The sequence below is a fragment of the Lactuca serriola genome, chromosome 7 (assembly GCF_051521515.1).
Source record: "Lactuca serriola cultivar US96UC23 chromosome 7, Lser_US96UC23_V15, whole genome shotgun sequence".
In the NCBI taxonomy this organism is placed as follows: domain Eukaryota; kingdom Viridiplantae; phylum Streptophyta; class Magnoliopsida; order Asterales; family Asteraceae; genus Lactuca; species Lactuca serriola.
The window spans coordinates 102,882,169-102,954,257 of NC_136414.1; the positions used below are offsets into that span (position 1 = coordinate 102,882,169).

The window sequence follows — 72,089 nt, forward strand, 5'->3', positions numbered from 1 at the left end:
GCTCAACCCGAGGAGGAAACTCCGGTTGAACCAATTGACCAGTCCTTACCTCTTAGACGTTCTGAAAGAGTTAGAGTTCAACCCCAGTTGTATGGTTTTCATATTACTACTAAAGGGGACACGTATATTAGTGATATTACACTAGTAAATCTAGATGAACCTAACAACTATAAGGAAGCCATGGTAGCCCAGAGTCTGTAAGATGGAAGGAGGTGATGGACAGCGAGATTCAGTCCATGTACGACAACCAAGTTTGGAATTTGGTTGACAATGTGCCCGGACGTAAGACGGTTGGGTGCAAATAGATCTTCAAGAAGAAGACTGGCGTGGATGGGAATGTGCACACGTATAAGGCACGACTGGTGGCGAAGGGCTTTACTGAAACTCCCGGAGTTGACTATGATGAGACCTTCTCACCAGTTGCTAAGATAAAATCTATTAGGGTGATGCTAGCCATTGCTGCATTTCATGATTATGAGATATGGCAAATGGATATCAAAACCGCTTTCCTTAATGGAAAGTTGGCTAAGGATGTTTACATGGCTCAGCCAGAGGGTTTTGTCGATCTAAAGCATCCCAATAGTGTGTGCAAGCTTGAGAAGTCCATTTATGGACTTAAGCAAGCATCTCGCAGATGGAATCTTTGCTTTGATGAGAAAGTCAATGAGTTTGGATTGTACAAAGCGAAGATTAATCATGTGTATATGTCAAGGCCATATGTCGATGACATACTGCTCATAGGAAACGACATCCCGACTCTGCAGGAGGTTAAGTCCGGCTCGGGAAGTGCTTCGCTATGAAGGACCTCGGAGAGGCTTCCTATATTTTGGGAATAAGGATAGTGAGAGAAAGAAGTAAGAGACTAATAGGACTTAGTCAGAATAATTACTTGGATAAGGTACTAAAACGTTTTAGTATGGAAAACCCGAAGAAAGGAGAACTACTGATACAGAGTAATGCCAAGTTGAGTAAGACTCAAAGTCCGAGTACCGAAGCCGAGATAGCAGATATGAGTCGAGTACCTTACGCTTCCGCAGTTGGCTCGATCATGTATGCTATGACTTGTACTCGCCCTGATGTGGCCTTTGCCTTGAGCATGGTCAGTAGATATCAAGGGAACCCGGGCAAAGCACATTGGATTGCGGTCAAGAATATACTTAAGTACCTTCGGAGGACCAAGGAATGGTTCTTAATCCTCGGAGGGAGTGATGACTTGAACGTGCGAGGGTATAGTGATGCCAGCTTCCAGACCGACAGGGACAACTACCATTCGCAGTCGGGCTGGGTCTTTACCCTAAATGGAGGAGTAGTGACTTGGAAAAGTTCCAAGCAGGAAATTGTAGCTGATTCAACGTGCGAATCAGAGTACATTGCAGCGAGCGAAGCGTCAAAGGAGGCGATATGGTTGAAGAACTTCATTGGTGACCTTGGAGTTGTGCCTGCCATAAAGGAGCCTATAGAAATTTTCTGTGATAATGAAGGAGTGGTTGCCTTGACCAAGGAACCGAGGGATCATGGTAGATCTCGGCATATCGACAGAAAGTATCACTTTATTAGAAATCGAGTAGAAGAAGGACACCTCGTGGTTAAGAGGATATCATCAGAAGATAACCCAGCAGATCCGCTTACGAAGGGACTGAGTAGGGTTAAGCACTTGCAGCACGCTAGGAGCATTAGGCTGAAGGATGATATTAGTTTAGATTAGATAGTTTTAGTAACATATAATAGATAAATGTAATTGACATTTTGATGATTAAATAAAGGAGTATTATTTATAAGTAAAGTTATTGTCTTATGTTAATTGTTTACCTATTGTTTCAATTTGCATGTTTTGACTTCCTGAATAATTGAGTTATTAAGAATAATCGAATTATTCGAATGGTCCACAATCGTTCATATGTTGGAAGTAGATATGAATGAAGATTGTCATGAATTGGTATGTAGAGTGTCCAAAAGGTATTAGACATAGCAAAGGTTTGCTGCAACATTCATGAGTGCTTATGAACAAGTTTTGAGCATTGGAATAAACCTGCGCTTGCTCGAATCATTTTATGGAATGTGACAAAGAGTGATCGCAAGACGATAATATCATATGGTATTAAAACCTAGATATATGGTTTATTATTTACTAATTGGTTGTGCATCGATAATGCGAAACCGCATCAGTAAATTGATGTTATAAAACGCATTGTTATGTATAGTTGATTAGTGGATAAGTAAATGCATATAAGTCAAAGTTTATCTGTTACTTTTATCCTAAGAGGGTAAAAGCGATATCACGACCGCTTGATGATTTGATTTGACTTATGTGCCGGGCCCGGTCAGGACTGAATTGATGTGTTCAATTAAGTTCTATGTCAAATGAATCTGAGATCGAGAAACCAACTGTTGGAAAATTAGTTCCATGAGATTGTCTGCACAATATCTAAACAGAGGACTATACGATCCCTTATCTAAAGAACAGGTTACTGATGAGATCAGAGTTCGACAGCGTCTGTGAGAGCTACGATTGCTAATCGAGTTCTACATTACATTTGTGGTTACTAGACTTATCCAAGTGGGAGACTGTTGGATTAGTTTCTAAGCCCGTAACCATATTTGGTAAGTACTTGACCCGGTTGTGCATGGTCCTTTTAGGTTGCCTTCACCAAAGCAACTTGACTGGAGAAATAAATAGAGAAAAAGGTTATTATGATTTATTAATATGTTATAAGAATAATATATTAAAGGAGAAATCATATTTGTTTAATTAATATTGGTCAATAATTAATTAGGAATTAATTTTGTGATCAAGTGTAATTAATTAAACTAGAGGGGCTGAATTGTAATTATGTGATAGTTGCAAAATAAGGTAATGGTTATCCTTGTTAAAGGATGGACGAATTCAAGGATAAGGATATCCTTAAAATCGTCCAAGGTCCAAGAGATAAGGGTTTTCAAGGCTTATCTTGTGGTTGCTTGGTGGGCAAGTAACTAGATAAGGATAAGGACTGAAACCCTAATCCCAACCCTATATAAAGACCCCTAAGGCCTTAGGATTTCGTCCACTTGATCCCTAGAGCATCTAAGGACGATTTCTACCTCCTCCCTTCTCTCTCTATAGCCTCTCCAATTGCTTGTGGTGTTTGTGAGCCATTAGAGGCACTACACTTGTGGTGCTTGCTTTCAAGACTAAGGGTTTGAAGATTTAAGTTGTTATTGCAATATAACAACAAGAGGTATGTGATCTAACCTTATATATGAATTTCTAAAATAGCATGCTACATTTGGGTTTTATCCATGTGTTCATAATGTTGTGTATCTAGTAGTGAAAACATAAATCCAAATTAGGGTTGCATGCACACATAGGATTGTTTGTATAAAACCCATCAAAAAGCCCTTGGAATTTCAAGTTGGAGATAGGGTTTTGTTAAAAGTCTCTCCATGGAAAGGGGTTATTCATTTTGGAGAACAGGGAAAGCTAAATCCATGATACATTGGACTTTTCGAGATTCTTGCCCGAATCGGTCCAATGGCGTATAGGCTGCAACTACCCGTTGAGCTCAGCAGTGTACACCCTGTGTTCCATGTTCCCATTTTGAAAAAGCGTTTATCCGATGAAACCCTTGTCATTCCCCTTGAAGAAATAGAAATCAACGAGAATCTCCTGTTCGTCGAAGAACCAGTCAAAATCATGGACAGGGAGGTGAAGCATACTAAGCAAAGTCGCATTCCGATTGTGAAGGTACGGTGGAACGCGAAGCGTGGGCCGGAATTTACATGGGAACGCGAAGACCAAATGAAGCAAAAGTACCCTGACCTATTCTCGCATTCCTGAACCTATCTTTAGAAAGAATTTCGGGACAAAATTCCCTCTAACAGGGGGATGATGTCACAACTAGGAATTTGGATGCTTGTAACAACAACAATGATAACAATTGTGAATCAAAAATGTGAAATCATGTATGATGCTTATTCAATAACAACAAAACTTCCATCAAACACTTTATACAAGCACTACAAATAGTCAACAAAGGTTGGAAACCCTAAAAATCCCGGTTTAAGTCCATTTTGGACTAGGATTTCCTTATTGGGCCTAATGGATCAATAAGCTTCCAATTTGACTACTTTGGAGTTAGAACTCTTATATGGGCTCTAATTTGGATCCACTTTCAAATATTTTAACATTTTGGGCCATATATGGCCTAGAATGAAATAAAATACCCTAATGGACCTTATTGGGCCATAACAAAACTAAATAGCCCTAATGGGCCATAAAACTCATACTTTGATGAATATTGGGCCGTGAATTACTCTAAAAGGGCCAATGGGCCGAAAATCATTAATTAGGGCTCTACAATATAGATTTAAACACAAAAGGCCCAAACATTCTATTCTTCCTACTCTCTCTCGGCCCAACTACAAAAGAAAGGGGAGGAGTTGACTTTTGGTGCCACCTCACAATTGTACATGGGGTATCCATGCACTCTTCTAATGTTCCCATGCATGGTCACTTCAACACCCTCTCTTCTCTCTCTTTTCTATCCTCGTCCGAGAGCAAGAGAAAACACACACACATAAAAAAAACACTTTAAACTCTCTCTAAGTCTTCAAGAACATCTCCTTACTTCTCCTTCAAAACTTTCGAGATTTAAGAGCTTTCAAGGAGGATGTTCCACAAAAATCATCATCTAAGGTAAGTTGATGTTTAAATCTATGATCTAACTACTTCATTTCATCAAAAATCTTCTCTTAATCCATTCAAATTCGTGATCTTGCATCTTAGAATCCTCTAGGTTCGAGATCCATCCAAGAAGCTTGCTAGGGTCGAAAATAGCATCAAACCTCTTCCATCCTTCTTCAAAACCGAGACCCACAAGAAAGAGTGATTTCATACCCCACATTTTTTAGTTTTTACAAGTTTTATGGGGGAGAATACAAGTAAAATGTGTAGATCTATGTGTATGTGTGTGCTATGTATGATTTTATGCATGTATGTGTGATTGTATGTGTTTATGTGGTAAATATGCAACAAAAAGTGTAGAACACTCAAGATCTATGACATAAGAAGTAAAACAAACATGATCTAAGGTTTGCCTCACTATTCAAGCCAAGATTAAAACCCTCTAAGAATTGAAATAGACATATTGTAACCTAAAACAAATTTTAGGGCTATAAATGTCAAATAAACAAAAGTTGGGTGAAAGATTGTCATTCACGGTTTTCACAAGGACCAAAATGGTCAAAAAATTTAATATAAATGTTTTCATGAACATCATGCTTTTTAAAGGATTAGAAATGAAATTTGTGGCTTAATGGGCCAAATTTTTGGGCTTTTCGGCCCAATGGCTCAAAATTGCGAAAAATACAACTTTCAAGGGACTGAATTGGTAATTTTCTCAAAACAGAGGGTAAAAAGAGTAAACAAAACAAATTCAGGGGTTAAAATGTTGTATTTCCAAACAAGGATCAAAAATGAAAACTTTTTGGATTTTGGACCATGTAAAAATTGCAAAAGTTTGGGCTTTAACCGAGAAAGATTTTTCTGGAAGGGCTAAAACTGTCAGATAATAAAATTGTGAGATCCAAACATCATTTAAACAAGTCTATGGGTTAAAATGTCAAGAAAATGGTTTAAGGGCCAAAAATGTCTTTTTATTTTATAAGGGACTAAAATTGTCATTTTTACTAAAGAAGGGCTGAAAAAAAAACAATATTTTGAGTCAAATATTTTTATTTCAAGATAGTGAGTCAAAACACCAAATTACAACTTGTGAAAAAAAAAACAGAAAAACGAATACACATACAACAAAAACTCCGTTATAAACTAATGCTAAAATGTTTCGTTATTACGAATATGCATTCAACATACCACAAACACCAACAATACAAATTTAAACTTGATTAAACATAATCAATTCAAAAGTTGGGCTCCAATACCTTTTACATGTGTTATTGGTCCTTTGTGGCCCAACATCATGTTTATTGGGCCCGATATATTCACTCTTGCTTATTGGGCCTCCTATGGCCCAATGACATATTTAAGGGACCCTCCATGGCTTTCATATGCTATTGGGCCTTAGTAGCCCATTAGCAATGCTAGTAAGGTCCAAGTAATCAAATGCGAGACGGGCCAACGTGCCTTTCGCATACCCAACAGCCTAAAATAACTCACAGAAGTAGCAGGACTTTGTACTCCTCTTCTCCTCGTTTGCTAGGCTTATGAGTAATCAAGGTAACAGATTCAGGTTGTTAATCAATAGTGATCAAGGTTATTTGGAATGTGTGAGTGATAACGGGTGACGCCTCTAAGGATCGTCCGTAGTCTGTAGTTATAACTAGTCATTACCAATGCATGATTATAACGACTCACAACCCTTAATTAATCCAACACCATCCGAGTAATCAAGGAAGTGTAATAAAAAATCATTCACTGTGGCAGTATCACAATTTGAGAAATAACTGTATTTTATGGTTTTGGAAAGCATCGGGTTTTCCGGGGAAGTTCAACATTTTGTACTTGTACGGTTAATACAAAGTTTTCTTTTCAATTATACATGTTTTGAAATCATCATGCATATATTTACGGATCTTCACACCTTTTATAAACAATGGTCTTTTCAGAAAATATCGGATTTTATGGGTTTTACAAACTACACAAATCATTGTTATCACATCATTGCTTATGAACTCACCAACATTCCATATGTTGACCGTTTTTCAAAATAACTTGTATTCTCAGGTAACAAGTAAGCCGAGGAATAAGTACCAAGTATGTTAGTGTGTTTTGTTATTGAAAACTATCAAACAGTTTATGTATGGATTTGTAACGTTAAAACAATGTACTTGATGTGAACAATTCCAGCTGTAATATATTGATGCATGGTGATGTTTATGTTATGATTCATGTATATTCATAGTGATGACATTCAATTTAAGTCACGCGATCCCCCGGACGTTTCCGCCGTCTGGTTCGAGGGTGTGACAGTTTAGCCCAACATAAAGAACTATGGATCATAAGCCCATATTATAAGAATGAATGATTTACGTAATCAATCCCCATATATTTAATTACTCTCTTTTGATCACAAAATTAATTCCAAATTAATTCTTTATCAATACTAATTAAATAATATGGTTTCATATTAATATATTAGAACTTATAATATATTAATAAACCATAAACAACCTCTTCTCAATTATCCATCCTTCAGATTGTTCTGGTGTCATGCAACCGAAATGGACCATGCTACGCTCAGGTCAATTACATACCAATTATAGTTATGGGCTTAGACCCCTAATCCAACAAATACTGTAATGGATTCATGGTGCCAAACCATGTTCCTACCCTCAACCACCTCCTTAGAATTTCTGGGACTTTCCTTGATTCTAGTACGGATCCTGTGCGTTCAATAGTATGGGCCCAATACTACCTTCCAAATCTATCTGTACTTTCTCAGAATCATCTCAAATCCTGTAAGTCACTTCCACATAATGATACCCACCAAATCTGCTAAACAGCGCACCACTCGCACGAAATCACTTCCTAGGCTCTCCTAGGATTCCCACCCTATCCTACCATCAGCTGCTGAAGAACTGTCACAACTAGAATGTTAAGGCTAGGAAATTCTGTCCATGTGTAATTAACTCCTGGTGTATCTTGTAACCCTAATTTTGATGTTATACAAGTTGTTGATTCAAAAATGACAGTTCGAGTCAAACTTCCTTGTGAAAGCTCTAAACCTAATTCATTATGCTACCTTTACTCGACTTTGGCTTATAAGACCTTTCATGGGCCTTATTGGGCCAAAAACCACTCACTTTGTCTCTATGGGCCGAAAACCCACTTATTTAATCACATTGGGCCTAAAACCCATTTCTTTTACTCTTTTGGGCCGTAAACTTGTATGTGGGCCCAATGAGCTGAAAGATTTCTTATTGGGCTATATGATCTTGGTTTTATTCAATTCAAGCCCAATATTTTTTTCTCTCTTCCCCTCTCCTAATTCTCGGACCTATATATGTTAAAAAAATGTTGTATTAATTCTAATGGTCACACATAATATTTGCATGAAGAACATCCATGCAATATGTCCATCAAATATCTAGATTAATAAGTAATTAACCATTAAGCAAGGACCTTAACCTCTCTTCTCTGTTCTCTCCTTAAACTCGGCCGAGAGCCCCTACCATCACCCTCATTTTTTTCACTTCAAACACACTAAAAATCCTCTCATATCTCTCTCAAGAACACAAAGAAATCCTTCCCTTTTTCCAACTAAAAATTGTGAGTGTGAGTGAGAATTCAAGAATTCTTCATCAAAGATCACCACTAGGTAAGTTATATCACTCTCAAATGATGTGTTTCCATTTTATGCTAAGAACACTCATGTACATGACTTTATTTCATGTTCTAGCTCCCTAGAACCATCAAGCTTCAAAAACCTCTTCAAGAGGTTGGCTAAGGCCGAAAACACCTCTTTTCTTCTCTTCAAAATCGATCTAACACCAAGGTGAGATTCATAGCCCCTTGTTTTCGAGTTTTACTATCTTTTGGGGGAGAATACAATCTAGTTTTGTGGTTAATCTTAGTATTATGCATGTATGTGTGTATTTTCATGTTATATTGTGTGAAATTGTCATGAAAATGTGTTAAACATTCACAAACTTGAAATGTCTTCTAAAAATTGGTGATGTTAGTAAATAAACTACTTAAAGTAACTATTATGTTTGTTTAGAAAGATTAAACATGAAAAAGTTACTAGAAAATCAAAGAATACACATAAAAGGACCATTCTTGACAATAAAGATAAAGAATATGGGCTTTTGGAGTCATTTTTGGTATTATGGACAAAAGTGTAAACTTTCATAAAAATGGGCCTTACTTTACAACCCATGGTTTTATGGTACAAAAGTGTCATTTTCATAACAATGGACTTTATTTGGAAATTCACGGTTTCATGGGCTCAAAATGTCATTTTTGATAAAAATGGGCCTTATATGACATTTCTTGGTTTTATTGGGCCTAAAATGGGCCTTATTTACAAACTTTCAGCTTTAATTGATCTAAAATGTCATTTTTACAAAGAATGGGCCTTGGTTTAGTTTTCGGCTTAAATGGGCCTAAAATGTCAATTTTAACAAAAATAGACCTTTGTGGTAATTCTCAGCTTTAATGGGACAAAAATTTCATTTTTAACAAAAATGAGCCTTGATTGTAAATACTCGACTTTAATGGGCCTAAAATGTCATTTGCAATAAAAATAGGCCTTTATTGTAAATTTTCGGCTTTATGGGCCAAGATATTAAATTTTTACAAAAGTGGGCCTTTATTGCAAAATTTTGGTTTATTGGGCCAAAACGGTCATTACTAACAAAAATGGGCTTTTTATGTCATTTTTAGCACTAATTGGACTAAAACGGTCATTTTCATAACAAATGGGCTCTTTACGACATTTTACTCAAATTGGGTATGTTATACCTATTTACATGCTTATTGGGCCTTGTACATTTACATGTTTATTGGGATTTATATACTCATTACACGCTTATTGGGCCTGTTATACCCAATTACATGTTTATTGGGCCTGATATACCCATTTACATGCTTATTGGACATTGTATTCTCATTACATGTTTATTGGGCCTTATATGCCCATTTACTCTCTAATTGGACCTTACGATACATTTTATGTTAATCGGGTCGATAACATTAAATATTTGACATTTATGATAAAAACAAATATATTTTTATCATCGATGCTTTGTAGTCATCATATATTCTTGAAACACTATTTAAAGCGTTAAATAGTGTGATACAATACTCACGTAAACTTAGTTAAGGCTCTTGTGAGACACGCTTTCATTCATACCTACCTAGTGTACACCATAAGTCCTGCAGTTATAACAAGAGTCTCCTGGAGGGAGAGCGAGAATTTATATATAGATCTAAACGGGGTTGACACCCCACACTTGAGCTGTTCGCTACAGCTAGACGGGGCCAGGCTAGGGTGACAAATGTGTTACCTTACCGACGCTTGAAGAATGCCATGACAAGAATATCAGTCATATCAAGTATGGTTATAATGACTCATATATAGATTAACAAACACAATAAATTTACGGAATACATATACTATACTCTTGATACATTGTACGAATTATACATTTACTACATTACTCACGTCTTAGGGTTTTAAGACCACAACACTTTTACAAACAGAAAATATCAAATTTTCTAGGGAACATACATTATACATTACATTTTTTGCATTATACAGAAAATTTCGGATTTTCTGGGAAACACTCTTTATGCGCTACCAAACAAGAACACACATGATTTAATACAAGATTTGAAACACAAATTTCAAACCATTTTTACGGAAATGTCGGATTTCTGGTGTTTACGAATGATACAAGACTTTTCATACAAACATACTTATGAACTCACCAACATTATATATGTTGACGTTTTCAAAATAACTTGTATTCTCAGTGACTCGTTAACCAGGTCGGTCGTCAAGGAAATGTGGACTTTGTTGTATTTTTCTATCATCATACATTTAACATTTTAGGATGTAATTTGTGAATCAACACATTTATGTAAACTATGATGGTTGTTTTATTTCATGTATGATGATGATGTTGTCTTTGATTCATTTATATACACTGTGATGATATTTAATGATGAAGTCACCCTCCCCCGGACGTTTCCACCGTCTGGTTCGGGGGTGTGACAAGGACTCCCATCAATTTCAGCTAACTACTTCATGAATACAATTACATGCAACAAACCTAAATAATCCTCCGACTAAAAGACCTAACCCTACAACGGTTAGACTCAGACAAGAGTTGCACCATATGGCCAAATCAATCATTCTGAGATTATTTAACCTTTACAGCATGTAACTTAACATATTCATAGAATAATTAATTTACATCAATATGAGTCCTATGAAGCACAAAGCAAGCATCATTCGAGCATCTAGAACTAAAAGCACTGCATAATCAGGCAGTCCTATCTCAGAAGCTCCTGAAGATCTGTAGAACTAAAAGCATTGCATTATCATGCATCCTACCATACAACACTGAGCATCTCCTTAGCCCTAATCTAGCATGAAATTCTCATATACTCATTTCAAACATCAATCATAAAACATGTATGAGTATTTTGGGAAATGCTTACTTGAGCTCAGCTGATTACATGCATCACACTCCTTTTTTTTAAAAAAAAACCTTTTTGAAAAATCATTTTCTTTTAGAAATATTTACCAATTCCTTAGAATGAATTCAGGTACACCCGAAAGTATGCTCGAAACCCTCAAACCAAGGCTCTGATACCAACTTGTAACGCCCTAAATTTCAACCCAAAATTTTCAATTAATAATTTAAGTGTTTTATCAAATCACAACTACAAAAATCTTAAATAGGACTATTTAATCTCAAAACATTTATCAGAGTATCGTCAAAAGTTATCATGTGCACAAATCTCCCATTGATGTGATGCAGTTGACCCGTACCCCTCCTTTAATATAAGGAAACCTGAAAAACATTTAAACCACAAATTGTAAGGACAAAACTTAGTGATTTCCCTAAAATACCTCATACAATACAACACAAATAAACAACTATGGGTTATCAGCAACCCTGGAGAGTACCCGAAGTCTCAGTGGGCAAACAACATGCCCTGTGGGTTATCAGCAACCCTGGAGACTATCCAAAGTCTCGACACACATAGTAACACATATCACAATAACAAAAAATAAGACCCAACTAGTCAGCACATATATATACTACCACACAGACAAGTACAACCCAATGGGCCGACATTGGTGCCTTCGACCCACGAGTATAGTAAGATAACTCACCTTAATCCAATACTAATCAATCACACACATGAGCTGCCTATACGAATGCTCCTCACACTAATCATTACAAAATGACCTTGATTAACAATTAAGGCGATTATCCATAAACAAGGGTCGTATTATATTCTATCATGCCAAGGGTAAAAGACTATTTTACCCTTCCCTTACATGACCCTTTTAACCATGACCCAAACCCAAAATGACCCAAGGCCCCAAAATGGCCCAAATGGATTTTTGGTGAGTACACCCCACGTACCAACCCACTATGCCCGATGTACTGCTTGATCGAAGAAAGGGAATTGGGTAGAAACCCGTTATGCGCAGCATACCAAGATGGTATGCCTGACGTAACTCGTTGATGTCCAAATCTCTACTTTGAGTGCTTAATCCATTATGAAAACTCATCCAATACTCAGATTTAACTCCAAAAAAGGTCTTCACTGATAAAGTTGACAACTTTTAGCTTTTGCACGGCCTAATGGAGCCCAACACCAAGCCCTAGGTCCATAACTTCATAAAAAGGTTAACAACTCATGGACGGTGAACTATAACCCCCAAGATCTGATTTTTATGTCTTAAAAGCTTCAAAATGACCTGAAGTGATAGTCAAAGGTTCTGGAGTAACTTTTACTCACAAGATCCAACCCATGGAACCTAGAAATAGCCAAAACATGAGCCAATTCTAGATCTAGTGAAATGAGCTACACAGATTCAAGTTTTATAACTTCTAAGGTTAAGGAATGACAAATGAGTTTAAGATCTAGATACGCCCATCGTACTGGATAAAGTCTCACTTCTAATTTAAACTTCAAACGACCATAACTTATTCGTTTCAATTCCGATTTCGGCGTTCTTTATACCCACGGAAAGGTATAGAAATCTATATAACCCTCTTTAGTTAAATTTGGCTTAACATAAGTGGAACTCAAAATTATAGTCCTTGCAAGCAGTCTGACACCTATCTTTCCCCAGTTCATCCTTGGTTCCCACTCACGATTCAAAGACTTAGATCTCACAACCAAACTTGTTAACCTTCAATAAGGCCTAAACTTTACTTTTCCAAAGCCCTAAAGTCTTCACATAATCGATTTACGGCCCACAAGCTCTGAATCATAGAATGATCCAAACAAAGTGTTACTATATATATATATATATATATATATATATATATATATATATTGTAAAAACACCATTAAAATGCAAATACAGTTTCAAATAAACAGAGTTAGGGTTTTCGTTAGCCATGCACTCCACCTCTATAAAAAACCGAACTTCAAAAGAACCTAAGATGAGAAGAAACTTACTCGAGTTGAGGGAGAAAATTATGTATTGCTCCTCAACGATCGAAGAAAACGACTATGTAGAAATGCGAGTGTAAATGAAACCTTTCTAAAACACTTTATTTAAACCAAAATCTACATGGTATTACTTACATGTCATTTAAGTGATGAATCGGAGGTCAAAGTCCACGTCACTTAATTACCGGGTGACGACTTCATCTCTTTCAAAACGATGTAAATGATATATAATTTTTCACTTTAATGGGTGAGAGATAAAAAAATTATTTTAATAACCTTTAAAACCAAACAACAACTTTATTGTGTTTTCATGTTAATAACCTTTCATTAATTATAAAACCATGATAACATGACGTTGAAAAGAAGAAGAAGGACAACAGATTTAAAGAAAGAAATTGTTATCTTTTGTCGTCTCAAATATCCGCACTGATTGCGAGTAGGGGTGAGTATAGGAACAGGGTACCCGTTATCGGAACCGGAATCGCCACAGAACTGCCAGTTCCGGAACCGGAACCGCCTAGGCAGTTCCGGTTCCGATTCCTAAAATCTAAGAACCGCCTTAAGCGATTCCGGTTATGGTTCTCATTATCTTGGGACCGGTATCCGTTGGGTAACCGGCGGTTTCGGTTTTTATACCGGGTACCCGGAACCGGTGGGTAACCGAAACCGGAACGGTACCCGGTTTTTTAATAGTATTATTTAATACATTTTTTCCAAAAATAAAGATTATATGCAAAAGTTAAATTACTAAAAGACACCCGGCTGGGGTTTTATGTAGGGGTGTGTATGGAGCGGGTTGGTTTGGTTATTGGTCAAAACCAAATCATAACCATTATGATTGGTTAATCCATTTTGGTAACCATTGGGTATGGTTAATATTGGTCGTGGTTAATGGTTTTTGTCGGTTAACGGTTTTGGTTAATGGTTAATATTGGTTAACCATAATGTTCAAAATAATATAAATGACGAAAGTATAGTGGCATAAAAAATAAAAAGAGAATACAAAAAGTCCTCAGGACCAATGTTTGTAACCTAGCTTATAATAATATAATAAAATGTGTATCTTTGATACTCAGTATGAGATAACACATAGTCACATTAAAAAAACATTTAATAAAAAGTATAAAACATTAAAGAAAATCAACATTAATAACCTCATATATTGATAATCGATATTAATATTAAAATAAAGTCAAACATTCATATAAGTTCAATGAGATTAAATAAAAAAACTAAAAAATAAAATAGCTAAACATTTATATTACGTGTTATCTGGATTAAAAAAAACAGTCACTCATATACATTCAATGTGATTAAGTCAAAAACAGTAAATAAAAAAAAATTAAAAATACATTCTTAATATATCACAAAGTGAAAAAGAACCAAAAACTTAACTTACCTAAAAGTTTTGATTATAAATTAAAAAAAAACCTTAGAATAGAATTATAAAGTCAAAACAATCTTTGATTAGGATTAACGTTGTGAAAAGTCTCCGATTAGGATTATGACTGCGAAGATAAAACTAATTATGAATAATGTTTACAAATTATAGAATTAGCCGACTAAGAATTATAACATTAATCAATAATCTAACTCAATGCCTGATTGGAAAATTGTATGTGTCTGCATAATCTATGTGATCATCACTTGATGGTTTGATTGCACGTTCGTCTCCTGATAAGTGAGGATTAATGAATTATATTTTGAAATTTTAATGGCTCTTAAATAAGTTTGACTATATTATTTTATATATAATCCATAATTTTTATGTATTAAAATATAAAGTTAGCGGTTCGGTTAACCTATAAAACCATAACCGAACCGTTTGTTATCGGTTAACAAAAATTAAAAACCGAACCAATGGTTTTTAAAATGGTTCGGTTATATCGGTTAATTTGGTTATGGTTCGGTTTTTCGGTTATTATGCTCACCCCTAGTTTTATGACTTTGGTCTTTACTCTTTAGTGGTCGGTGTATGTCTTGGCCGCCAACATTCACAAAACACAATTCACAAACACACACAAGATTTGAGTGTCTCGTTCTCGCATTCTCGCTGTAGCCTACTTCAATCGCATATCGTTCTCGCATCATCGCTACAGCTTAACTCGTTCTTACTTCAATCACACACTTCAATCGACGACGTGTTCAATTCAGTGTCCATGGTGCACGCCGGCGACTCGTTTCTTTGAATCCGACATACATGGGAGACTGCGACGACTTCTCCGGCTCCACAACGACGACTTCTCTAGCTCCACAGGTGAGATTAATGATTCTTTTACTGATTATGATTCTCTATGCTGATTAACGATTCCTTTCGCTATGAGATCCTTTCATTTACTCACTGATGACACGTATTACGGTATTAGGAGCAAGGTTACGTACCCACTTAAGGGTGTGAAGTGTGAACTTGTTCCTATCAAAGTCTAACTTGCTCTTTTGGAGAACTAGGCTGCCCCCTCTCTATATTCTTAACAAAAATTGATTGTTGTTAAAAAATTATAGAATAGCCAACTAAATCTGGGTTATACAAAAACTCATCTTCAATATGAACTTCTCCAAGAACTCATCAGCAATATCTCTGTTCTTAGATATGAACTTCTCCAAAAACTCATCTTCAGGCAACCACATCACATTAAGAAACTTTGGTGTCTTCTTCAAAACCTGTTTTGGATGTCAAAATATTCAAAATTTTATACCTGGGAATCACTCATTCTTCCAAACTAAGCATCAAACAAGTAGGTCGACGAACTAACACATCCTTATCAAACTTAACTATATTTAAGAAGAATTCAATCCCAAGATATAACTTTGATTCAGATACTCTAAACAATCCAGGAGCCCTCTTAAACATATCTAAACATTCAACTTTAGTGAACCAAAATGATTGGAATAATTCAAACTTTCTTTTAATTGTTTCATCACTCATACAGCTCAAAGTATATAGAGCATGAACCAACATTCTTGAATCGATAGAAAAAGACAAGGGGGTAATAAGAAGTTACATTTGCCTCCCTTAATGTTTAACGTAGTTTCACTTTTTGAACATTAAACAAAAAATATAATCTTTACATCTATTGATTTGCTTGATGTTAAGGGAAAACATGCATGGAAAAGCAACACTATGTAAAAGAGGTTCTATAAAAATCACTTGTTCGCATTTCAAGGTATTAGAAGATGATATTGAGAAATAGGGGGTAAATGACATAACCGTAAATACATTCGAAGCTGTGATATTTAGGATTGCTCTCACTACTAATTGTTGGACTTCTGTACAAAATCTAAACTATTTGTGTTTGACTGCGCATTTTACTGATGCACCCACAATCTGTAACCAAGGTTTAAAAAGGCGGAAACGGGCTTCAACGCTAAGCCCTTATCCTCAAGAGGCGTAAGCCTAATAGGATTATCAATAAATAATTATATAAAATTTTATATATATATATAACAAAAAAACATAATTTTATATCTAAATGAGAAATATGATAAGTCACTAAGTTAATAGCATAAAAGTGAAGCACAAAATCCTTAAATGTCAATAACACAAAAGTCTAGCATAGAAGTCTTGAATGCATGGAACCTAAATCCTTAAATGTCAACAGCACAAAAGTGAAAAGTCTAGCACAAAAGTCTGAGAGGCACAGAGCCCAAATTCAAACATTATTAAAGCAACCATTTTATGGCGCATCGTTCTCACGATAGATGTCATCTTCATCAACCGAATTTAGTCCACATCATCTTCATCCACCGAATTCTGTTCAACATTTTTCCGCTTCCTAGATGAAGAACTTTCACCTCTCTCCCTAGTTTCCCTACAAACTACATCAATTTCATCTTCCTCACATGCTTCATCATATTCATCACTCGGGTTGGCTATCCACTCATTATCAGATAACACCTCATTAACAACTAATGGGTTATCAGAATCTTTTAGCTTAGTCTTCCTGATAAACTTTTGCATCAGTTTCTTATTGGACATTATGTACACCAAGTTATTCATCCTATTAGTGCTCAATCGGTTTCTTCTTTTTGTATGAACTTGATTAAACGTATTCCAGTTTCGTTCACACGACGAACCCGAACAAGTAAGACCTAATATCTTCATCGTAAAGGCTTGTAGTTCTGGAACTTCATCTCCATAATGGCCCCACCATGTGACTATATAAGTTAAATGAATAAATAAATTAGTAAATAATATAATTATGCAAAATAATAAAATATAATAATTATAACTTGTAAGTTATAAATATTTATTAGTTACCAGGAACACGCTTCATATACGAATTCAAAGAAGCTCTACATCCAAACGTTCCTTTTTGGTATTTGTAGTCATCGGGTTGAGCTTCAATCTTCATATAAATATCATTACTCTTAATTAATCTGTTCATGCAATTGTACAATCCTCTCTTAATTTTCGGATGCTGGGAAACATTAGGACTCCATCTAAATTCAGAATTCAAGTAGTAGGCAGCTGCATGCAAATACCTATGCATTTGATGTTCCCATTTTTCATCAATGATATCCCAAATCTCTTTATAAGAAGAGACTTCATTATCAAAGTTCTTTGCAATTTTTTCTTTGCACTCATCCATCGCACCATAAATAAAAACCATAACTGGTGATTGCTCACCTATAACATCCATAAATTTTACGCCAAATTTAAACTTTTCAATCATAAATAAAAACCAAATAGCATTGTTTACAAAATGTTTTCAAATCATTATCCATCAGAGTGTCCCAAAAATCATAACATAAGGATGAGGAGCGGTACGGTCATGCCTTCGCCTTTCCATGATATCCTGAAGTACCTGAAACAATAAACAAAAAATTGTAAGCCCGAGGGCTTAGTGAGCTACCCCCAAAATACCAATACCACACTAACAATACAATATCAGTAATAATCAATCAATCAACATGCATACTGGGCCATCGCCTTGACTGGACCGCCCAACAGGGCCTACATTCTATCTGGATCTATCCCGAGCCTTCGGCATGACTGGTCCGCCATGTGGGCCTACAGTCTCCTCGCACCGCTCATAGGGTGTGTTGGCCTACAGCACAAAGCAGGTCCGCCTCAACCCAACAAACAAGCAAATACTATGTGCGCATAACTATCATATACTGGCATATATAAACATCAAACATATTTATCACTGGTCATCAATCATAGAATTCTATCGTAACTAGAGTACCGACCTAGCAGGTCACTAATATACCAATCCCTATGGATCATAAGAGCATAGCATACTGTCTACCGTGATTCTGATCTAACAGATCATAACCACATATAGCATACCATAACAATAACAGCTAAAGGGTCGGCCTTGGTGCCGCAGACCCTACCGATATAGTGAGGATAACTCACCTCGCAAATGTCGAATCAGAAGGTAAGCTCCAACTCTCGGATCACTTGACACAGGCTCCACCACCTATAGCACAATATGTTCATAAGTCTTTAACCTTATAAGGTACTTTATAACCCACTAGTCAACCCCTGATCAAAGTCAAAGCCCTCAGTCAAGGTCAACAGTTCATGTTGACCTCGACTCGCCGAGTACCCTCGGTTACTCGCCGAGTTCCTTGAAACAAATTCCAACTCGCCGAGTCATTAGGGTGACTCGTCGAGTTCCTTTGATTCTCGAACAAACTTTAAGGCCATCCGTCAAGTTCCCTCCTTGCAACTCGACGAATACACACACATACATATCTAGGAGAAAACTCATCCGACTCGCCGAGTTGTTCTTCAACTCGTCGAGTCTATGGCAATCATCATCGGACTCGCCGAGTTGTTCATCCAACTCGTCGAGTCCACGGTCATCTTCGTGTGACTCGCCGATTCAACCTTACGACTCGCCGAGTCCATTCAGTCCTTTTTCCATGCAGAACTATTTTGAGCCATGCAGCGGCTCCAACTCACAGATCCAAGCTTCTAGGGCATGCTTGTCACGTAAAGTTGCAAACTTTACGTGCATGCTGTTGGATAAGGTCTCTAAGTCCATAACTTATTTGGTATATACTTGACCCGACCCGACATGGTCTATTTGGGTTGCACTTCACCCGAACAATTATTATGGATAATCTTATGAGAATAGTATGTTTATGATTTATTAATATATTATAAGTTATAATATATTAATATGAAATCACATTGTTTAATTAGAATTGATCTTAAATTAATTATGAATTAATTTAGTGATCAAAAGGCGACTAATTAAACATGGGCTATTGCATTTTATATAATGTGGGCTTACACTCATTAGGAATGGGCTAAGCATGCATGGGGATCCATGGATGATCCATGGAGCTTTTAACCCATGGGTCCTTGGAAAGGAAAAGACATGGGTTATTAGGTTTTACCCTAATCCTCCACACTATATAAAGATGTCTGTGATGCTTGAAATGACAACTAGTTGTGTGAGAACTAAGTGGTGGCCGATTTCAAGAGTGCATATACATATTCTCTCAAGTTTTCAAAGTTTGTGGTGATTTGTGATTCCACTTGAGGCATTCACACTATTGGTGCTAGGCTCTCAAACTCCAAGGAAGCAATCACAATCAAAAGGTATGTCTTTCTACTAGTAGTTTTATGATTCAAGATCCTTATGCTATGCTAGTTAGGAAGTAACCTTAGAAATCATTTTTTGCATGTATTTAGAGAAAACATAGATCCAAGGTTATTAGGGTTGCATGTACACCTTAGGAGTGTTAGAATGCTCAAAACCCGACAGTGGTATCAAAGCCTAGGCTTGTTTTCTTAAATACTTGATGCAAATTGCTGAAAATCGAAGTTTATATGCTGTCTGCACAGCAGACTCGCCGAGTCCATGAAGGGACTCGACGATTCTAAGGCAAAATGCATCCAACTCGTCGAGTTTGTTCATGCACTCGACGAGTTGGACCCCCTGACAGCATATATTCGACTGTTTTGGCTGGAATTGGTCTAGAATCACTACCATAAACTGTTTTTGACTTGTAAAACCTGTTTTTGATGTGGTAATGATTGTGGTAAACGAATTTCAAGGATAATATAAAAATTCCAAGTTTTATATGTGGTCATATGATACTTGAAATTGTTGATATGGATGTTCATGTTCTTATGAGTTTTGTTAGATCATAGGAATTATTTGCAAATTGTTTGTTAGTTAATTCTTGATCTTAATGTGATTTAATGGAATCCATAATTTGTCCTCAACTTATGGATTACCAAAAGTCTTTTTCTTTTAAAAGTCCATTAAAAACATAGGTTACATAAGTTGAAGAGACTTTTTTTATAATAAATGGTTTTATGGACTCCATAACTTGTCCTCAAGTTATGGATGTCCAAGAGTCTCTTCATTAAAAGTTTTAAACACTTAATTAAAACACATAATTTATGAATATCCAAAAGTTTATGAATTGTTCAAAAAATGCCCTCAAGTTTTGGAATTTGTAAAGTCTCACACAAACTTTAATTCCAAACCCTTAGAGTTTTAAAAGTTAAAACTCAACCTTTATACTATTATAAGATTAATGTTTAATATTTATATATATGTATAAGATTAAGTTGTTTTACCGTTAGTAGGCCTCATTCACGAAGCCGGTCTATAAGGGGGTATAAGGTTGCTGCCTATAAAATGGTAGCTTAATGGGTGTACACTCTCACCCACCGCGTCCTTGATTAGTAGAGGGTCGTTAGCCGAACGGGTAGGACAATGACTTTAAATTCTCATTAAAAGTATAATGACTATTATAAAGTAACTAAATATTTTTAATTCCCAAACTTAGTTACTTTAGGAAAAATGTGAATTTGGTGCTAACCCATGAATTTACACTTTGTACCATACCAAGTCGTTGGTGGAGCGTGTGTGGTTAACCGGCACATTAACTTGGACTAGTAAGGATCATAAAGGGTGACTTAATGTTTATCATAGATTGGTGGAGCACGTGTGGTTAACCGGCACATTGATTAGGTGATAATATTAAGGGTACCAAGTGAATTTGCATTGTTATTCACACCTTGTTTTGTGATCCTCGGCATCCCAATCACAAAATTTGAGAGGGGACACTCGAGATCGAAACATGCCATTGAAAAGTTCAATGAATCTCAAAAGATCTAGGAATTTCAAAACCAGGAAAAACCTAATAAAATTATTTCATTTTCGTGGTGGAAATTGGTGAATCGTCATTCGCTTACCTTCAAATATCTTATAGCTTGGATTACGGCATCCCTCTTGCAAGTTATAAAATATTGTGTTGGGTTCTAGCCTTAATATTTCATATTGGGTGCTATATTAAGGACTTGAATCAACTAACTTGATTTTCTCCCATTGTATATGTCTGGTTCAGACAACTATGATCTTCCCAAATCGCTTGGAACAAGCTTTCCTCTTGAAGATGATGTCCCTCAACATCATGCTTCACTTCCTCCACCTCCTCCATTTATTCTCCCTGACCCACAAGCTCGAAGTCTTGAAAAGTTCAAGATCACTCAAGCCCTACTGGCAATGAAACATAAAGATGGAAACCATGTGTGTACTAATGTCTTAGAAATGAAGTCACACATTGACAGGTTGAGAATGTTAGGTGTCGATATCTCAAGGAAGTTGGCTGCTGACTCGGTTCTTCAGACGCTTCCGGAGTCATATAATGAGTTCATTAAGGACTACTATGTGACAGATCACGACATGACTCTTATTGATCTTTCTTATTTGCTCATTGCTGCTGAATCAGAAATGTTTTGGCGCACTGGAAAAGTAAATATTGGTGAAAGATCAAATTCTCAAACTTCCATGCACATGGATACTGGTAACATTGGAAGTCCAGAAAAGCTTTCTCTTCCCAATGGAAAGGGATCGACCTTGGTCAACCCGGTTGACCGAAAGGTAAAGGGAAAGGCTAAGTCTGTGATTGTCTCGTGTACAGTTCCCAAAGAGTCTATATGTTTTTATTGTCATGAGAAGGGACATTGGAAGCGAAGTTGCCCTGAATACCTGAAAGATTTGAAAGCAAGTAGAGACAAAATGGTTGACTCTGCTTCAGGTAAGTCCACTATCTAACTTTATTAAAGTTCCTAATTGTTGATTCCTATTACATGATGTGACTAAATTGCATCTTGATGTTTAGCAGGATCGAGCAAAAGGAAGGTTAAAAGAAGAGTGTGCAAAATCTGATTGCGAATATGGATTTCTATCGCATGGTTCGAGGATTGGATTTTTGAGCTACTACTTAGAAGTTATGATAGATTGCTAGGGAATATGTAATAGCATAGTTTCCATTTAAAGTTGCATTGTAAGGAATATTTTTCCGCATTTTAATAAAGAAATAAAAGTTTTGTTTATTTTATTTTATACTATATCCCCTTACAATGGCATTTACGGAAAATTGGTGTTTGTGTGTTTCTAGCAATATTGGAAATATGAGTTTAATTCTCTCATTTGTGGTAGTGTCTGAATTTACCAAATAAGGAAAGGTTTTCATCACCCAAGTTTCAATTGGACAGAAACTTGGAATCATACAGGCTGTAATGTATGATGAATGGGAATTTTCATCTTTGGAAAATTAAGACTAATTCATTGATCACATGCAAATGTGAGTCAATTAAAGGACTAAGGGATCAGGTACACTGGGTGTGTGCTGGTCAAGGTCCACCACAAAGATCGATTCGTCATGATTTACTAAAGTCTAGTAAGTATGGTTATACTTGCAAGTTTAAGTATAACTCTGTAATATTGAAAAGGTTTTAATGTATGGCAGAACGGATGGGAAGAATCAAATTTGGCAAAGAGATAAAAGTTTCTCAAATCTGAAAAGATGGGAGAGTACTTTAGTATCATGTTTTATGATCATCTTAATGATTTTGAAACCATATCACAATTTGATCCTCTAAGGACATCTTAGTGTATTCTTATGGCTTAGAAGAGGAGTCATGAATTGTTGGAATGGTTAAAATCAATAAGATGAAGCATACTTCATTCCAAAACAATTCTTAGAGTAATACTCCAAGATTATAACCTTGAGTGACATAAAGTAAGGTTTAAAAAACTTATCAAATGTAGTGTAAAATGTTTTCTACTCTTGTACATTTGAAATTGGTAAGTTGTGATGTCTTGGATAAGACAAAGACCAACTAAGACCAATTATGTGAAGTGTTTATCGTGATAAGAATCCGCACCAACTCTCGAATATTTTTTATGTCAAGGAATGGTCCTTAACTAGGGAAACTTATATGTCAAGAGGACAGTGGGAGCCTTAAAGATCCTGAAAGAGTTTCAAGATTTAATCAAGAGTAAAACCTGCGTTTTATCACTAGTACATGACTTGAGGTTTCTAACCTATCATGTTGACACAATTCTTGTGTCAATTAAGTTGACTATGCATATGAGTTATGTTAGTTATAAATTGTGAGCATAACAGCTTGGAAGCATTGGTGGGCCTTGTGCTACTAGGTGACAAGAAATTAAGATTTAACAAGTTCAATCCATGTAAGGCTGAATTTGACACTAACCTTGTCTTGTGATTATGGTTTTGACAAATTCACACGGATAGGAACTCATACACCATAAAATCTAAGTGTCATAAGGTTTCTCTCTGATTCATGAGAATGATGGTGAGGAAACGCTTTCACTAAGTAGATTTTAAGCAGATAGCAATTGTGTTATTTGCATTTTCAAAAGTCGTTAGTGGAGCGTGTGTGGTTAACCGGCACACTAACATGGACTTGTGAGAAATGGAAAAGGTCTAAACAATTGAGACTATGATTACGACATCCCTTTTCATAGTTCTTGAAATTGTTTAGACACACATGTGAGCTATCTACGGAAGGGTGTATGAATCTAAATTTTAGAATTCCAACCGATTTCTGAATACATGTCAAAGCTAGTGGGAGCATAAGTGTTATGCTAATAATCATCATGTTAGTGGGAGCATGATAATTATGATTATCATTGCAAGCTAGCAATGTTAATTATAGAAAAAAAAAAGTTTCAATTCGTGAAGTTGCAGGGGTTCAAAAATTGTTTTGCTATAAATAAGGGAGACGAAATTATACTTCAATTCAATTCTAAAAGCTTAGATTGAGATTTTAATCATCTTTAGTCAAGGATATATATATATATATATATATATATATATATATATATATATATATATATATATGTATATGTATTTTATGTTGGAATGGTTAAACTTTGAAAACATGGCAAATAAAAAATATTGTAGCAAAAGACTGGTCTAGTATCATGTCTTTATGTGAGACATCATGAATCGTGTCCCATATGCTTTGGATATAGGATTGATTTCATGTGCTATAATATTCATCCTTTCTAAATTTTCCAAATGCTCAGGGCATTTAAAAGGGAAAAGTCTAGAACTGGATATGACTAAAGTGATTAAGCAATTGTCGAGAACAATCTGAGGTTTGCCAAAGATTGGTTGCTCAGGGACATTTGGAAGCATAGTGTTAATTTTGGCAGGACCATATTGATATTTTCTGAAAAGAGGCAACTCTTGTTCAGAAGTGATAGTCAAAATGGGACTATGGAAATGTCTCCATTGGTGGAACTTATTCATGATGGGTTTTGGTCATAAGACATCCTATGTGCTCATACAAACCCTAATGCTTGGATCTAGGTTTCTCTATTGTACATGATTTGAATCCAAGACTATAAACCCTAATTCTAGCATATGGAAATCCAAATTCACATGTAATTAGGTTTAAGAACATACCTTGATTGTTATATAGCAATAACAATCCAATTCCTCCTTGAATTGACCTTGGAAGGCTTAGAGTCACAAGTGTCACTCCTCTAATGGCTTACAAACACCATAAGCAAGTGGAGAAGGTATAAAGAGAGAGGAGAGAGGTTAGAATTCGTCCTTAGGACTTCTTGGGAAGGGTTGGACGAATTCCTATGCCTTAGGGGGTTTATATAGGTGTAAAGATTAGGGTTTTAGTCCTTATCCTTATCTAGTTGCTTGTCCACCAAGCAACCATAAGATAAGTCCTAGAAATCTTTATCCTAGTCGAATTCTAAGAGATTTACACCTCAAATTTGCTCACCATATATATAAGATAATCCTTACCTTATTTTGTAACTATCACATAATTACAATTCAGCCCCTCTAGTTTAATTAATTACACTTGATCACAAAATTAATTCTTAATTAATTATTGACCAATATTAATTAAACAAATATGATTTCTCCTTTAATATATTATTCTTATAACATATTAATAAATCATAATAACCTCTCTCTCTATTTATTTCTCCAATTAAGTTGCTTTGGTGAAGGCAACCCAAAAGGACCATGCACCATCGGGTCAAGTACATACCAAAATAGTTATGGACTTAGACACTAATCCAACAGTCTCCCACTTGGATAAGTCTAACAACTATTTTGCGTATGACTTCGGATCCTGATCTGCAATCATAGCTTTCCAAAGCCGTTGTCAACTCTGATCATATCAAATACATGTGTCCTTAGATAAGGGATCATATATTCCTCCATTCTAGATATCATATGAGATATGATTTCTAATCATTCTCTTTGTACTACTTCTCGATTTCTGATTTATGACGACAGACTAATTGAACAAATCAAATTAGCCCTAGCCCGGCCGAGCATTTACGTTTGTCATCACAAAACCATCGAGGGGCCCAAAGATATCGCTTTTATCCTACTTTGGATAAAAGGAACGGATAAACTTTGATACAATGCTTGCTTGTACTCACGCACCAAATCACACACAACAATATGTTTTATAACACCAAGTTACTGGTGCGTTTACATATTATCAATGTGCAACCGATTTGCAAGATACAACTCACACATCTCGGTCTCAAGAATATAAGATGTTATCGTCTCACCAATCACTCGTGATACAATCCATGGAGTGATCCAAGTGAGCGTGGGTTTAATCCAATGCTTAAATCACATTCATAAGCACTCATGAACGTTGCAGCAAACATTTGCTTATGTCTAATACTCTTTTAGACAATCCACACACCAATTCACGACAGTCTTCATTCATACCTACTTCCAACATATGAACGACTGTGGCCCGTTTGAATAATTCGATTATTCTTAATAAACTCAATTATTCTGGAAGTCAAAACATGCAAATGTGAAACACAAGAATAATACTAATCCCATATGGCCTCAAACCTTTGAGTATAAATAAAACTCCTTTTATTTATCACCATATCGATTACTCATTATTTGTCGTTTCGGGTAAACAACTTCTTACTTGAATTCCAACACTTGTCCCATGCTCCTAGCATGCACACAATGTTTACCTATGGTTCTTACTTTGTGAAATAGATCACATTGAACACATTTCCAATCCTTCTCATTTCACAACTCCAAATCCGTTTTTCATAAGTTAAAGAATATCAAATTCTTGTTACTTATAGAATATTCTAGATTCTAACATTCTATGCAACCTATCCTTTCGTAATGTCACTGCACCAAAGTCATAAAGACTATTTCCAATGATATTACAAAGTCCTCTATCGGAGATTGTTACAAAACAATTCCATAGACGTGATGTCTCTCACTCAAAGTACATTCTTTGAACATCCTTTTGCATAGAAGTTTCTAATCTAATCATAGATTTCTCAATATTCAATTCCCAATATGGACACACTTCCATATGTTCCATATGACAACTCATTCTTAATAGAATCTTATCTATTCGTAACGATGTCGATATAGTCCATCCAATATGGAAACATTTCCATATTTTCCAATACTATACTTCCAACTACTCGCAAGCGACCAATCTTCGTCGAACTTGGATTGTCCTTTGATAGTTGTTTAATTATTTTAGTCTAAACCGATTCTAGTCCTTTTTCCCTCTAAATGTGCTAGACATTCGGAAAATTTTAGAATGGTCAAACATTAAAGCATTTGCAATCGATCCTATACCCGAAGCGTATGGGACACGACGCATAATGTTTTATTTGCTATGTTCTCAAAATTCGAATTGTGAAAAGGGATGCCGTAATCATAATCGAAATTTTAAGAACACACTTTGTACCTTTGACTAAATTTTATTAACATTTCTCAACCTAAACCTTTAGATTTGAAATGAAGCATAATATTCTCTCCCTTAATTATAGCAAAAAAACTCTTCAACTATTGCGACTTTGCAAAGTATGACTCTTGTTTTCTATAATTAATATTGCTAATCTTGCAATACTTTCCTTAATAATCATACAATCATAACTTTTATGCTCCCACTATCTTGATGATTATTATAAAACATAACACTTATGCTCCCACTAGCTTCGACATGTATTAACTTTCAGAAAAACAATGCTTATTGAATTTCTTAAGTTCATGTTTCTAATACTTAGTGCTTTGATAATCTTTTATCAACGTTTCTTGATATTATACACATTTTCCTTTGATAGTTCATATGTGTGTCTAAACAATTAAGACTAATTGCCAAACCTCACAATTCAAATTATGGAAAGGGATGCCGTAACCATAATTGAATTCGAGAATGCAATTTTACAATCACTTTCTTCTTAAAATCTCTCTTAGTGAAAGCATTTCTTCACAATCATTTTCATGAAGGAGGAAATCTTATGACACTTAGATTTGAGCGGTGTATGTGTTCCTATCCATGTGAATTTGTTAAAACCAAAGTTTATGACAAATTCAAACTCATATGGACCGAGCTTTCTTAATCTTGATTTCTTGCCTTATGGTAGCACAGCTACCCACCATGTCTTCCAAGTAGTTAAGTGGCTCACCTTTTCTTATCAATGTACCTTTCATTGATTAAGGTGCTTTGCCTTTTATACGTTCAAAATGAGAACTCATAGAACTCTCATGCATAATTAACTCGATTGGATTGGCACAGAATCAAAATAATGTCAACACGATAGGTTGTAAACCTCAATTTGTGTGCTAGTGATGATCGATAAGGTTTATTTGATTTGTTCTTGAAACCTTTCAAGACAATTAAGACTCCCACTGACTCCTTGACATATAAGGTTCTCTTGTCAATAACCATTTCTTGACAAACAAATATTCAAGAGTTAGTGTAGCTTTTATCAAAACACTTCATAAATTGGTCCTAGTTGGTCTTTGTCTTATCCAAGACATCACAACTTTCCACATTTAATGAAAGTTACAAACCTTCTTAATACCTTTCACTCAATGTCACAATCTTAACTTTAAGACTTGTTATTGGAACGAAGTATGATTGACTTATTGATTTAACCATTTATTCAATTCTTGATTCCTCTTCTTAGACATACAATTGTACTAAGACTCACTTAGAGGATCAATTGAGATATGGTTCTTAATCATTAAGACTTATCATAAAGCATAAAAGGTACTCTCCCATCTTCTTAGAATGGAGAAACTTTTATCTTTCTGCCTACTTGATTCTTCTTATTCGTTCTGCTATTGATCTAAACCCTTTAATCAATTCAGAATTACACTTAATCTTATAAGTATAATCATATTTACTAAACCTTTAATAAATCATGACGAATATCTCGTTACTCTTATGGTGGACTTTGATCAACACACAACTTTGTGTACTCGATCTCCTAGTCTTTCACTTGACACTTTGTCAATGAATTAGTCTAATTTCCAAATACGAAATTTCTCATTCATCGTACAACCAAGTTGCATGATTCCAAATTTCTGTCCAATTGAAACTTGGGCGATGAGAAACTCTCCCTATTTGGTAAATTCTTGACTTTTCATAAATAACATAATAAGAACCAAATTCATTATTGCTAATAATAGAAACATTTAACATCAATTTTTTCATACACGCCATTATAAGGATAAATAAATAAAATTTAAAATCAAAATTTATTTTATTGCGGAAAAATTTGTCCTTACAATGCAACTCATTGAAAAACTTATGCTAATACATCTTTCTTAGCAATCTAATTCTAACTCTAAGTAGTAGATCAAGAATCTAATCTTCGAGAAATGCGATCGAAATCCATTCCTTTACGGTTAGATTTTGCTCACTTCTTCCCTTAAGCTCCCTTTCTTTTCTTCGATCCTACAAAACATCAATTGTAATCTTATTACATTATGTATTAAGAATCTAGAATAGAAGCTTAAAAGAGTTAGTCAATGGATTTTACCTATATTAGAGCCATACATTTCGACTCTCCCATCTCTTAGATCTCTTAGGTAAATAGGGCAGCTTCGTCTCCAATGCCCCTTCTCTTGGCAATAAAAACAGATCGACTCTTTTGGAACAGCACATGGAACCACTTCAGACATTGCCTTTCTCTTATGATCAAACTTTTCGATCATAGCATGTCTTTCGTTGCCACTGTCTATATCCATAGAGGTCTCGAAGGCAGATTCACCAATCAACATTGATTTTCTATTGCGCCAAATCATTTCTGATTCAGCAGCAATAAGCATATAGGTGAGATCTATAAGGGTCACGTCGTAGTTCATCATATAGTACTCTCTTACGAACTCACTATATGAGTTAGGAAGTGACTGAAGAACCCAATCAACAGCCATTTCCTCACAGACAACGGATCCCAACATTCTTAACTTATCAATGTGTGACTTCATCCCTAGGACGTGTGCACACACGGAGTTTCCTTCTTTATGTTTACTTGCCAAAAGGGCTTGAGTGATCTTGAACTTTTCAAGCCTTTGAATTTGTGGGTTAGGGAGAATAATTGGAGGAGGTAGAGGAAGTGAAGCATGATTTTTTGTTCCTCGATCGAATCGTGGAATATCATCTTCATGTGGAATGCTTGTTCCACGGGATTTGAGAAGACCATAGTTGTCGAACTTTGACATCTACAAACGGGAGAAAAACGAATTCAAGTTAGTTGATAGATTGAGTCCTTGGTAGATCAGCCAAATGAAATTCCAAGGCTAGGACCCAACACAATACGCTACAACCTAGAAAAGGGATGCCGTAATCTAGTTGCAGAATATTTGAAGGTAAGTGAATGACGATTCACTAATTTCCACCACGAAAAACGAAAAAGAAAATTTAAGTTTTAAATCTATGAAAACTCCTAGATCCTTTGAGATACATTTAACTTTCAATGGCATGTTTATATCTCGATATGCCCCTCTTGTTTGTGACTGGGATGCCGAGGATCACAAAGCGGGTGTGAATAACCATGCAAACTTACATGGTGCCCTCACATGTTACAGTCACCTATTCGATGTGCTGGTAAACCACACACGCTCCATCGAACTATGACAAACATTTAGTCACCCTTTGCTACCTTTGCTTAGACCCATTTAGTGTGTCGGTTAACCACACACGCTCCACTAACGTCTTCGCAAGGGCACAAAGTGTAATTTCATGGAATTGCATCAATTCACTTTTGCCTAAGTAACTAAGATTGGGAATTTCGAAAAACATTTAGTTACTTTAGTAATTCATTATACTTATAATAGAAGGTTTCGTCCTATCCTACCCGTTCGGCTAACGACCCTCCACTAGTCAAGAGTGCGGTGGGTAAGAGTGGATACCCATTCAATCGCCATTTTATAGGCAATTTCCTTAAACACCCCTTATAGACCAGCTTCGTGAATGAGGCCTACTAACGGTAAGACTGACTTTTAGTTATACATATATATAATGTTAGACTTTTAATGTTATATATAGTATAGGGTGTATTTTATAACTTTTAAAATACTATGTGGTTAACTTTAACAATTACACTTTTAATTCTATTAAATGGTTAACCTAAAATTTAATGGATTTATTAAATCTCTTTTAATTATACACCTTAATTAATTAATAAAACCATAAGGGTGTGATTTGAACTTTTTCAAAACTTCTTAGAGTATTAGAATTTAACATTCCTAATTAAACTTTTAATCAACTTTTAAATTCCAAAACTTGAGGGCAAGTTTTGAAACATTTCAACACATTAGGGTTTAGAATTTAAATATGGATCAAAATTAAACTATTTAATCAAAATTTAAATTCCAAAACTTGAGGGCAAGTTTTGAAACCTTTTTCAAAACATTAGGGTTTTAACTATTTAAATTTCAAAACAACAAAACTTTTGGGGTTCAAATTTAAACTATAAAACCTAAAGGGCCAAATATGAAACTTTTCACAACAACAAGGATCAAATAACAAATAATTCTAATTAACATTTAATCACATAATTATCCATATTTGATGATTTCTTTAATGATTTCTTGCAAAACAATTTATCAATTTACTCAAAATAATTAATCAATTATCTTATAAGGAAACAATTATCTTATTAATTGATAAATATCTTCAATTAGATCAAAATTATAGTCAAATATATCATATAATCGGATTAATAATGATCTAACATGATAAGGTAACTATCCATAAGCAAAAACAGCAAGAAATCCCGAAGTACCCTCCTTCTGACGAGTTGACTCGTCGAGTCAGCCTTGGACTCGTCGAGTCACCTTGGACTCGGCGAGTTCAGCCATGGACTCGGCGAGTCCAGCCTCCAGAATGCAAAAAATCGAATTTTTCAGTTACAACAAGCATCAATACAATAGAAACCAATCAAAGTTCTGATACCACTGATGGGTTTTGGTCATAAGACATCCTATGTGCTCATACAAACCCTAATGCTTGGATCTAGGTTTCTCTATTTTACATGCTTTGAATCCAAGACTATAAACCCTAATTCTAGCATATGGAAATCCAAATTCACATGTAATTAGGTTTAAGAACATACCTTGATTGTTATATAGCAATAACAATCCAATTCCTCCTTGAATTGACCTTGGAAGGCTTAGAGTCGCAAGTGTCACTCCTCTAATGGCTTACAAACACCATAAGCAAGTGGAGAAGGTATAACGAGAGAGGAGAGAGGTTAGAATTCGTCCTTAGGACTTCTTGGGAAGGGTTGGACGAATTCCTATGCCTTAGGGGGTTTATATAGGTGTAAAGATTAGGGTTTTAGTCCTTATCCTTATCTAGTTGCTTGTCCACCAAGCAACCATAAGATAAGTCCTAGAAATCCTTATCCTAGTCGAATTCTAAGAGATTTACACCTCAAATTCGCTCACCATATATATAAGATAATCCTTACCTTATTTTGTAACTATCACATAATTACAATTCAGCCCCTCTAGTTTAATTAATTACACTTGATCACAAAATTAATTCTTAATTAATTATTGACCAATATTAATTAAACAAATATGATTTCTCCTTTAATATATTATTCTTATAACATATTAATAAATCATAATAACCTCTCTCTCTCTATTTATTTCTCCAATCAAGTTGCGTTGGTGAAGGCAACCCAAAAGGACCATGCACCATCGGGTCAAGTACATACCAAAATAGTTATGGACTTAGACACTAATCCAACAATTCAATCTGCGTAAGATTAGAAAACCTTAATGCAAGAAGGATGTTCAAAGCAATGTACTTTGAATATGATACTTCGTTTCCATAGAGTTGATCTTCTTTGGAATACTCTGTAATGACTAGTGACAAGGTTTTGGTGACTTTATGCATAATCATTACAAGAGGAACATTGCATATAAGTTTAAAATCTAACTGATTTCGGTAAATGGTGAGAATTAGGAATTCTTATATTTACAATAAGGATTTGGGATTGTGAAATAAGCATCATTGGAATCATGTTCAATTGATCTATTTCACAAAGTTAGGATCATAGACAAACATAGTTTGCATACATGGAGTATGACATAACCATGGTTTAGAAAACAAAGTGTACATGCTACGAGCATGGGATAATTGTTGTTTTATTCAAGTATTAAGTTGATTATTTGAAACATTATACAATGAATAATGTGTAATCAATATGGTGATAAATAAAAGGTGGTTCTATTTATATTCAAAAGGGTTCTGAGACCATATTGGATTCGATTATTATTGTGTTTCACTTTGCATGTTTTGACTTCCAGAATAACTAACTTATTCTTTCCGAATAACTAAGTTACTTAAACACTCCACAGTCGTTCATATGTTGGAAGTAGGTATGAATTAATACTGTCATGAATCAAGTTTGTAGATGGCTAAACGTGTTTAGACATAACAATGGTTCCTACAACATTCATGAGTACTCATAAGTTATGAGTATTGGAATTAACTCAGGCTCACTTGTATCACTTCATGGAATTTATCTCGAGTGATCGTGAGTCGGTAATATCATATAAGTCTTCAAACCTAGAGATATGAGTTGTTGCCTATGAGTTGGTTGTGCATTGATTGCATGAAAACGCATCTGTAACTTGATGTTATAAAACGTGCCTTTGTGTACAATTCAACAAGTAGTAGAACAAACATATGAGTCGAAGTTTATATGTTCCTTCTAGAAATAGAAGCGATATTTGGGCCCCTCGATGATTTTGTTTTGACCTATGTACCGGGCCCGGTCAAAACTAAATTGATGTGTTCGATTAAGTTCATTGTTAAAGAAATCGGAAATCGGGAAACAAACTGCTGGACAATAAGTACGATGTTGTTCCATGTATTTTTCCGACCGATATCATGAGAACAGAGGATTATATGATCACTTATCTAAAATGGCACTTCATAGTTCAACAGAGTTTTCGAAAGCTAGGATTGCTGGTTGGTTCCTGAAGTAATATAGGCAAATATAGTTATTAGACTTATCCAAGTGGTAGACTATTGGATAAGGTGTCTAAGTCCATAACTTATTTGGTATATACTTGACCCGACCTGGCATGGTCCATTTGGGTTGCACTTCACCCGAACAATTATTATGGATAATCTTATGAGAATAGTATGTTTATGATTTATTAATATATTATAAGTTATAATATATTAATATGAAATCACATTGTTTAATTAGTATTGATCTTAAATTAATTATGAATTAATTTAGTGATCAAAAGGCGACTAATTAAAACACGGACTATTGCATTTTATATAATGTGGGCTTACACTCATTAGGAATGGGCTAAGCATGCATGGAGGTCCATGGATGATCCATGGAGCTTTTAACCCATGGATCCTTGGAAAGGAAAAGACATGGGTTATTAGGGTTTACCCTAATCCTCCACACTATATAAAGATGCTTGTGATACTTGAAATGACAACTAGTTGTGTGAGAACTAAGTGGTGGCCGATTTCAAGAGTGCATATACATATTCTCTCAAGTTTCCAAAGTTTGTGGTGATTTGTGATTCCACTTGAGGCATTCACACTATTGGTGCTAGGCTCTCAAACTCCAAGCAAGCAATCACAATCAAAAGGTACGTCTTTCTACTAGTAGTTTTATGATTCAAGATCCTTATGCTATGCTAGTTAGGAAGTAACCTTAGAAATCATTTTTTTCATGTATTTAGAGAAAACATAGATCCAAGGTTATTAGGGTTGCATGTACACCTTAGGAGTGTTAGAATACTCAAAACCCAACACATGCATGACTTTAAATGCTCCAAATGCCAAATCTAAGCCCTTAATGGGGCTTCATGCCCAAGAGGGACCTCAATCACGACCAAAACTGTAACTTTATGCTTCCAGAATCTGAAGAGGGTCTAGATCTGAAGTTACAACTTCAGATCTTGCCCTTAGCTCATCATACCAACTTGATATTCCAAGAAAACCCTAAAACTCAACTAATAGAGGATATCTATAAGGAAAATGACAGTTTAGGTACCTCTAGAAGATGATATTTGAGATGAATGTTGATTTCCACACTCTAATTGCTCCAACCTCCTTTTCCTCCAAGTCTTCTCCTTCCAAAAATCCTCTTTTCAAGCTTCAACACATACACAAGGCACACACACACGAATAAGGGCTCTCAAGGACTATTTAGAACTGTAAAGAGGTCCAAGGGAGGCTAAGGTCCCTTTAAATAGGGATACAAACCCCGTGATTTAGGGTTTCATCTGCCAGCTCCTACTCGCCGAGTAGGTCACCTAACACGCGATCCCACCCCGTTGCTACTCAACAAGTAGGGCAATAAAATCGTCGAGTAGAGATTAACCCAATACATCTTATTTAAAACAATACCTAAGAATCGGGGCGTTACAACTCTCCCCCACTTGAACTAGACTTTGCCCACGAAGTCCGCTGGAATAAATAAGGTCGGGTAATTTTCGCGCATCTCCGCCTCCAGATCCCGTGTCCACTCGGATCCCCTCCGATGTTCCCACTGTACCTTTACCAAAGGAAATCCCTTGTTCCACAAAATCTTCTTCTTCTTTTCCAAAATAGCCACAGGCCTCTCCAGATAGTTCAGGCGCTCATCGACCTGAATGACATCCAACGATACCACTCCCTCCTGATGCCTAATGCCTTTTCGTAATTGCGAAACATGAAATGTGTTATGGATCCGGCTGAGCTCCTCTAGAAGCTCTAACCTATAAGCTACCCTACCGACCCTGGCAACAATCCTGAACGGCCCAATGTAACGGGGACCCAATTTTCCCTTCTTCCTGAAGCAGATCACACCCTTCCAGGGTGAGACTTTCAGGAGGACCATGTCACCCACCTGAAATTCCAGCTCAGATCGGCGTTGGTCGGCATAACTTTTCTGCTGGCTCTGAGCGGTCTGCAGTCGCTATCTAATCTGCTGTATCATCTCGGTAGTTTGCAGAACTGCCTCTGTCCGACCCATTACCCTGTGCCCAATCTCACCCCAGCAGACTGGGGTCCTACACTTCCGCCCGTACAACTGCTCGAAAGGTGGGGCGCCAATACTGCAATGATAGTTGTTATTGTAAGCGAACTCTGCAAGCGGTATGTGGGAATCCCAACTCCCACAAAAATCAATGACGCATGCCCTCAACATATCCTAGAGGTTCTGAATGGTCTGCTCACTCTGCCCATCAGTCTGCGGATGGAATGCCATGCTAAAATGCAGTCTCGTACCTAGTTCCTCGTGGAACTTCTGCCAAAAACAGGAAGTAAATATGACATCTCGATCGGACACAATGGAAACTGGGACCGCATGGCGAGAGACAATCTCACGGACGTACAAGTCTGCCAACTTCTCTGCTGACGAATTCTCCCGTATGGCTAGGAAATGGGCACTCTTGGTCAATCGATCCACGATGACCCATATAGCATCGAACCCCTTTGCCATCTTCGGTAACTTCGTGATGAAATCCATCGCGATCCATTCCCATTTCCACATGGGAATTTCCAGAGGCTGCAGCTTACCGTGCGGCCTCTGATGTTCGGCCTTGACCATCCTACATGTCAAAAACCTCTCAACAAACCAAGCGATATCTCGCTTCATACCAGGCCACCAATAACTCGAGCTCAAATCACGGTACATCTTGGTGGCTCCCGGGTGAATAGAAAACCGAGACTGATGAGCCTCTTCCATCACTGTCTGCCGGACCCCTCCGGACATCGGAACCCAAACCCGACCGTAATGGGTCAACAATTCGCAGCTATCCTAAACAAACCAGGCGCTTTCGCCCTTAATCCTTTCCAACTTCCAGTTCTTCGGCCTCATACCCTCAATCAGAGCATCCCTGACCAAACCCACCAGCGGGGAATCCACCGTTATCCTCATACACTTGGCTGGGGTAGAGGACCCAGCCAACTTGCGGCTCAGAGCATCCGCAACCACGTTCGCTTTACCAGGATGGTAAAGGATCTCACAATCATAGTACGTGACCACATCCAGCCACTTGCGCTGCCTCATGTTCAGGTTCGGCTGATCCATGATATGTCTCAAACTCTTGTGATCCGTGTATATAGTACAACAAACCCCGTACAGATAGTGCCTCCAAATCTTGAGAGCGAAGACCACCGCTCCCAACTCAAGATCGTGCGTGGGGTATCTCGTCTCGTCAAGCTTCAGCTGCCTCGATGTATAAGGTATCATTCGTCCCCTCTGCATGAGGACTGCCCCCAAACCTGTGATGGAGGCATCACAAAACATCACAAAATCCTCAACTCCCTCGGGGAGTGTCAACACCGACGCCTCGCATAAACATCGCCGCAGGGTCTCAAATGCCCTTTGTTGCTCAGGGCCCCACCGGAAATCTACCCTCTTCCTTGTTAGATGAGTGAGGGGTACGACAATCTTGGAGAAATCATGAATGAATCTCCGATAATACTCTGCTAAACCCAAGAAACTCCTAATGTCTGAGGGAGATTTCGGAGTCTCCCACTGCATAACTGCCTCCACCTTGGCCGGATTGATCAAAATCCCCTCCTGGTTAACGAGATGTCGGAGGAACAAGACCTCTCGCAACCAAAACTCACACTTCGAGAATTTGGCATATAGTCGTTCTCGTCGTAGAACCTCCAACAGCTCCTTGAGATGCTCCTCATGCTGCTCTCGGGTCTTGGAATACACCAAGATATCATCTATAAACACAATGACCGAGCGATCGAGCATCGGTCTGCAGAATCAGTTCATTAGATCCATGAACACTGTTGGTACGTTTGTGAGCCCAAACGACATCACCACGAACTCGTAATGACCATAACGAGTCTGAAACGCGGTCTTCTCCACGTCTTCCTCCCTCACCCTTATCTGGTGATATCCTGATCTCAAGTCAATCTTGGAAAACCAAGATGCACCCTGCAGCTGATCGAAAAGATCGTCTATCATCAGGAGCGGATAACGATTCTTCATCGTTAATTTGTTCAGCTCCCTGTAGTCAATGTACATCCTGTGTGAACTGTCCTTCTTCCTGACGAAAAGGATCGGTGCTCCCAAGGTTGAACTACTCGGACGAATAAAATGCTTACCCAGCATCTCATGCAACTGAGATGATAACTCCTGCATCTCAAGCGGTGCCAATCGGTACGACGCCTTGGCGATAGGGGCCACACCTGGCACTAGGTCAATCCTAAACTACATGCCTCTCCGGAGGCACTCTGGGTAACTCCTCCGGAAACACATCAGCAAACTCCCTCACCACCGGGAGCTCAGAAACTGAGAGCTGCTCTCTAACCCGCATATCTACCACATACGCCAAATAACTGGCACACCCGTGTTGAATATACTATCGAGCCCTGGCTGCCGAACAAAACCCTGATCCCAACATGGTGCCCTCACCATATACTACAAGTTCTCCCCCACTTGGGGTTCGAACCACCACCCGCTGTCCCTCACAGTCAATCATGGCGCCAAAACGACTAAGCCAATCCATCCCTACAATCACGCATACATCCCCCATGGGGATAGGAATCAAATCTATCGGGAAAGGCACCCCGAAAATCTCCAACTCGCATCCTCGGTAGACCGAAGAAGCAGAAACCCCGTGCTCGTTGGTGATCAACACTCGCAACATGCACTCAAGATCATTCATCGGCACGCTGAACCCTCTAGAGAAGGTCTGAGATACAAACGATCGACTCGCCCCCGAGTCAAATAATACCAAAGCGGGCAAAGAATTTACTAAAAACGTACCTAATCACAGGTGCAATCAATAAGCATAACACAAATACAATAACTGAGACAGAGAATAGAAACGTACCAACAACCACATCCAGTGCTGACCTGGCCTCCTCGGCCGTGAGCGGGAAGGCGCGACCCTGAGCCTTCGGAGGCTCCACTTTGACTGGCCTCCCGTCTCCAATCCTCACAGTAGCTGGCGCGGAACCCTGCACCGACTTGGCGGCGAGCTGCGAACAGTTGGTCTTCACATGACCAAACTGATGACACTGGTAACAAATCCTCATATCTGCTGGAGGGGTGGACTAACGACAGTCCCTGGCATAGTGCCCCTCCTTGCCATATTTGTGGCACCCACCTCCTGCTCGAAAAAACCCTGAATGAGCCTTGCCACACTTTCCACAAGTGCGGCTCTGATGGCCCCCATACTGTGTATCAGCGGTCTTAGACCGCTTAGGCGCCGACTGAGACTGTGCCGGTGACTGACGCTGCTCCTTCAGCTGCAGCTCTATCTCCAACTCACGCCGCCTTGCGGATTCCTGAAGGTTCAAGAGGGTATCACAACGCTGTGTAGCCACAAACTGCCGTATATCCGTCTTGAGCATACTCAGATAACGAGTCATCTGAGACTGCTCTAACGCAAACTCCGGCAAAAACATAGCCCTCTCAGTGAACATCCGGGAGATCTCCATCACAGACTCCCCATCCTGTCTCCATGTCAAAAACTCCTGAGCAAGTCGCTCCTGTTCCACGCGCGGAACGTAGCGGGTGCGAAACATATCCCGGAACTGCTCCCAAGTAATAGCAGCCCGTTGATCATCAGAATTTGAACCTGTCGTCAATCTCCACCAGTCCTTTGCCCCGAGCCTAAGCAGGTTCAGAGCACACCTAACCTTCTGGTCAGCAGGACATGAGCACATGAAGAAACAGCCCTCCACGTCAGACAACCACTGCATAGCCCTGATCACATCCTATGTACCATCAAATGTCCAGGGCTTTGTATTATCGAAGTCCCGGTACTAGAAAGCCCTGTCGGTTCCTCCTCCAACCCCTGTCGCAGTTACAGCCAAAGTGGCTGCAGCGGCAGCTGTCTTTGCTAAAGCTGCATATCGCTCATCAAAGTACTCCACCATCACGGTCTCAATCGACCCAAACATCTCTGGTAGCTGCACTCGGAATGCAGCATCAATCTCGTCGTGTATGATCTCTCGAATCCTGACATCTAACTCCTCGGTCCTTATCTGAACCACGGGCTCAGGTGCTACCGACACCTCCAACTCTCCGTCTCCCAACCCCGATCCTGATCCTGATCCGGATCCTGAAGCAACACGTCTCGTCACCACCATATTGAAATATATATACAAGTCATCAGATAAATAACATAATGTCGCGAGACCAAAACCCACAAACCCTAGGGGTTGTGATTTCCTTACTACCCGTATGGGTCCTGTGCTTCCAGTAGTACGGGCCCATACTACCTTCCACACTTACCCATATTTGTCTCAAGTATCACCACAACACCCTAACAATATCATCAACATAGGAAATGCGCTCAGCCCTCACTTCTAGGGGAATACCAAATATCTCGCATCTAGTCTCATCACTTATCATGACTCACACATCCATGAAACTTCCATCATCCCCTGCAGCGCCAGTGCACGCTAGTTGCACATAACGTTGGACCCAATAGACTTTTAAATATCCAATCCTACCCGAAGGCCGAATCAACATTCTCAGGCTATAAGGTCTTTATTATGCACAACCGTGATGCATACACTAAACATCTACAGTTATGATGTCAATTTCACGTACAAGAAACCCTAGGCTAATAGGCATCATGTAATCAGGCAAATCTATCATGCGATTCCTAAAGATCCCTAGCCTAGCACTAGCATGCTGTTCTAACATATCAGAATATCAAATAACTGCATGGTATTTTGGGGTTTACTTATAGGTTTCGGTTGATCGTACCCTCTGCATCCTCCATCCTTTATTTTGAAAACCATTTTAAAACTTACTTTTCAAAAATCTCCTTGATTTGAGACTGGATTCACACGAGTGTTCCTCCAGTTCACTCAAACCAAGGCTCTAATACCAACTTGCAACATCCATAAATTTTACGCTAAATTTAAACTTTTCAATCATAAATAAAAACCAAATAGCATTGTTTACAAAATGTTTTCAAATCATTATCCATCAGAGTGTCCCAAAAATCATAACATAAGGATGAGGAGCGGTACAGTCACGCCTTCGCCTTTCTATGATCTCCTGAAGTACCTGAAACAATAAACTGAAAACTATAAGCCTGAGGGCTTAGTGAGCTACCCCTAAAATACCAATACCACACTGACAATACCATATTAGTAATAATCAATCAATCAACATGCATATTGGGCCATCGGCCTGACTGGACCGCCCTACAGGGCCTACAGTCTATCTGGATCTATCCCGAGCCTTCGGCATGACTGGTCCGCCACTTGGGCCTACAGTCTCCCCATACCGCTCATAGGGTGTGTTGGCCTACAACACAAAGCAGGTCCGCCTCAACCCAACCAACAAGCAAATACTATGTGCACATAACTATCATCTACTGGCATATATAAACATCAAGCATATTTATCACTGGTCATCAATCATAGAATTCTCTCGTAACTAGAGTACCGACCTAGCAGGTCACTAATATACCAATCCCTACGGATCATAAGAGCATAGCATATTGTCTACCCTGATTCCGATCTAACAGATCATAACCACATATAGCATACCATAACAATAACAACTAAAGGGCCAGCCTTGGTGCCGTAGAACCTATCGATATAGTGAGGATAACTCACCTCGCAGATGTCGAATCGGAAGGTAAGCTCCAACTCTTAGATCACTTGACACAGGCTCCACCACCTATAGCACAATATGTTCGTAAGTCTTTAACCTTATAAGGTACTCCATAACCCACTAGTCAACCCCTGATCAAAGTTAAAGCCCTTAGTCAAGGTCAACAATCCATGTTGACCTTGACTCGCCGAGTACCCTCGGCTACTCGCCGAGTTCCTTGAAGCACATTCCAACTCGCCGAGTCATTAGGGTGACTCGTCAAGTTCCTTCGATTCTTGGACAAACTTTAAGGCCACCCATCAAGTTCCCTCATTGCAACTCGACGGATACACACTCATACATATATCCAGGAGAAAACTCATCCGACTCGCCGAGTTGTTCTTCAACTCGTCGAGTCTATGGCAATCATCATCGGACTCGCCGAGTTGTTCATCCAACTCGTCGAGTCCACGGTCATCTTCATGTAACTCGTTGAGTCAATTCAGTCCTTTTTCCATACAGACCTATTTTGAGCCATGCAGCGGCTCCAACTCACATATCCAAGCTTCTAGGGCATGCTTGTCACGTAAAGTTGCAAACTTTACGTGCATGCATGGCTTTAAATGCTCCAAATGCCAAATCTAAGCTCTTAATGGGGCTTCATGCCCAAGAGGGTCCTCAATCACGACCAAAACTATAACTTTATGCTTCTAGAATCCGAAGAGGGTCCATATCTGAAGTTACAATTTCAGATCTAGCCCTTAGCTCATCATACCAACTTGATATTCCAAGAAAACCCTAAAACTCAACTAATAGAGGATATCTATAAGGAAAATGACGGTTCAGGTACCTCTGGAAGATGATATTTGAAATGAATATTGATTTCCACACTCTAATTGCTCCAACCCTCCTTCTCCTCCAAGTCTTCTCCTTCCAAAAATCCTCTTTTCAAGCTTCAACACATACACAAGGCACACACACACACACGAATAAGGGCTCTCAAGGACTCTTTAGAACTGTAAAGAGGTCCAAGGGAGGCTAAGCCGCTAAGGTCCTTTTAAATAGGGATACAAACCCCGGGATTTAGGGTTTCATCTGCCAGCTCCTACTCGCCGAGTAGGTCACTTAACACGCGATCCCACCCCGTTGCTACTCGACGAGTAGGGAAATCAACTCGTCGAGTAGAGCTTAACCCAATACATCTTATTTGAAACAATACCTAAGAATCGGGGCATTAGATCACCATCAACAATCCTCAACACTTCGACAAGTGGCTTTGTGGTTTTAAGAGAATAAACAACACTAGGCCAAAAACTTCTCTCGTCCATGATTATTTTCTTTATCTCTTTTCCATCAGCTTTCTTTGCCCAATTATATCTCCCCTATTCTGTTGAAACAAACATCTGTTGCAATGGTTCTTTTAATTCATACATGCTTTGTATAGTCTAAAATGTTGTGGCAAATCTCGTGGCTACTGGTCTAAGAAGATCTTTTTTTTAAATACTTTCTAGCTAAAATTAAAACCCACTGATGATTGTAAATGAAGTTGCTAACCTTTTTTTGCTTTGATCAAGACATTTTTTGTTGTGTCAAGTCCTCAATTTTCTCAAACATCAGGTTGATGCAATGAGCAGCACATGGGGTCCAATACAAACTCTTTCTTTTCTCCATCAACAATGTTCCAACGGCTTTGTAAGCACTCGCATTATCAGTCACCACTTGAATAACGACATCTTCACTGATTTCCTCAATTACCCCATCAAGCAACTCGAATAATTTTAAAGCATTTGTGATACAATCTTATGCATCAACTGTTTTTAAGAAAAGTTTACCATGTTGATTGTTCACTAAGAAGTTGATCAAGCTTCTATTTCTCATATCTGACCATCCATCCGATAATAATGAAACTCTAGTAGTCTTCCATGTTGCCTTTATCTCGTCCACAATTGTGTTTGTTGTTTTGACTTCTTCTTGTAGGATCCAATTTCTCAACTTGTACATGGTAGGAGGTTTCAATCCTCGACCATAGTTACCAATAGAACGTAGCATACTAACGAATGAAGGACTATTTGCTACATTAAACAGGATCCCATTCTCATAAAAGAATCTCCCGAGGTCTAAGCAAACCTTGTTTCGTTGCTCTTTAACTGTGGTTGGTGTCATTTTCCAGCTGAAGTTGGCCCTTCTTCATCGTCTCCTGGGGTATTCACAAATCGATCCATTGGCCCTCTAACACCCTTTTGGACACTTGGATAGCAGTTGCCATGCTTTGGTGCATTGACACGCACACTCCCATTTACACCTCCACTACCTACAAAGTATGCTCCACCATTAATAGTCTCCTCAAAATTCCGTTGGTATCTGAATTTTGAACTTTCAAAGTCTTTCAAGATTTGCTTCATCTCTTCTTTCACTTTCGGAGGCACTAGAGGACAAGGAGATGTATTTTTGTGCGTACCAGCAAGATGTGCTTTCAACCTATATACTCCTCCGGTGATAATTTTCTCACAAAACTTGCACATTAGATATTTATACCCTTTCTTTGCACCCTATGTTGGCACCTCCTTTTCTCCACCATACCGCCAAGTTGGATATGTTCGTGATCCCTTACCAGCCATCGTAAATCTTGAAGCCTTCGGTTCGCTAGAGAGAATTTAAGAGGGTGCGATGGCGACTGACTAGGTTAGAAACGGTTTATGAAGTTTATAAATATGTATAGAAAAATAAGTTAGAGTCGAAGAGTCAAAGTCAAAAAGGGAATAAAATACAAAAAAGTCAAAAAAAAAAGTCAATAAAAACATGTCTATGAATCTTAATCCTCGACGCCTCAAGCTGCCTCACTCCGGTGAGGCTTAAGCCTCATTTTGGCCATCTGAGGCTTAGGATTTGAGGCTTTTTTCTCACGCCTTAGCCGAGGCTAGCCTTGAGGCTTACGCCTCAAACCGCCTTTTTAAACCTTGTCTGTAACATAAGTCAACAACAAGATGATTGAAATGCATGTCTTGGATACTCATACACTAAGGCGAGTGTACCCTCACTTGGGCATTTACACAAACAGATTGTGTGCATACAATGTAATTACCTTTAGCACAAGAATCATCAAACAGGTGAAACATTGTTGCATAAAATTGGTAAATTTGAAACATTGTTGTATTCTAAAGATGCATTTTAACTCATGAGTTAACAGGTCCCGGTTATAATGTTGCATATTTTGGTCCTAGAAGGAATCAGGGTTGTGTGTATTTCGTCTAAAAAACAAGAGTAAATTACACGAATGGTCCTTATGGTTTAGGGTAATTTGCGCGTTTGGTCCCTAACTTATTTTTTTAACTCGGAAGGTCCCTACTGTTTGTTTTTGTTACGTACTTGGTCTCTATCTTACCTAAAAAGACTATTTTTCCATTGATTTTTTAATTTATTTAAACAAACACACCCTCAACCCCACCCCTCTCACCTTACTTTACCTACCCTACCATTTTTGCCTATTTAAATAATGGTATTATTAGATAATACAGGGACCAAGTGCGTAACAAAAACAAATAGTAGGGACCAAGCGCGTAACAAAAACAAATAGTAGGGACCTTCCGAGTTAAAAAAAATAAGTTAGGGACCAAGCGTGCAAATTATCCCAAACCATAGGGACCATTCGTGTAATTTATTCAAAAAAACAATTGATTATTAAATAAATAAGCATTTAACCCTATTATAAAAATCGATACATGTATATAAAATCGGTTACGATTACCATTCGTTTCATCCACTTGTCCTTTCTCGTTTCTCCTTACTCTGCTATTCTACTCTACGATTTCATCAGCATCGCCTCTGCTATTTCCTCATTTCATCAGCATCAGCACAGGTATGTATCGAATTTCTTGCTATTTCTCCTTCGACTTTGCTATTTTTTGCTGCCTATTTGATTGAATTTTCAACATTTCTCGATTCACACTCAAGAAAGAGAAGGGTAACTCAGCTTAGCTTTTGTTGCCTCATGTGTGGTTTTCATTATCTCCATCTTCGCCTTCACCTGCAGTCCTACCCCATCTCTCTAATTTGAAACCCACCACACAACCACCACAAATTAGATTTTGGGTGATTACTTTAGCATTGTAGTTGGGTTTTCGATCTGGGTTCGACTCATTTGTGGACGATTACAACACCCATCTTAAGTGTTTTACTTTTTGGCCGACAGTGTTTTCTAAGAATGTCTGCTTCCTTGGTCACGCGTCCCCGAATTCTAGCGACAAACACGGTATTACTCTAGTGTTTTTGTTGTTTAAAGGAATGATCGAAATAACCGAATTTCCTGCTATTTCTCCTTCTACTTTGCGTTTTTATGCCGCTCTTTTAATTGAATTTCTTGATCGAAATTCTTGTTCAGAGTTTTTTGTTGCTGCTCCCGTTTTGCGTTTTTCATTTGCTTTTTGATTGGCAGAAATCAAAGTGCATGAGTTCATTGAAGGTAGTACTTTCAAAAGTACATTTTATGCACACAATCTGTTTGTGTAAATGCCCAAGTGAGGTTACACTGGCCATAGTGTATGAGTATCCAAGACATGCATTTCAATCATCTTGTTGTTGACTTATGTTACAGATTGTGGGTGCATCAGTTTGTAGTTTTGTTTGACTCATGACATGAGTTTATATATATATACTGTAAATAATAGTTATCATCACATTATCTAGGCCATAATTTGGTCTGTTGATGAGCTAGTTATGAAGCTGATAATGACAATGTAACATTCAGTGATTAAAGCACTTACCATATGGTGGCTCTTACAAATCCATCTGGATTTATTGTTTTACATCGGGAAAATGACAGAAACTAACCGATTTTATATGTTTACAGACATGTATCGATTTTTATAATAGGGTTAAATGCTTATTTATTTAATAATCAATTGTTTTTTAGACAAAATACACGCAACCCTGTTTCATTCTAGGACCAAAATATGCAACATTATAACCGGGACCCGTTAACTCATGAGTTAAAATGCATCTTTAGAATACAACAATGTTTCAAATTTACCAATTTTATGCAACAATGTTTCACCTTTTTGATGATTCTTGTGCTAAAGGTAATTACATAAAATTGAAACAGGAAATGACATCTTTCCTCTCATTGAAGATCCGATTCCCTTATATATTCAATTCAATCAATAAAATCACACCAGAAAACGAAAGTAAGTGCTACTTTACATTTTAATTACAAGTACTACACAAATAAATAAAAGTAAATTCCTACTTTTTGCATTTAACCTATTTTTTTACTTATCAGATAAACATAAACCGCAGTCCACCTGTCACATTGTTTGTAAAGACACATGGTGTAACAACAACAACAGGCGGCATGTCATAGCAAGTGGCGGTGTTTCAATCTTAGCATTCAACTATGGATTGCCACTAGCTTGGGCTGAAAATGAGCAAGAGGAGAAAGATGAAAGTTTAGTAGGGGCATTTAAGTCATTATTTGACCCTAATGAGAAGACAAAATCCGGGAAAGTGTTGCCAAAGGCGTACTTGAATTCAGCACGAGAAGTAGTGAAGACTTTAAGGGAATCATTAAATGAAGATCCGAATGACATGGCAAAATTTAGACGCACTGCAGATGCAGCTAAGGCATCCATACGTGAGTATCTAGGCAGTTGGAGGGGAGAGAAAACAGTAATAAACGAGGTAAATTTCTTTGGGGTAAATTGTAAATATAACAAAGACTAAAATTACACAAATGGTCCCTATGATTTAGGTTAATTTGTACGTTTGGTCTCTAACTTATTTTTTTAACTCAGAAGGTCCCTAGTGTTTGTTTTTGTTACGTCCATACTGTTTGTTTTTGTTACACGCTTGTCAATTTCTTACCTAAAAAAACTATTATTTAAATAGAGAAAAAATTGTGAGATAGGTAAGGTAAGACAAATGGTGAGGTCGGGGTGTGTTTATTTAAAAAATTAAAAAATCAAAGGCAAAATAGTCTTTTTTGATAAGAAAGAGACCAAACGCATAATAAAAACAAACAGTAGAGACTTTCAAAGTTAAAAAAATAAGTTGAGGACCAAACGTACAAATCACTCTAAATGATAGGGACCATTCGTATAATTTACTCTATAAGAAATAGCAATGTAATGTAAATTTCTTTGGGGTAAATTGTGGTGCAGGAATCATATGTTGTGATTGTGAAAGCAATTAGAGCACTGGCAAGTTTCTACTCAAAGGCGGGCCCATCTGCTCCACTTCCAGAATCAGTCAAGTCAGAAATCATGAGCAATCTTGATACCGCAGACAAGTTTTTGTGAGCCTTCATTTTGGGTCTTACAAGTACAACAATTTAACAATTTAGCACGACGTGCTTTTCTCATTTTATCAATTTAGTCATGTTATGTATTTTTTTGTAGTGATAAAAAAATCGGTGTTGAACATTATATACAATTCAATATTTTTTCTTGTGATCGAATGATTACTTTTTATTTGTCTTATTTAAATGTTACAAGCATGTCTTTACCTATAAGTTAGATGTTTTAATCGGACAACAAAAAAAAATCATGGTTTCATCGAATGTATAACATTGTTAAATAACTTAATCGTAAAATCATGGTTGTAAAAAAGTTTGACTTTAGCTAGATTAATCGGTTAGACGATGATTCGGGGACTTTAAATTGCTAATATTTGAATTTTAAAAAATTAAATATGACTATTATCATAATGAAATATGTTAATATAATTAATACAATATTAATCAATCTTCAATCTTTAAATAGTTTGTATTGAGATATAACTTCTTCAAAGTGTTCAAATTTTATCGTTTGACACTTATGGACTAAATAAAGATTAATCGAGACCTAGTCAAAATTTTTACAATTTAAACACCGAATAAAACTATAAACAAGAAGGATATGTTCGTGGATGAGGTGACAATGTCACCACGATTGTGCACAACATCCCAGGTGTCATGATCATGGTGGTTTGTGACGTTGAGGACGGAGTACAACGACGAATCAACGATGCATGCTTTTGTTTCTAGCTGTTGGGTATCGCTATTTTTTTAAAAAAAATTATTAAAATTTACTCTATAAATTAACCAATTCACAACAAAAATTTACACTAATCTTTTCTTCTTTTAACATATACCCAAAGATTGTGCCATCTTACCGACTATGGAACAAAATCCCAACACCCTACCTACAAATCTCATCCGAATTCGCGATGGTGCATTTATGCTAGACACAACTCCTAGACAATTCTCCTAGCATGACCACAAGGTGGTTTCAAGAATTTGCTCTAAAACTCTCCTATTCCTCAATAACAAATGTTTCATGACTCTCCTATCCCACAACAACTCTTCCAACAGCATTACCCACCACAAATTATTTCCATCACTCCGCTTTCGTTTGCCATTTTTTGTGCAACCACCACTATCACAACCACCATTTTCTTAGCCAGAAGCTACCCTTCTTCTCCCAATGAATAACAAGAAACACAATTCGAGAAACCTAAAAAAGCCAAGCAAAAAGGCAAAAAACATAAACCCGTTTCAATCCACATGTGAAATTTGATAGAAAAAGTAGAAACCAATTTGGCTAAGACTGATCAAAGGGAATGCGCAAACAGGATATAGTTTTTGGGAAACCGTTATAAACATTTCCATGAAGAACCGGCTCATAAGGAGAGTATCGAATGATCGACCAACTAACTTCCAAATGGTGTGATATGAGGCTAAAAATTACCAAATTCAGCGGATTCTCAACAACTTGAAGAATATGCACAAAAGTGGGACGAATGATTTTAATGTATTTGCGGTGACGCTTAAGCGGTACCAAGAGTCGCAACCAATACGAAGACCTTTTCCATATGTGAATGCTTGCTATGAGCTAAAAAATATTACAAATGGCTTCTCAATTAAGAATCAGTTTCATCCAACTTAAAGCGTTGAAGGAAATCTCAATCACAACAATCAGACGGATGAACATTTATGGACATAAATGATGAACCGAATGACTTAGAAGTAGAGGAACCTCTGTGTCAACCCATTAGAAGTAAGCGAAAAAAGCAGCTTCCGGTTCTTCTTCAAAAATTCAGAGAGTAGCGGTATCAATCATTTTAAATAGAAATTCCATCGATATGTAAATCTCAAAGAATGGAAGATTGATATCATGGAAGAAGCAAAAGAAGATTACAAACAAACACAACTTATGATGAAAAAAAAATAGAATTATTTGGAAATTTTGAGGATGAAAGATGAAGATTGATAGATCTTCAGATATTTCTTGCGGTCAAAGAAATAATCAAAAATAAGTATAGGAATATGTAAATTTTTTCGATGTTTGTTATTTTTTCTGGTTATTTTTTCAGAATTTTTTATTTTAATCTATATAATGTTTTTATTTTAATGAAAATGTAGCAATTTTATTTAATTTCGTTGTTTAGATGACAATCTTTGGGTATATCCGGTGGCCTTAATATCTTATAAATATAATATTATCTGAATTATTATTTTTTTTAAAACAAAATTTGTAAATTGGAGTGTAATATTATAGAAAAAACATGCTATTGTTTGGCGTATCCTCCTTAATAAATGAAGATTTTTTTGCCACATGTCAATCTTTCATGAGTTTTGACACTTGTCATTTTGTGGTATTTTTGAAATAAATATTATCCACTTGTCAATTTTTGGTTTGTTTCAATTTTTAAAACTAGATTATAACCCGCGTTAAACGCGGGGAACGTATAAAAACAACATACAAATGTGTACAGAACTCTTAAAATGAATTTATTAAATTCTTGAATACATACATTAAAAAAATTAATATCGTAAAACAAAATAAAAACATGACTTGAAGATTAAAACTATAAATAAAAAAACAAAATATTCAATCATAAACTAATATAAAATATTAAAATATGTGCATGAGAAAAAAAAACAATGGTTTTCGAATGCAATTTGAAATACATATAGTTATATATTTCTACTTGGCATAGTAATTATCTCAAAATCTGAACAAAATGAAAATACTTCATGCGAATGATGTGCCGGAAGGACATGTTGAATCGTATTTCCTTTAAAGAAATAAAGAGATTGTTTCGATAACACCACGATTCATTTTCACCAACATTGTAATTAGTAACATCTAATTTAATCCACCGATTCTTATTGAAAACCCAAATAGTCCATGAACGATCTCCACTTACAGAAAAATATCATAATTTTCCATCAAACTTGATAAGCCTCAATGTATAAGAGTTGATATCATTAGTAATAGAAGGTGCAGATATCACTAAATTATATTCTTCTGAAAATACATCGAATCGTAAAATGTCATAGTTAGACAATAAGAAGTAAACCACACCTTCGCTTATAATTGCCTCATCCGAAACAGGATAAACAAAAGATGATAATCGGATATTACGAAGCTCCCTCCAATCTAGTCTGCCTGATCCTTAAGCAGATCACTACAAAGAAAATAACATATAAGGAATAAAATAATATACCTAAAATTGAATACAAATAAAGTATTACGATGACGGTGCATATGATAATCGAATGATCTTGAAATGCAACGGTTTCCAACTCATAATCACCATAGCAAAATTTACCGCAATGTATTTAGAGATTAGAAACTGTAACGATTTGCAATCTAAAGTCGTTTCTTTACAAACAAATAAAAACTTTTTTGGATATTCATCTCCATTATCACATTCACCAACAATCAATCCGCACAAGGAAGATGCTACAATTGTAAACGAATTTGATACACAACTGATGTCAAAACTTTTCTCACCGCATGACATAACAAACTGACGCTCTACAGTTCTCCATGTTTTTTTTGTTGAACGATAACTCTAAAAACTATATTATTTCTCCACCAGTTTATAAAATAATACATGAAGCTGTAAGCATTAAGAAAATTTTAATGTAATACTTTGTGGGAAAATTTAAATTTTATTACAGCATAAGTGGCAATAAAGGATGCATTTAAGTATAAAAAATCCATAGCATTCATCAAAAGCATAAGTTGCAATAAAGGATGCATATAAGTATAAAAAATCACATAACATTTATCAAAAGGTAAGGATTTTAATGTCCGTGTTTTTTTAAGAATTTGAAACTTATAAATTAAATCAGAGCGAAAATATAAAACTGAAAAAGCTAAAAACCAAAATTATAATGTTCAAAATTCATTACATCATTTTACTTTCAACTTGTTTTTAAGGAATTGCAATTTGAAATTTTTTACCCTACTTTAACATTTTACTTTTCAACTTTCTTTTCGGACGCTGAAATTTGAAAAATCTACACATTTATATGTATGGTATTTGCTTGTTACAGAAAAGAGATTGTTATAATGAGGTAGATCGTTTCAAAGTAAATTCTACAATATGAAGAAATAAAAATAGGATGCAACATTAAAAATAATAAATGAATATACATTGTTATGTCTTGCAGCTGAAAGTAACAATCTTATACAAAACAGACAGAAAATGGGGCAATGAACAAAATGCACCAGGGGCTAAAACATCCTCAAAATGAGGCAAAAAACTGCACCATGGAAATAAAAGAAAATGAAAAACTTATCTAGCATACCGAGCAAAAAATTATACCCCGGGTAAAAACACTATATAGGGTTAATGATATAAGTAGATTCAAGCAAGTTGTAAATTTATTCAGTTTTTACCACTTTTAATTTATTTCTTGGTTAGGAAGAGGTTAAATAGCATCAAAATGCTCCAAAAGTTGCAACTTTGGTCCTTGTTTGAGGGATTTATAGAAATTCTGGTTCCTACTTAAAGTATAATGCATATATTGCATTTTTAATGAATATTTACTATTTTTTTTATAATATTATTATATTTCTATAAGGTAAAATGTTATCATGTGTTTATGTTGTCCCATCAAAATAAATTTAAGGTTTGAGGTGTTAGAAAAAAAATTAAGCATTTAGAGGAAATCTAGTTTATTGATACTTGCTTAGAAAATACATCATTAACCAATAAAGCTGATTAATAAATAAATGAACACTAATACACTAAAACATTGGTTTTATATAAATGACCATTTTACCCCTATCAAATGCGAAACAAAAATATGGAATATTTACCTCTCCGACAGTATCTGTGTTATCTAATGCAAAATCTATGACTTCCTAAATCTGAATTCTTTCTAATGTCAAGGACTTAGGGTATGAAGCTACTCGTCATATTCATCTCTTGGTACATCGGTTAGTGTTTGCTTAGTTTCTACACGTTGCAAAGAAGAATCAAATCAAACAAATATAAACGATTAAATTGTTAAACCCTTGCTCACCGTGAAGTTGAAATAACACTTGCACAATAAAAATGATCACTCAAAACCACATGGTAAATAGGAATCTTTGTAAACAAAGGTGTAGGTCAATTTAAGAACTCACAAGTTAGTTCTTTTTACCATTTTTTGTTGTTTATCAACCACAAAATCAACCAAACACTTCCTCAATTTGAATAAGCTATCATCAACAACAATATCAATATAAATTTTAATCTCATCCACCGTTATTGCATTCCCATTTGAACTATTCTCCGTGAGAAAATTAACAATTTTTTTTCAGATAGATCTGCTAGGGAAGACTTCAATTCAAAACACAGTTTATGATCATTGAGTACAACATAAATGGCTCAATTATACGATAAATTAGAATTTAGCATCAATGGTAGTTGTTTCAGTTGCAACATAAAAAAATAGAAGACACACACAAATACAAATGACATACACAATTACATACAAACATACAATTAGAACAAAAAAAAAGTATGGAGTCTTGCTTTGCCACTTTCGATCAAAGGGAAGGTATGTGATTGATCTTTTAGACTGAAGGTCAAATTTGTTAGAAAAAAACATAGCAGATGAAATAAAGGCAACTCTAGGTACCATTTTGGAGAAAGGATGAACACGCATATGTCAAAAAGGAAGGACCCTGGTGCAATTTTGGAAAAGAGAAAAAAAGGGTAGATTTGTCTTTTCCTTTTTCTTTTTTATCTCGAAGTACTGGGCAACAAAAAAAGGGTGACCAAACAAAACTGGTTCATATTGTATATGACTTCTATGACTTTGCTGATGTTCTATTATAGTGCTAGAGTGTATTCTCATCTTTATTTAAGTAATGTTAATATGTTCTATATTTTTCTAAATTTGTGTACGCGTAAATACCCTAGTAGTATCATATTTTTCAAATTCATGAGATTGGTCTAAATACGGAAATTATCCTTTAAATTGCGACCGACGATGGCTGGAAATTAGTATGATTTTCTTTCTTTTCCGCATTTTTTATTCCATCTTCAAGTTGTATTGTTGTGCATAGGTTTGGGGGGTATCAAATTATGACTTATTAACTTATTAGCATTAGATTCTATATCAGGTAATCATATTACCACATTTTTTATTCCATCATATCACTTCTATATCATTCAATAAGCCAATTCTAATGATTAATGTGAACATTGTTCCTGACCAATTTATCACTCAATCAAATTATTAGTCAATTAGAATCAAGTTAAAGACACATGCATACATAAGTCAATTAAAAAAACTCACAGCAATAAAAACACACACACGAATTTAGATAGAACCATGACTGAATACACATTAAGAATAACAATGACATTACATCGAGCATATGGTGGGCGATAATTTAGAAGCATAAATTACAACACATATTATACTCAAAACAAAAAAAAAGTATTGATTAATACACAAAAAATTACTTGAATTACATACCTAGTGTAGTTGTTGGTGTGGTCCGAATGTAATTGCAGGATTTCAACTTCAGAACAAAGTAATCAGCCTACGGTATATTGATTGGATTTGGGGTTGACAGAAAGAAAGTTTAATGACAATGCTTGATATCAGCAACAGAAATTAGCAAACTGCAATATAAGATATATGTATTCTTTAATTTACGGATTTACGGAGTAATGATGGAATTAAAAAATTAAATGAATTATTTAATTACAAAAAAACTACAAAATTACATGTGTCCAATTGAAGGAGAGTAAAAAACGATAGTGTACCTTTCCATGTAATATGAGAAACTATAGAAGTAGAAGCAGCTGTCACAGGAACGCGAGGTCTAAAATTTGATGTGTAGCAGCTTGTCCTCTAGGATCATTAGGAAGTTGAACCATTTGAGATTGGCCTTAGATAAGACAAAAAAATGTTTCTCATCAAATATGTAAATTATGCAATGTCCCCCAACTGTATACCTAAAAGTGCTTCTTAGGTTTTTTTTAACATGAATGAAAAAAGGTTCTTGAGGAGTAAATGGATAATTCACAGGTGCTCCATCAGTTCGCTCTGTTGTCATAAAAGCAATCTCAAGAATTCAGTGGAATCCCTAATGAAACGGAGAAAGAGAGAAGTAATCATACCAATTGAAGGTCGAGCAACATTATCTGGAAATTGACATCTTTGACTTTGACCTGAAAATAAAAATTAATCTCACATGATAGTCGAAGGACATCTGCCCCACATTCTAGAGTACCATTAGGAAAATCTTTCTTTTGAACCTCTTTGGCCACCTTTAATTCAATTGGGTCCAAATTACCCTCCCACCATCATGATGCCTGTGATTAGCATATGCAAATACGATTGTGTATTATGGGAATGGGATTATAATCACATATAATAATAATTGTTAATGTAGGGGCATAGTTAGTGCATTCACATCAAGCCTTCTACAGAGTTTGATGGTTGAAGCGGAGAATGCAAGGACTTGACAGCATCAGGTTGGAATTCTAGTGTACTGTAATGGTGTACATAACCTGCAGGTGTCAAGTCAATATGTCAAACACTATTATTAAAATACAAATCCTACCTTTTTTGAAATTTCTTTAATTCCACTATTTCAAAATCATGAATCGAGAATTATTAATAGTAACCCCAAAGTTATATAAAAATACTCGAATTAATTCAACTTTTTATGGTAATAAAAGAAAATGCCGTTCAATTTTTTAAATTCAAATCCTATTTTATTCTGAATTTTAAAATAGCTAAAATAATAACATTTTAAATCTTTCAGGATTTCAATTAATCCCAAAATACAAATCCTATCTTACTTTAAATTTTGAAATTGTTAAAGTATCATGAATTAATTTCACTTACCATCGAGTATTCGATGCTTTTTTTTACAGTTATTAATTTTTTTTGTCTATACAAAATATTTAATCTCGACCATGTATTTTGTGATTTCAGACCGAAAGTTTGCCAAGATTACTAAAACGTCCCTAATCGTATATTGTAATTTCAGACTGAAACTTTGCGAAAATTAATAAAATTCCCCTAATCACATTTTGTGATTCTAAGACCAAACTTTGCCAAAGTTACTAAAATGCCCCTAGTCGGATTTTGTAAGCTTAGACCGAAACTTTGCAAAATTACTATAATGCCCCTAATAATAATTTGTGATTTCAGATAGAAACTTTCCGTATTACTAAAGTGCCCCTAACCGCATTTTGCAGTTTTAGACTGAAACTTTTTTAAAACTGCTAAAACGCCCATCAGAAAACATATATGTATGGGATATATAAAATAACTTCATTATATACCAAGTCATTACAAATGGAGCTTCCGGCTTCATGATCTGCAACAAAGATTTTGTCAAAAATAGCAAGTCTTTTCTCAGATGGAAGAGCACATTCCTTTCGATCATTAATCTCCTTCTCCAATTCCTTAGCTGAAAGGGTAAATCAGGAAATTGAAGAATTAGACATACCCTCGGAAGCACTAAAGACTGATAACTGATAACTGATAAATGATAACTAACCTTTCAAAATGGAAACGCGAGTTTTGGCATTTGATATTGGAAATCTATGCCCTAGCCAATGAAATTCAGTCATGGATGCAGCTTGTTGAGATCTTGCTTCATCCATAACAGCCTGTATTTATAAAAAAAAATGAAAAGAATGGAAGAAATAAGATTTGTGTGAAGTTAAAAAGGTATTCAAATTATTAGCATTACCTCCAATTTAGCTTTAAAAAGGTCAAGTGCAGGTCCAGTCCTACTAAGATGTGGGATCATGTCCACACCAAACATACCCTCTAATTGTCATGCCTTATGCAGCTGCACCTTTTCTGACAGCATCCACAGCCACAGCAAGTGAAATGTACAAGAAAGTGAAATGTAGATTGGGTTGGTAAACCTGAAGGTAACAGTGGTCACTGTAGGGTTTTGCATTTTCTTGAGACTCAAGAGGGCAATACTGCCTTTCGGTCTGTTTAAGATGCAAATGAAAGCACATTACATAAGTGCAGGATGCAGTAAACCCACCATGAAAGTGCAATGGTTGTGAGAGCACAAATGCTTACAGGAATAATAACAGACTGAGAGTAGCCATGAAGACGACAATCAAATACCTGTCACATAAATAAGCAGAAATGAGCATACCATTGACCCAATCTAACCAACAGTAACCAAAAAGCACCCAGAAGTACCAAACATCGCCGACAAAAGAGATTATCAAGAGAATCTAAGGAAGCACTAAGGCTTTTGTCCAAAGATATGTTCCTATGATGCTCATGGTCTGTATAAGTACACACATCTCGGTTTACTTTCTCTTCTTCTTCTTTTGTCTTCGGCATGATATATGCCTCCTACATCACAGAAGAAGCACGGAAAGAGAATATTATTAGAACCAAGTATATGGAAGAGTAGTAGATTTCTGAAGTATTGGAATTTGATAAAGGTGGGATTGGAAAGAACCCTAAAAAATCTATGTCAAAATTACAAAAAATGCCAATGAAAGAGTTCGAATCGATTAAATTCCGAGAAATTCGCAGACCAATTGAAGATAACTTACCTTAATGAAGTCGCAGATGCTTGAATGGATTGAACACTATTCTTCGAAATCCCTGAATTGGGTATCTGCAAGTTCCAGTTCTTCCACATTGGAGGACGAAACAGAGTGATCGGTCTACAAGATTTAGACAAAGAAGTAGAAGCGAATGGATTGACTGTTTCTTAAGATAGGAAGAAGAGACAGAGTAAACGACGAACGAAAGGGAACATTACACAACGGGGTATTGGGTGGAAGGAAGATGACGTGAGCAAATGATCCAAAGGTCTAGAATATAAGATTGAAATGCATTGAATAGCCCTGATTTCTTAAGAAAAGAATTTAAGGTTCTCTTTTAGTAATATTTAGAGATTAAAGTTATATACTATAAATGTAAAGTATTAAATATCATATATATGATATTAAATTACAATAAATACGTTTATTCATTTCTTATTTTAAAGTTGTACATTAAAAAAATTTTCTATTTACACTTTAATTTAATGTTTAAATTTTTTTTAAATCAACACGTGTAATACACGGGCCTCACACCTAATTACTGTATCAAATCAAAAGGCATAGTCACAAACATGATAATGTTTAATTGTTTTATAAAATAAAAAGCAAAAGAGTGAGTAAATAGTAAAGTTATTTACACTAGGACTTTTACCACAAACTTTTTGTTTATATGATTTTGGTCATAAGAGTTTTGTATTCAGACAGGTTTAATCCTTATATAGAAATAAAATTACAATCGTTGTCTCTATAATTTAAAGAGGTCCTATGTAGTTTTTTATTTTTTATTTTTTTATTATTTTTTTATTTTTATAGAAATTGTCCACTTGTTTAAAATTTACAAAGATAGTCCATATATAATAGAAAATTTTAAAATGACAAGATGGTCTATAGGTTTAAAAAAATTACAAAAATTGTTCATGTAATACAAAAATTATAAATTACATCCCCATAAGTAATTTAATATATATTAAAAAGCAATATTCGTGGATGTTTCTACAAACACTTTGCACCATTCTAAAATGACATCTTTTACTCTTATATATCTTTTTTTTTCTGTAGTTTGTAAAATGACATTCTACTTTTAAAAATATCATTTTCAACCTTCAATTTTAAACTTTATAAAATATCGTTTTCACCGTCTCCATTTTCTAAACTTTCATATTTATCCTCATAATATATATAAGTTCGAGTTTGTCTACGTTACGATCTATTATTTTTAAATTTCCGTGCTTTTATTTATATACGCTTCCTACGTATAAGTCAGACGATGTATAATGCGTTTTCGATTATTTGAACTTTTGTTCATTAACTTAAACTTTTGATTATTTAAACTTTCGTTTATTAACTTATAAAAGCTTAATTATTTTTATGTATGTTGTAAATTCGAGCTTTACGTTTTGACATAAATTTGTATACATTTTTGTATTTATTTTAATGTACATTTTCTACGTATAACTTTAAAGGAAAATAACACTATAGCAAAATAAACTTTTGCTATTTGCCTGATTTAGTTATTAAAGTTTTTTTTTTGTTTTTTTTTTTTTTTTTTGCAATAGGTCTTTACAGTATTATTTTACATGTTAAATAGAGGAATCTTGTAAACTACTTCCAGTTTCATCGGTTACCTCAACTCAGGCGGATTTTTTTTAAATATTTTAAAAATTAAAAAATCAAATTTTTCGATATGTCATTAAATGAGGTGGTGGCTTGGAGTAAGGCTTATGGAAATCCATTAATGATGTTCAAGGTGGACTTTCAGAAGGCTTTTTTTGGAAAGGGAACTTCCCTACTGAGGGTTTCCGGGCCAACTTTCGCACACCGACTAATCCCCCGCTGCAAACATGAGGCTTTGCCTCATGCCCTGGAGTCACTGCAGGCGAACCTCCATGGCCACAAGGGCTTAGTAGTGCCAGGATTTGAACATGGGTCAATAGGTTATCCACCATATCTTCCACATGCCTTACCAAGTCACCACAACCCAAGTGGTTTAACTATCAGAAGGCTTATGATTCTCTTTCTAGGGAGTATCTTCTTGAGATTATCCAACTTTTGCTGCTTTACTTATGTAATTCTTCTTTTCTAGCTTCTTGCTAGTTTTTAAATAAACTTTACACTGTTAAAAAAATTATTAGTTTTTATTTTTTGTTAAAAAATTATTAGTTTTTATTTTTTATTTTTTGAGAACTATGTTGTTAATCAACATTGGTTTGTCTTTATTTTTTTGGAACCGCAACCACCACTATTCATCTTCCTCTAACTCACCTCCCACCACCACCATCACCGTTCAACATCACCAACAAAATCTGGAGATTGATGTTGCAGGACATGAAAACGGAGAACAATCATTAGTAGAGAAAGTAATTAGATGGAGATTGACATGACTGGTTCACCAAATGGACTTCATGGAATCCATTGTGTTCATCTCTCTACAACCCACACCACCTAACCTCACCCCTACCTTTAGTCATAACCTCGTCTAGCACTTCTCCAAAATCGGAAATCGTAGCCGGAAACTAGAAATAAACACCCACCCAAAAATTTGTATCCAGGTAAGATGAAATAGACCTACAACATCAGTCTTTAGTCATTAGTTCCAGAAACCGCAAATCATAAATCAATCATTCATATGGGTTCCTGAATGAGAACACAAATCGAATACCATTTCTTTACTTAACTGCAAAATAAAAATCAAAGCATTCAACGATTCATTTATAAAATGAAGCCTGATTTTTTTTTCCTTTAGAGGTCAAAGAACATAGATAAAAAAAAATACTACCAAAATCAAAGAAACCTAGATGAAAAAAACAAAGTATGTGGAACAAATATGGAAGAAAATGAATTTGCAGATGCATATATCAGAATCAAAATCGGAACAAAACGAATTCTTAAATGCAAAAATCATAATCAGAATCAAAACAAAACCCAAAATTTGAAATCGGGAAATCGTGAAAAGTCCAAATCGAGAACAAAATCCATCATCTAATCTACAATAATAATAAAAACGGAAATTGATATACCTCTATGTGAGGCCGAACAACTTGAAGTATGGAAGGAGTTCACATAGAGGGACGTGGAGAACAACTGAAACACATTTTCAGCAAAATTTTTACACAAATTGAAGCTTCAATCAATGACATGCCATGTGGGAGCTCGATTGGTGGCTGACGTAGAAGCTCAAAATCTTAGAGATGATGGTGGAGGCTAGGGTTGGTTCTGGGACCGGAGAAGAAGTAACAGCGGCGATGGTTCTTCAAACTCATGAGGAGGAAAGATATCAGGAATGGGTTTTAAACTTGGGAAAAAAGAAAAGCCACATACATAAAAATATTTGGTTTTTAAAATTTTAAAATTTCCAAAAAGGCCACCTAAGCTAAGGAAACTGATGAAATGAGAAGTAATTTACAAGCTTCCCCTATTTAATAGGTAAAATGACACTTTAAAGACCTACTGCGTAAAGAAAACATTAATGACCAAATTGGGAAAATAGCAAAAGTTTATTGTGCTACATGGTCATTTTCCCTAACTTTAATCAATATAATACGTTTTCACACGACGATATAAATTGAAGTTAGTCATGTAAACTCAAAACAATAAAATAGTGAACCAAAAAGTCTCCGAAACCACACCTCAATTGACAATGTACGAATACCCATGCGTCTCCCGTGAAGCGGAGAGCAGCCAATTTCTAGTTAGAAAATAAAATGTTTTCCGACTTTAGAGACATTAAAAACTAAATATTTAAAACATGTTTCAATAATATTTAATTGGTTATATTCTTATTGATGAGAGTTTCGTAACAATACATTAGATCACTACTAGAAAAACAGCCTTTTACGACGCTCATTGCGCGTCGTAAAACGCTCAGACGACGCGCAAATGCACGTCAAGAAAGGCCCTGTCATAAAGAGAGATGACGCGCATTTACGACGCGCATTTATGACATGCATTTACGACGCGCGGTTATGACACACAATGCGTATCAAGGAAGTCCCTGTCATAAAGGAAGACGACACGCATTTGCGTGTCGTAACCTTACAACACGCGTGTTTATGACACGCATTGCGTATCAAGGAAGCCCCTGTCATAAATGAAGACGACACACATTTTTGCGTATCGTAATTTTAATTTTTTTTTTAAAAAAAATTATTTATAGATTTACTGAATTTCAAATTAAATTTGCATATCATGTCTCATAATAGAAAATAAAATACCATATACAAAAAATAAAATACATTGCACAAAAGTTAATGTCATACAAATAATCATTCCAATAGTAGACAAATGTAACATTTCAACATTTTTTTATATAATTAACTAAATTATTAGCCAAATTTCCTAAAATACCAACATACTTTTCTATGAAGAGCATTAACACTATTCTTTTCCATCAAAAACTTCAAAACCTGCATAATTAAATTAATGTGCAATCAGCTACAGAAATTCGTGTGAGCATATGGATAATTCTCTATAAACACCACATAGAGGTATATAAGTGAAGTCAGAAGTCAGAACTGTAAGTAAGGCTAAAGATGCAGCAACTCACATTGAAAAAGTTGACTGATAACACTTTGGAACCGTTCTTGCATCATTAGTAGAGGAGTAGGGGAAATGGGAATTGAGGACAAAATGATGTCGTTCCTGTTTCAGGCAAAATACCACCAGTTGGACTGATAAGGTGACAGAAGGTCCGTAAATATGAATTTTTAAAACAAAAAATGATTAGTTTTTAACTTTTTTTTTTTATAGAAATCCACACGTGTCGATTTTGTCTCCAATCACCATGTAATAATTGCTACTTATATGGTGCATTAAGATACACAAATTGATTTCTTTTCTATAGGACTTTAGAAATGTTATAGAAAAGTTGTATTCAACTACAAATCATTCTAAAAGTTCATATCACAAGAATGATCAGAAACAAATGTAAGTGTCATATTGTGAGATACTTTTATCCAATTTTCTTATGTTTTCTGGTTAATAATTTAGTGTGTCAAATCTTTCAGGTATTTATACATATATGCATTAAGAAGACCGAAATAAACATAAAAAAAATCTTAATGTTATAATGTATTACCCACCATATACTACACCATGTATCATTGATTGAAATTCACTTGTAAGAAACTACCCTGAAGCAGCAATCTGCAGATACAAACATTTAATAACATAAACAAAATAGAGATTCTTCATTTTTTATTGTTTTAGCCACTTAGGTATTTTCTGTAGTGATCGAACACTTATATGTTTTATGATGGTTAAAAAAAACATTATTTTATTTGGTTTACCTCATTTTGGAAAGGTTATATACAGGAAAAAAACAATGTATACTCAATTTTTTTGAATTTCGCCACCAAACTATTATGTAGCTATTGATTTTTATAAAGTATACTTTTTTTATCAATTTCATTTTACTAAATTTATAAAATATATATTCTTTTACCTTATTTACAAGCATGTGTACTTGTTCTCTGTACATCTCCTTCAGGTCCACAATATTAGCACAAAGCTCTCCCAGCAACATAGAAGCAAAATTACCATGAAACGAGTAAGTTATTCCGTTTGTTACTAAGATAAAACAAACTAGTGATAATAAAATAAGTAAACAAACAAAATAAGATATAACTACCAAGATGGTACTAGTTATATGAAAATACCAAAACTACCCTTAATCAATCAAGGGTGAAAAGGTAATTTTACCTCCTCATCTCTTTCACCCATCAACTACAGTACATCAGAGTGCCTTCGTCTTAATGCTTGTAGTTCTGCTTTTAGGCCAGACAACATACACTTTTGACCATAATTTTTCACACTGCACCAAAAAAAGCATATGAGATCAAAGGGTAATATAGACATTTATCATCCAAAATGTATAACATAATGAAAAAAGGAAACTCTACCTCCTCTGTCAATTTAACCAACGCCTCAGCAAGAGAGTCGTGAATGGATTCCATGGATGCTTGAATGCTACAAATTAATACGAAACCCTTGATTTCATTCTTGTCTCTATTTTTCACCAATCTTACCTGTATAATGATGGAGATATAAATTAACATATTTTTCATCAGTTGATATAGCACATGCCTAACAAAGATTCGCCAAATAGCACCCAAAATGTATTATCACTTCTGTTAAAAGAATGTTAAAATTTTTAGTAATCAGTTAATCATCACATCACCTTCTTCTTTACCCTTATGTATTGATGAAGTCATCCAGACACATCTATCAGTAATTTTTTCCTATAGATCTTATATATTTCTCATGTTTTGACTTACATTGACTTCAGTTCCTGAGAAGGCAACATCATATATCATAATATCAGTGAATATTATTATTCCCTCAAAGAGAAAAAGTAACACTTAGCTTCTTCAAGATTTACACGTACTAGAATGGCCTCATTTCACTAAGTGGCTTTATTGGAGGCATATGCATGAAAAGAGAATTTGTAAAAAACTCTAATGAAACTCATTACCCAACAGTCTTGACTAGGATCAAAATCAACAGTATAAATAACGAAAAATTATTTTGATCAACCGCAAACCAAACAAGAGGATTCGGTGCAAAGATTTCATTTAATGAGATGAGAAAATTTTTTAAATGAAAAGAATATCATATTGAAGGCTATCCCGAACTTGCTCGTTATAAATATCAATTATTTGAACAGGGACATCATATTGAAGGGTATCTTTCCTTTGTTCAGCAATAAAAAACAGAGACATTATAAATATTTTGCATGAGATACAATCTTGTATAATTTACAGAAATGAGAAAGCTAGTTCAAATAAAAATTTGACCTGATAAGCTAGTTCTCTGCAACAAATCTCACCCAAGACACAAAGAGTAAGACATGGGTGAAAATTAACATTTTCAAATTGTTGGAGGGTTACAAATGAAAATCTGACATGATAAGCTAGTTCTCTGGTGTGGCAAAGGACAAGTACAGCAACTTGACCTGCTATAGGATCGATTTATTGTAGTGTAGTGAGAACAAAAACATCAGTTTTCCCCATTCCAGACTTGGCTTGACAGATAAAATCCATTCCTAAGATAGCCTGTGGTATGCACATGAAGGGCCACCTTGACACAAAACACATGTAATCAATATGGTTATAAATTTTTTTATATAATCTATATAGATACAAGCTTAACTTTATGATGGCTATTGGGACATGAATGGCCACCTTGACACAAAGAAATAGCTTTCAAGTCCCTCCACAAACTGTAATCTAGTTAACATAGAATCATTGATGCATCCTGGTGCACCTGATACACATATGATATACCTAAACATTAGCTTGCTCAAAAGTATTTAGTATTTACTACTCCCTCATGTGAAAAAATTAAAAGATGTAAATATGAGACAGATACAAAAAACACACATACTTGGTTTCAGGGAAAATCACTTGGGTTTCTTAACCACACATAAAAATATTCTTTAACATCATTTTTGTTAAACAACAGTTAATAAAAATGGGTCATACCTTGGAAAGGGGTTGCGATGGTAATCCACTTATTCACATACTTTCCAGGAGAAACAACATGATTGTGAGTCCTAATTTGCCTCAAATTAAAGAGAAACAAAGAGACAATAAGTACCTCATCAGCACCGTCGGTTATTTTTGATCCAACAACAAGTGATAACATATGCAAGCCCCTAAAATGAAACCTAAATCATAACGATCCTCTATAAAAAAGTTAGAAATAGATATAGTAGATATATAATTGAAACCCTCCCCGACTAGAAAAATTACCTCTCCGTGCCCTAAAATGATTGAAAATGATAGTGGAGCGAGTACTCTATGACTACATTCATAATCATCACGGAAGATTAAGGTATCCATAAAATATGAAACGGAAAAGTCATTTTTACAGAACACTCGCCAATCAGATGATGAATCTAACAAACATAGGAAGGAGAAGTGTGGTGAACCAGAGAGAAGACGAAGGGTGGTGGGTGCCTGGGTGGTTGTCAAGCAGTATGGGGTAGAGCGAGAGAGTGAGAGAGAGAGAGAGAGACTTGTAGATTAAGACCATGGCGGATGAGGCATTTTATCAAACACGTTGTGTGCATCATCGATTCTTCCCCATTTACTGTATAAGTCGATTTCCCGACTTCTATTTCTCTTTCTCCCATTCCAGTCTCCGACTTTCTGTTGCTGTGATAGAGAGTTTCCTTCCGTCGCTGGGATTTGAGTACATTAGTATTAGCATAGGTAGGCAATGTTAGAGGTGGGAGAGGATGGTGGTGGGCAACATGCGAACTGTTTAGAGTTAAAGAGGAAGCGATAGTATGTCCAAAGAGCAGTGGAGAAGGGAAATTCATCGGTGTTGGTGAAGGATTTTTTGGAAACCAATGAGATGTGAAAAAGAGAGGATTCAGCGGAGGGTGAAGAAGCAGCCGACTGAGGTGGTGGCTCATACGGTGATGGGCTGAGGACGCAAAGCCGGCATCGGACGATGGCTGTCGAGTCAATAAGTGAAAATAATGATTGATCGTTATTACCATTTAAGTGAGATATGCAAAGCCTTGGGAGATCTCTGTGAAATCACAGGTTGGGTTTTAGGTTAGAGAGAGAGAAAGGAAGACGAAGACCTAGGTTTCTTTCTTGCTGATTGGAAGCGGAGGGGGTTTTAATTTTTCACATTGGGGGGTTTTTAATTTTTGGGGATTTCATTTCCCGCTCAAAACACGTGTTTCATTAAAAAATATAAAACGACATCCTTACATGACACACATTTTACAATAGGCGTCCTCCGTATTTCTTTTTTTTTTCTCTTTTCTAACACTAATTTCAGGGCACGCACAAATACGCGTCCTCTATCTTTCAAATTTTATAAGAGATGGCATTTATTTTAGGACACATGTTTTTACGTATCGTAAATCACTGCACGTCATTGTTTGCGCGTCATTAAAGGCCGTTTTTCTAGTAGTGGATGGACGTATAAATCTAAATAAGATATCAACTATTGAAATAAAATTACTGGAATTAAAAAATTAATCCTAGAAAGCCAAGTCAAGGTGACCACATAATTAGGACTACTATTGTACATTTGTAAATTGTTCATGGTTGATATTTTATCTTTCTATATTTGTTGTTAGAGTTTGTTACTCTTTGTATAGTTGTATAGGGATGAAAATTTCACCCGACCCGATGGGGAACCCAGTTGACCCACCCCAATCGGGGACGGGTATTCCCTGCCAAAATGGGTACTGGGTATGGGGCCGGGGATTCCTATTATGCTAAAACCGGGGATAGGGCCGGGTATAACAATCCCCAACCCGTCCCGCCCCCGCTTTGATGACTATATATATATATATATATATATATATATATAGTATATTGTATATGGATCATTTATTGAATTTGAATTAAGTCCACTAAAATGAATTGATCTATATTAGACTATCATAGATAGAGTTTTTATATCAAATTGTGTTCCCAATTCCAAGAGTTCGTCTATCGTCACTTCGATTGACGATCTGTATACCAAATTGTCACTTTTCGTTTTGATGCTTGTTAAACTTTATGATTGATGTAAACAAAATCTGAATATGGCATCTGGTTTTGATCGCTTTTTTTGTAAGTTGAGTTTATTATGTTGATAGATTGTGGATGGGTTGGGAATGGGTCGGGGAAGGTGTGACAACCCAAAAATTTCCGTTAGTTTTAACGTTGAAATTAAGTATGTCAAAAATTAGCCAAATTTATCCCAAAAATATTTTTGACCAGAATTAAACCCGTTGGAATATTTTAAATAATATTCGTCAAGCAAACCAAAAATAAGACGGTATAATTTTAAAATTTCCGTGTTTAACGGTAGTCGTGAAAAACCCCGTTCGCGGTTGGTGTCAAGTGGACCCCCAACCAAGCTATAAACTCCACCCTATATAAGGATTGAGTGGGTTTCATTCCAACCCTTTTCACACCTTAGGAGTCTCTCTCTCTCTCTCTCTACTTTCTCTCTCTACAAATCGGGTTTGGTCAAAAATCGCCTCTTTCAAGCCCCAAACTAGTAAGTGATCTATCATAACTTGTTGTCTAGCTCATTTAACTTACAAATTCGTGTTTAAATTACCCAAAACCCTCAAGATCATGAGTTTACGGTCCAAGAACACTCTTGGACCGTAAACACTCATAAATGGGGTTTTGATGCCCAAAAACCCTTCCAAACCACTTATGGAGCTTAGTTATGACTTAGGGGCTTACATGAAAGGACTTAGAACTACAAAATCTCAACATATGGGAAGTAAACATGAGTTTACGGTCTAAGAACATTCTTGGACCGTAAACCCATCTTCAAGGACCATAAACACCTTTTTGGGTGTTAAATTACCCCTCAAACGCCTCCAAAAGCTTCCATGAGTGCCTAGAGCCTTGTAATCCTTCATGAGATGCACCAAAACATGCCCCAATGAGCAACACTTGAGTTTACGGTTTGGGAAGGTCTCCCAAAACCATAAACACCCCTTCTTAGACCATAAACACCCCCAAAGGGTGTTGAAGTGCCCTGAACACTTTGTATGGCTTAGAATTGGACCTAGAACTTTGTATGCTTAACCTACAACCACCAAAACACATGATTCATGGACAAACATGAGTTTACAGCCGTAAACTCATGTGTTTAAGGTAGTAAACTCACCAACAGCACCTTCATAGACCATAAACACCTTTCCAAGGTGTTTAAGTGCCTTTAACACCTTCCTATGCTCATATAAGTGACTAGAGCCTTGCCTACATAGCCTAGAACCACCAAAGCACAAAAGAAATGGACTAACATGAGTTTACGACTGTAAAATCATGTGTTTACGGCCGTAAACTCCTCAAGGAGTGGTCCAAGGACCATAAACTCCCTATTGTGTCCATTTTGAGCCCCAATCACTTCCTTAGCCCTTGATTCGACTCTAGCATGATTCTTTGAGTGAGATAAGACCTTTAAACATCCCATGACACCACTACCATGAGTTTACGGCCGTAAAATCATGGGGGAAGTGGTCTTGAAACCGTAAACACCCATAAGGGCCATCATTTGAAGAGTAAACTCCAATGTGAGTCCATACACACCTTTTATGCGACCCTTAGTACTTCTAGCACTTGTAGCAAAGTGTTTTTATGTAGTAAGACATCCTTACTTGCTTAATTAGTTATTAAATGACTAATTAGATACTTAAACGTATCATTACATGTTAAATAGGATTCGCGTGTGTGGTCAGGTCCTCACTTGACACTTAGCATCCTATACCGTCCATTCATCCGAAACGCCAACGTCAGGTGAGTTCATACCCTTGAATTAACCTTTTAAACGTTTTTACATGCTTTTATGGGGGGGGGAATACAAGTTAAAACCTGCTAGTTATCATATCAATCATATGTGATTAATAACCCGCATGCAAAAGGATTTATCACACTTTCAGCTGTTTTACCAAGTATAATACTATAGATGGTTTTCCAAAACGTCTTTACTTGTTTAAATCTTTTCTCAAATTGTCTCTCGCGCCGCATGTTTTACTTCAAAACCAGTTACAGTAGGGTTTTAAACAAAGGTTTTCTTTACTTATATTGTTTTATCAAATTATATTCAAAACATGTTTATGAACGGTTTTCAAAGCTTGTTTTACATAACGATATCAAGTCATAAATTCTTCTTTTTAAAGGTTTTCCAAAGGTTTTACCAAAGTTTTCTTCTATGATTCTATGCTTCTACTTCGTTAAATGCATGCCTATACTTATGTAGTTATATAAATAATGATTAAAAGACTTAGGAAGGCTAGTTCGCCCTATTTCTTTTTCCTCGTTGGGATGTGGTCTGGTGGGTATCGGATATCTGTCCGAAGGTCGTTTAAACATTAGTTATATATCATGTATACATGTATGGACATAAAGGTTTACATCGACCGGTTCATTTCCCTTGGGTAGCAAGAGCATCCTTCCATTCATCATTCATAGATCAGAGACACTAGTAACTATTATAGGAATAGTTAGGAGGTTCTATTTACTCTTTCTAGTATGAGAATTCCAAAGGAGTCAGTTCATTCATGAGTCTGTATCATTATTCCAGCGCCTCTAACAGAATTCAGGATACGAGATACATCTTCAGGACATGGATTTCCCCGCTGTCAAGTTGGTAACCAAAGTCTCCTGGAGGGAGAGCGGGCATTGTGTGTATAGATCTATATGGGACTGACACTCCCGCACCCTGACTGCTAGCTACAGTCCTCGGCTTACCAAGCCAAGGGATGACAAATGTCACATTTATTCCGACGCTAGCTGTGACAACCCGGAATTTTCGTTCGGTCAAACCCTAAAAGTCAATCACTCCATATTATAAGTCAAGTTCACTTTTACTTGTTTTTAGGAAATTAAAGTTCGTTTGATTATTTTATTAATTAATCTTTAAACGAACGGGTGAACGGATGGGCCGTCTCGGGACTTGAAATTTCTAAACGAACGGGTGAACGGGTGAACGGATGGGCCGAAAATTCATCCAAAAATCGTGAACTCATGCATAAGCATGAGTTTACTCCCCAAAAACTAGTCATTTTGTGTTTACTCCCCAAACTCAAAAAGAGTAAACTCCAAAAACTCTCTCAAGTATCATCCAAGTTTTTATTCAAAATCTTCAATCTAGTAAGTGTTTCTAGCCTTTTCAAGTTAGTATATCACTTAATCTAGTGATTGTACATCGTTTAATCCATCCATTTATGTGTTTTAACTAGTTTTCCAAAACACCAAGAACACCAAGAACACACACTAGTGTTCTTGGACTTCAAGTTCATATCAAGCTTCCACAAAGTAAGTGCTTCTATCCTAGAGTCATTTAAAGCTTGCTATACATGTTAATATCAAAGAAAAGTCCCAAGAACACCAAGAACAAAGTGTTCACGGTTTTGGGAGGCTCCCAAAACCGTAAACACCAAGAATAGGGCCAAAGTGGTGTCTTAGGGTGCCTAGATGCCTTAGGGACTTGTCTAGATTCATCCTTGATGAGTTTATCACACAAAAGCACCAAAACCTTCCATTTTTATGTGTTTACGGTTTGGGGATGTCCCAAAACCGTAAACACCCCAAAAGGTGTATAAAAATCCCATAAAAGTCTCATGGTTATTCCTTATGACTAAATCTAACCTAGACTAGTGCCATGATTGAGCTAAGGACTTGAAAACCCCAAATACCATAAACTTATGTGTTTAAGGTAGTAAACTCATGAGTTTAAGGTAGTAAACTCATGAAGAAAAGGTCCTTAGACCGTAAACTCCATTTAGGAGTGTTTTGATGCCACACAACACTTCCTAAGGCTAAATCATGAAGTAGGAATGCTTGGAATAGCTTAGTAGTCTTCAAAACAACAAATGGTCATAAAGTGTAGAGTTTATGACCATAAACCCTTGATTTTACTGCCGTAAACTTCTTGGGTAATGGTCATGAAAACCGTAAACCCCAAGGGAGTTTACCCTTGAACCCCAAGCACACTAGCCTTTCCCTGCAACACTTAGATGCAACCCTTGAGACTTATAACACTTGTATAAGGTGTTTAGCATGTCCTAGAGAGTCTTAAATTTGTTTATTACTTGTTTAAATACTATTTGTTTATATACATATGTCTTGATATGTTATTAGGATCTTTGTGCGTGTCTAAGTCTTCACTTGACACCAAGCACCTATCCGACACTTCCTTCCGATCCACTTGCTACAGGTGAGTTCATACCCCTTAATCAACATTTTAAATGTTTTTAAATACTTTATGGGGGGGGGGTTACAAGTAGAATCATGCTAGTTATTATATCAATCACATGTGATTAATAAGCAACTTTCAAATGATTTACTACTCATTAGTCATTTTACCAAACAGTTTCCTTCAAATGATTTTCATAAGTATTTTATATGATTAAAAATCCTTATTAAGTTGTACATTTTACTCTGGATGTTTCATTTCAAACTCATTTACAATTGTGTTTCAAACAAATGTTCCTTTATACTTAAACTGTTTTATCAAACCCATGCTTTCAAACCGTTTTATAAATTGACATCAAGTCGATCTTTTCTTAGATAATAATTATGTTCAAAGGTTTTACAAAACTTATTTTATGCTTTTATATTATCAATTGCATGCCTATATATGTATAGTTATATAAGAAACGTTTAAAAGACTTAGGAAGGCTATCCACCCTATTTCCTTTTCGCGCTTGAGATGTGGTCTGGTGGGATATCGGGTACCCGTCCGAAGGTCGTTTAAATATTAGTTATATATCATGTGTACATATATAGTCATAAAGGTTCTTCCAGTTCATTCAGTACCCTTGGGTAGCAAGGGTATACTTCCATGTTCATACGTGCTAGTTACATTACTAGTAAGCTACCATATGGGTAGTTTAGGAAGATACTAGAACTATTACTAGAACACGATATCATACAATGAGTCAGTTCATTCATGAGTCAATACTTGCTAGATAGAGAGAGAACACACATCACAGCTAGTACACACATTACATTACCATACTATTACATAGATACATTTACATGAGTACACTTACATGAGTACATTTACATAGATACATCTACATGAGTACACTTACATGAGTACATTTACATAGATACATCTACATGAGCACATTTACATGAGTACACTTACATGAGTACATTTACACAGATACATCTACATGAGCACATTTACATGAGTACACTTACATGAGTACATTTACATAGATACATCTACATGAGCACATTTACATGAGTACACTTACATGAGTACGCTTACATAGATAACATATGATGAATTAATAGTACATTTTATATGTATAGATTCTGTTATATAATCCTCATTCTTATCTTCACTTTGTGATACAATCACATAATCGGCAAGATAGATTGGATTTAATATCCTAGTACCAAAGGATACTTTGCGGGATTAAAAATTCCTAAAATCTCTGTTAGCTACAGAGGTAAAAGCACATCCACGGATGTCAACAACTGATACCATTACAGGTATACTTTAAGGGACTAACTATTCCTATACCCAGCTGT

General features: G+C 36.1%; 3 protein-coding genes across 11 annotated transcripts; 1 reads left to right on the forward strand and 2 right to left on the reverse strand.

Annotated features, from left to right (window-relative positions):
- Positions 1–16,865: 16,865 nt before the first annotated feature.
- On the reverse strand, positions 16,866–39,584 carry LOC145064264 (uncharacterized). Its single transcript, XM_079011744.1, has 4 exons — positions 39,516–39,584; positions 18,507–18,570; positions 17,403–17,771; positions 16,866–17,299 (listed from the first exon to the last, which is right to left on the reverse strand). The coding sequence occupies exons 1-4, from the start codon at positions 39,582–39,584 to the stop codon at positions 16,866–16,868; spliced, it is 936 nt and encodes a 311-aa protein (XP_078867870.1).
- A 5,409-nt stretch (positions 39,585–44,993) lies between these two features.
- LPA19 (photosystem II 11 kDa protein-like protein) lies at positions 44,994–47,710 on the forward strand. 2 transcript variants are annotated; one of them, XM_079010765.1, is made up of 5 exons: positions 45,014–45,118; positions 45,452–45,511; positions 46,361–46,442; positions 46,538–46,935; positions 47,415–47,710. In XM_079010765.1, exons 2-5 carry the CDS (start codon positions 45,464–45,466, stop codon positions 47,550–47,552), a joined length of 666 nt encoding a protein of 221 aa, XP_078866891.1. In that variant the 5' UTR covers positions 45,014–45,118; positions 45,452–45,463; the 3' UTR covers positions 47,553–47,710. The 2 variants fall into 2 exon arrangements, with proteins under 2 accessions (XP_078866892.1, XP_078866891.1); XM_079010766.1 differs by lacking the exon at positions 45,452–45,511 and having other exon boundaries at positions 44,994–45,118.
- Positions 47,711–53,841: 6,131 nt separating this feature from the next.
- Positions 53,842–57,307, reverse strand: LOC145063244 (histone-lysine N-methyltransferase EZ3-like). 8 transcript variants are annotated; one of them, XM_079010836.1, is made up of 10 exons: positions 57,079–57,302; positions 56,714–56,872; positions 56,588–56,635; positions 56,241–56,493; positions 56,046–56,157; positions 55,828–55,955; positions 54,652–55,044; positions 54,487–54,577; positions 54,295–54,382; positions 53,842–54,150 (listed from the first exon to the last, which is right to left on the reverse strand). In XM_079010836.1, the coding sequence occupies exons 2-4, from the start codon at positions 56,858–56,860 to the stop codon at positions 56,335–56,337; spliced, it is 354 nt and encodes a 117-aa protein (XP_078866962.1). In that variant the 5' UTR covers positions 56,861–56,872; positions 57,079–57,302; the 3' UTR covers positions 53,842–54,150; positions 54,295–54,382; positions 54,487–54,577; positions 54,652–55,044; positions 55,828–55,955; positions 56,046–56,157; positions 56,241–56,334. The 8 variants fall into 8 exon arrangements, with proteins under 8 accessions (XP_078866962.1, XP_078866964.1, XP_078866959.1 ...); XM_079010838.1 differs by having other exon boundaries at positions 54,295–54,846; positions 54,948–55,044; positions 57,079–57,303; XM_079010833.1 differs by having other exon boundaries at positions 54,295–54,846; positions 54,948–55,044.
- Between the last annotated feature and the right edge of the window lie 14,782 nt (positions 57,308–72,089).

Coding starts and splice junctions, on each gene's coding strand:
- LOC145064264 (XM_079011744.1), bottom strand. CDS start 39,584: ATGGTGGAGTACTTTGATGAGCGATATGCAGCTTTAGCAAAGACAGCT. Junction 17,772..18,506: donor TCTGATTCGACATTTGCGAG/GTGAGTTATCCT, acceptor TGGATGTTATAG/GTGAGCAATCACCAGTTATG. Junction 17,300..17,402: donor GTATATGAAGCGTGTTCCTG/GTAACTAATAAA, acceptor TAACTTATATAG/TCACATGGTGGGGCCATTAT.
- LPA19 (XM_079010765.1), top strand. CDS start 45,464: ATGTCTGCTTCCTTGGTCACGCGTCCCCGAATTCTAGCGACAAACACG. Junction 45,512..46,360: donor GAATTCTAGCGACAAACACG/GTATTACTCTAG, acceptor AAATTGAAACAG/GAAATGACATCTTTCCTCTC. Junction 46,443..46,537: donor AATCACACCAGAAAACGAAA/GTAAGTGCTACT, acceptor TTTACTTATCAG/ATAAACATAAACCGCAGTCC.
- LOC145063244 (XM_079010833.1), bottom strand. CDS start 56,860: ATGCCGAAGACAAAAGAAGAAGAAGAGAAAGTAAACCGAGATGTGTGT. Junction 56,636..56,713: donor TCTTTTGTCGGCGATGTTTG/GTACTTCTGGGT, acceptor TTTATGTGACAG/GTATTTGATTGTCGTCTTCA. Junction 56,494..56,587: donor CTCAGTCTGTTATTATTCCT/GTAAGCATTTGT, acceptor CATCTTAAACAG/ACCGAAAGGCAGTATTGCCC.